Here is a 71,786-nt window from a genome sequence, read left to right as displayed (position 1 = left end):
ATGCACTAGACCACTCCAACTCACTGCAAATCGCAATCTCAACTATGCATATGTGAGTGGAGGGCTCACTTTGGCTCCTCTAAATATGGGTGTGCCCCCTTGGCTCCAGCAGTCCTCAAATGGTCGGCCACACCCCTATATAACCCCCACAGGCCAAACTAGCCGTTACAAGCTTGCTGCATAGTTTTCGCCACCAGCGTAATTTCCGGTGGACCACCGGAGAATGTCATTGAATCACACTTTTCAGCACCACTAGAAATTCCAGTGGACCATCGGAGAAGGTAATCGAATAAACAGGTCTGACACCCATCTGACATACACGGTCAGATTTATAGTCGTTGGGGTCACTGTTTCTCTAGTGCGCCTTCTCTGGTGCACACCAGATAATTCCGATGCAGCCAACTCTCTCTAGTAAGCGTCCCCCTAGGCCACTTCTTCTGGTGACACGCCTTGGGCCATCACCTGAAATTTCCGGTGACCCCAAAACCTTTCTGTTAGGCCAACCCAAGAGTTCAGCCTAGGCACCTGTCGGGGACCTAATACTGGGGTACCCCATGAGGTGGAGCTAATAACCATCAAACGCTGATGCTTCCGAAGAGACAAAAACGCAGCTACGATTCTTGCCCGAACGACTGAAGATTGGCTCTGCCTCGCCCGATGTCCCGGGCTGGCTCCACCTTGCCCAACATCTGAGGGCTGGCTCCGCCTCGCCGGATGACTGGGGGCAAGCTCTGCCTCGCCCGACGTCCGAGGGCAGGGCTTCGCCTCGCCCGACATTCTGGGCTGGCTCTGCCTCGCTCGACGTCTGAGGGCAGGCTCCGCCTCGCCCGACATCTGAGGGCAGGTCTCCACCTCGCCCGACGTTCTGGGCTAGCTCTGCCTCGCCCGACGTCTGAGGGCGGGCTCCACCTCGCCCAAACTCCGAGGGTTGGGCTCCGCCTCGCCCGGCGTTCGAGGGCTGGCTCCGCCTCACCTAGCGTCTGTGCCCTGCTCCTTCATAATGACGAGCACAGGGTAAGACAGGACACTCGAGTCAACCACAGTACCGAGGACCATATCCTACACGCCTACGGGCGAGTACCATCAGGATATGATGGGACGGGTGCTTTAAACCCTTCTAGGCATGACAGAGCCCGAACAGTGTTGTAGGCGTCGACTTTTGCCTTATAGTGTTGTGGGCGCCGCCATCATCCCTCGGACGCGGACCCTGACATAAGCATACGACAACCACTACAATCCAGGAGGGAACTCACATCATCTATAGTAACGGAAGTATGGTCACTTCCTCATCTGCTCCCCGTTGGGTCACGGCTTGGCACCCTGGCATGCCGCACCGTCCGTCGGAGTAGGATGGGACATGATCACTTGCTAAATGAAGCCAGAGCACGGCCCTATCAGGATCGACGAACGTGCTATCCCTAGCACCGTCTGCCATGTCAACAGGGCAGGCTCAAGGGAAAAGAAAGACCCGACACCTTCGAAGGACCTACTCTACCTCTGGTTTTTTTCCTCTTTCTCCCATCTATAATCCGTGCTCCCCCTTTATCTATAAAAGGGAGGGCAGGACACCCCACTATAGGGATGGATCGATTCAACACACATCACACACACACACCCAAGCAGCAATCGAGCTCTTGGCATCCTTTGGACCTTTTCATCAGAGACTTGGGACCTATCCCTCTCTCGACCGTTTGTACCCCCTACTATGAACCTTTTTTAGTGCTAATAACACGAGTAGTAACAAACGGGACGTAGGGACATTCTGCCTGAACCAGTATAAACCTTGTGTCCTTTAGTACACCATCTAGGCCTAACACGCAACAAATATAAATTTACTAGTTGGAGTTTGTTCGAAACACCGACAGTTGGCACACCAAGTAGGGGACCTTTACGCGTTCCGACGATAAACATCAGGCCCCGGATGGCTAGCCATGGCAACAGCTGGGTCCCAGGCACACACATGCATTTCAGGAGCCTAGACTTCATCATCCTGGTGGAAGGAGAGTTGGCATTGGCTCACGTTGCCATCCAATCTCTCCCCTACATTGGCCTCAACCACAAGAGGCTTGAGTGACAGCTTGGTGTCTCCCTTGGACCCTAGCAGTCCATGGAGGTCCAGCGCCGCCTCACCCTCTCTGATGCCAATGACACGGCGTGGTTTTTCGGAGGAGGGTCCCTCTCTCTGGAACACCACATACGGAGCGCCCCGACAGCGCTTCCGTTCGGTCTCCGCAACGCTGTGGCGACCGTTAGCCACCTTGTGGCGCGACGCATGGTTCTACCGCCCACGAACAACGAGTTCGTGGGGGTAATCGAACACGTCATGGAATCTCTCCACAACCTCCTCATAGAGGAGCCGAGGTCGTCCTCTAGCTCTGACTCCAGCAGGGGGAGCCATCACCCCTCCTAGGAATGCTTCATGATGGGTACCCCCGAGGGACACGTTGAAAGCATCCTCACAGAGGAGGCTACCCCGGTGGGCAACCTTGGCGACAAAACTGAGGGGGACACATTGGCCCCACCTCGCATAGGGGTGGAGCAGCTGAAAGCCCAAAAGTGAGAGATCGAGGAAGCCGAAATCTAGCTTGTGTAGGAGTGCGCGGAGCTCGATTAAGAGATGGAACGCCACAGAGATGGTGGGCGCGCACATGCCATGGCCCATGATGTAAGCTGGAGGATCATCGCCGATGATGAAGCCCTTCCCCGATTCGCTCGGGTAAGCTAGAACATCACCACCGTGACAGCCTTGCTCCATGGCCTTCCAGAGGCTGCGACGCCCGAGGATCGTCAGACCCACTGTGAGATTCGCACGCTGCTTGAGCATGTGGTGGCACAGCAGGCAGAGAGCTTGTTGTCTCAGCAATGTGAGCTCGACACTAGCCAGCGCACGCCCTTGGCGCACCCCGCTAGGGATGTGTCAGTCCACCAGGCACCATAGGGCGGTAGGCAGCGTGCCGCGGTCTCGGTGCATCAGCGTCTTAGACACAACCACAACGCACGCAACACCCTCAACGCCCGTAGACACACCTATGGTGACCCAAGAGAAGGAGCCCACCATGGCTATCATCCTTGTCACGGTGGACACTACGACAGCGCATGAGGACCAAAGCCCGAGCCCTGGCCTGCTGGGACCTCAGGCCTTCGGGCGGCACATCCTCAACGCTGCTTTCCCTCCAAGGTACCGATCACCTACCAATATCCCGAAATACTCTGGGGAGACAAACCCCGGACTTTGGCTTGAAGACTATCGGCTTGCCTACCAAGCCGGTGGTGTGGATAATGATGACTTCATTATCCACAACCTTCCACTGTTCTTAGCTGATTCGGCATGAGCATGGTTGGAACACCTATCATCCAATGTGATCTAGAGTTGGGCGGATCTAAAGAAGATCTTTGTGGGGAATTTCTAGAGCACATACAAGGGCCCTAGGAACCCATGGGACCTCAAGAACTACCGTTAGAAGGCCGGTGAGACCCTTCATGGCTACATCCAGTGCTTCTCCCAGCAGTGCAACGAGCTCCCTAATGTCACCAACGCTAACATTATAGGAGCCTTCCTGTCCGGGACTACCTGTGAGCCTTTGGTTCATAAGCTAGGATGCAAGGGCCCATGAACCACTAAGAAACTCCTGGACATCGCCACCAGCCACGCCTTAGGAGAAGAGGCGGTCGGAGCAATCTTCGATCGTCTCGAAGGCAAGGCAAGGCGGGATGAGGGCGCCGGCGAAGGCACCTCTAATCGTTCTGCCAAAAGGAAGAACAAGAAGCAACGGCGCGAGGACTCGCTCGTGGCCGCTGCTGACCGCAAGGGTGGTCAAAAGCCCACGGAGGGCACTTCGAACCACTTTGAGAAACTACTCGAGGGGCCAAGCCTAAACCACGCCTTCCTAGTTAAACATCTGCTCAAGGACTGTAGCCTCATGCGGTGGTTCTTGTCTGAAGGCTCCAACAAAGGGGAGCAGGGAAAGGACCCTGCACCCACTGTGGATGATGCTGAGGAGAAGGACAATGACTTTTTGACACCGGATGGCTGCCTTATGATCTTTGGAGGATCAGTAGCCTATGACTCCAAACGTCGTCAGAAGGTCACACGCCGCGAGGTCTACACGGCTGAACCGGCGGCACCTCCCTTCCTCCGGTGGTTAGAGTCTGCCATAACCTTCGATTGGACCGACCATACGGATAGCGTCCCACACCTAGGGAGATATCTGCTTGTGGTTGACCTAATCATTGGCCCAAAGCGACTCACTAAAGTACTAATGGATGGAGGCAGTGGCCTCAACATCATGTACACCATGACGCTCGATGAGATGGGCATCGACTGAACATGCCTCTACCTAGCCCGAGCACCTTTCCACGGCATCATGCCAGGGAAGCAGGCCATGCCACTCAGGCAAATCAATCTACCCATTACCTTCGGAGATCAGTTCAATTATAGGACTGAAACCCTCACCTTTGAGGTGGTTGGGTTTCCCCGAAACCTTCCACACCATCCTAGGATGTCCATGCTATGCGAAGTTCATAGCCATCCCCAACTATACATACCTCGAGCTAAAGATGTCGGGCCCCCATGGGGTCATCACCATCGACTCCTCCTAGCAGGTCGAGTGCTACGGTCATGCCACATCAATCGTCGCCTCCGGGGAGTTCGCCACCCATAAGGAAGAGGTCACCAAAGAAGCGCCCGACACCAAGAAGTCGATCGGGTCATTCGAGTCAACAGAGGGCTCTAAAGAAGTCCTCGTAGACCCTGGGAGCACCGAGGGCAAAATGGTACGCATTGGTACCACGCTTTCCTTCGAATAGGAAAGTGCACTCGTCGACTTTCTCCACAACAACAAAGATATCTTTGCATGGAAACCCTTGGATATGCCAGGCATTCTGAGGGAGGTCACCAAGCATACCTTGAAGATCCACCTAGGCTCCAAGCTGGTGAAGCAACGCCTACGTCACTTCTACGAGGAGAAACGTAGGGCCATTGGTGAAGAGATAGCAAAACTATCAGCTGACGGATTCATCAAGGAGTGGTTAGCCAATCCTGTTCTTGTACAAAAGAAGAGTGGGAAATGGAGGATGTGCGTAGACTATATGGGTCTCAACAAGGCATTCCTAAAGGATCCGTTTCCTTTGTCGCGTAAAGACCAAATAGTCGACTCTACCTCGGGGTGTGAAACCCTCTGCTTCCTTGATGCATACTCCGGGTACCATCAAATCATGATGAAAGAGTCCAACTAGCTTGTGACATCTTTCATCATCCCTTCGGATCATTTAGCTACGTTTCAATGTCGTTCGGTCTGAAGAACGTTGGGGCTACGTACAAGTGATGTATGCTCAAATGCTTTGGGGATCTCATCGGGTGGACCATTGAGGCCTACGTTGATGACACCGTAGTTAAGTCCAAATAGGCTGACCACCTCGTTGTTGATCTTGAGCAGACCTTTGCAAAACTCTGAGCGAATAGCATCAAACTCAATCCCGAGAAGTGTGTTTTCGGGGTCCCGAGGGGCATGCTGCTCAGCTTCATCTTCTCCAAGCATGGCATCGAAGCCAACTCAGAGAAAATCTCAGCCATCACAAGGATGGGCCCAATTCAGAATATAAAGGGGGTTCAATGACTCATAGGGTGCCTCACCGCACTTAGCCAATTCATCTCATGCCTCGGCGAATGAGGTCTCCCCCTTTATCGCCTCTTGAAGAAAGCCAACCGCTTTGAGTGGACATCTAAGGCCCAGGAGGCACTTGACATGGTCAAACAATTTCTGACAAGGACCCCGATCTTGGTTCCTCCAAGCGATGGAGAATCCCTCCTACTATACATAGCGGCAACCATGCAAGTGGTCAGCGCTGCCCTGGTAGTAGAGCGAGAGGAAGAGAGGCAAGCCCTTAAGGTGCAGCGCCCTATGTACTTTATGAGTGAGGTACTATCCGACTCTAAAACCCGCTACTCTCAAATCTAGAAGCTCATGTATGCTGTCCTCATCACCAAGAGGAAGCTATGCCACTACTTCGAGTCACACCCGGTGATGGTCATGACATCATTCCCCCTTGGCGAGGTCATCCAAAGCCAGGATTCCATAGGAAGAACCACAAAGTGGGTGCTCGAGTTGATGGATTAGGGCATTACATATGCCTCCCAAACGGCGATCAAGTCCTAGGTGTTGGCTGACTTCATCGTGGAATGGACCGAGGTCCAAACACCACTGGCGGTTGTCGATCAAGAGTACTAGATGATGTACTTCGATGGATCGCTGATGAAGAAGGGCGTCAGCGTAGGACTGGTCTTCGTATCACCCCTCAGGGTATGCATGAGGTACATGGTCTATCTCCATTTCCCCTCATCCAATAATGTGGCTAAGTATGAAGCGCTCATCAACGGCCTACGCATTGCCATCGAGTTGGGCATCCAACGCCTTGACATCCGATGCGACTCCTAGCTGGTTGTCAACCAAGTCATGAAGGAGTCAAGCTATCACGACGCCAACATGGCTGTGTACTGCCAAGAAGTCTGATGGCTGGAAGACAAATTTGATGGCCTCGAACTCAATCACATCCCAAGATGCCTCAATGAGGCGGCCGACGTGCTTGCGAAGGCAACATCTAGCTAGGAGCTAGTACCAACAGGTGTCTTTGCTAGTGACCAACACAAGTTCTCGGTGTGCTACGAAGGGTCAAAATGGGCCAACAGCGGTCCATCCAATCTAGCCTCGGGGGCTAACCAACCGACGGCTCTATCTAGCCCTGAGGTCATGGAGCTTGAAGAGGATCCAACGATAGAGCCCGACCCTCTAGTCGACTAGAGAACACTCTACCTCGACTACCTCCTCCATGACATGCTGCCGATGAACAAGACAGAAGCTCGACAGCTCGCACGCTGCGCCAAATCCTTCGTTCTTATAGAAGGTGAACTCTACAAACAAAGCCACACTGGGATCCTGCAGCTCTGTATCCCCATCGAATAGGGGAAGCTTCTGCTGAGCGATATCCACGGTGGGGTCTATGGTCACCACATGGCCCCTAGAACCTTGGTTGGGAACGCATTTTGATAGGGCTTCTACTGGCCCACTATAGTAGCCGACGCTGAGTAGATCGTATGCACCTACGAAGGGTGTCAGTACTACGCTCGGCAAACTCACCTCCTAGCCTAGGCACTCCAGATGATCCCTATCATGTGGCCCTTCATAGTCTGGGGGCTCGATCTGGTTGGACCTCTGAAGAAAGCACCTGGGGGCTACACCCACTTACTTGTCACCATAGACAAGTTTACAAAGTGGACAGAAGCTCGACCGATCTCTGTGATCAAATCCGAGGAAGCCATCATGTTCTTCCTCGACATCATCCATTGCTTTGGAGTACCAAACTCCATCATTATAGACAATGGCACACAGTTCACTGGCAAAAAGTTCCTTTGATTCTATGAAGAAAACCACATCCGGGTCGATTGGGCCACCATCGTGAACCCCCAAACGAACGGGCAGGTCGAGCGCACAAACAACATGCTCCTATAGGGCCTTAAGCCCATGATCTTCAACCGATTGAACAAAATTAGCGCATGTTGGGTCGCTGAGCTCCCTGCAGTGCACTAGAGCCTAAGGACAACTCCTAGCCAAGCCACCAGCTACACGCCTTTCTTCATGGTCTACGGTTCTGAGGCCATTCTCCCAACTGACCTCGACTATGGAGCGCCAAGGATCAGAGCATACGACGAACAGGGAGCTAAGGCATCCCACAAAGACGCCATGGACCAGTTAGACGAAGCCCGCAACATCGCCCTCCTCCACTCGACCAAGTACCAGTAGGCATTGCGAAGGTACCACAACCGACAGGTGCGAGACCGAGCCTTCAATGTCGGGGACCTAGTTCTCCACCTCGTATAGAGCAACAAGGACCGCCACAAGCTCTCCCTGACCTAGGAGGGGTCATACGTCGTTGTCGAAGTACTCTGGCTAGACGCCTACAAGTTGAAAACCATCGATGGCAAGGTCTTCACCAACGCCTAGAACATCGAGCAGCTACGTTCGTTTTTACCCTTAAATAAAGGCATACTTTCTCTTATCAGTTTTGTCATCAAAATCCCTGATCTTTTGTGACATCTGACCCCTGCAAGTGCGAGGGGTCGGACCTCACTCGGGGGCTGGTATGAGTACGCTTATCTTGCAAACATTCTTTGTGTTATCTTGCAAACATTATCTATGTTTTCCCTCTTTTCTCATGGTAAGTCCTAAGGGCTAGGATTTCAGGAACAAAATCTGAGTATAACTTGTAGGACTACGGGAAACCCACGCCCCAGCAGCTATGGTCTCCTTGCTCACTAGCATGATTAGAATTGGCTTGCCCGCACTCTAAGTCTTTTGCGGCTGTAACTATGGGAAGGTCTGAAGGCATTAGACCTCTTTTGCCAAAAAGAGGGAGAAGAGCTAAAAAGCTATTTGCCATAATGAAATTTGAGAACATGTTCATTTTTGCACAAATTCATCTCTTACAAAGTGATTTCATCACGAAAAGGGACTGATGTATTCATGAATACAAAAGACTTCCCATGGGGGCTCCCCTGACAACTTAAACAATTACACTTTCTGACCAGTTCTACTCTAAATACTACTGCGGTCACCACGCCACGCTCTCCATCAGCAATGTCCAACCGCTCCACAGGATCCCTGAGGGTGCCATCGTCTACAACGTTGAGCACCACATTGGTGACCGTGGCACCTTTATTGGGGTGTCTAGGGACTATGCCATCGTGATCAGCCACAACCCTGACAACGACACCTAGACAGGGGGCGCTCCCTGTCGAAGAATGGCTACCATGGCTGATGGATGTCTCTGGCATCTCATCAAGCTTCATGAACTGGCCAATTGAAGGGTCGAGATGGCGACTAGAGGGGAGGGTGAATAGTCTTTTCTAAAACTTAATCGCGTCGGCTAACCGATACAAATGCGGAATTTAAACTAACGGTCTAGCCAAGATTACACCCCACTATATATGTTCACTAGCACCTTGCAAAGATAACAATTATGCAACAAAGGTGCCAGGCTAGCTAGAGCTCTCCTAAACAATTCTAGGAGCAAGGTTACACAAACCTATGCCACTAGTACTTTAAGCAACAAGGGAGCTCCTACACATGCTAGTAAGCAAAAGCACAAAGCTAACTAAGCTCACTAGCAATGCTCAATAACAAGGCAACCAATGCCTAATTAGAGAGCGCAAATACTTAGCTACACAAACTAAGCAATGTGACTAACAAGGTTACTAAAACCAAATTAGCCACGCAAGGGAGCTACTTCTATGCTACACAAGCAAGAAGGTAATTAGCAAGCTACGCAAGCTATCTAATTACAAGAGCAACTATACAAGCTTAATATGTATAAAAGTAATTGCAAGCTTGTGTAATGGGGATGCAAACCAACGGGAAGAACAAGGTTGACACGATGATTTTTCTCCCGAGGTTCACGTGTTTGCCAATACGCTAGTCCCCGTTGTGTCGACCGCTCACTTGGTGGTTCGGCGGCTAATTAGCATCACCCGCTGAGCCCGCACATCGGGCGCCGCAAGAACCTACCCCTTGAGTGAGGGTAGCTCAATGACACGCTTTACTAGAGTTGCTCTTTGCGGCTCCCACGGGGCGAGCACAATGCCCCTCACAAGCACTTCTCCGGAGCACCGCACAAGCTTCTTGCGCGCTTCGACGGAGACCACCACCAAGCCGTCTAGGAGGTGGAAACCTCCAAGAGTAACAAGCACCACCGGCTTGCAACTCGATCACCTAGTGCCACTCGATGCAACCTCACGATGCAATCGCACTAGAATCACTCACTCACACAATCGGATGATCGCTATCAAGTATGTGTGAGATGGAGGGCTCCCAAGCACTCTCAAGCATGGACACAAAGTCCCCCAAGGTGCTCCTCACCAGCCATGGCCGAGGGCCACTTCTATTTATAGCCCCAAGGGCTAAACTAGCCGTTACCCCTTCACTGGGCAACGGTCGGGCCGACCGGACGCTCCGGTCGTGTTGACCGGACGCTGGACCTCAGCGTCCGGTCGCCCACAGACGACCACGTGTCCCGGTTCCAATGGTCACTTGACCTGACCGGACGCTCCAGCTTCAACTAACCGGACGCTGAACCCCCAGCGTCTGGTCGTTTCCAGTAAGCTCCCGAGCATGACCGGATGCGTCCGGTCGAACGCGATCGGACACAGCCAGCGTCCGGTCACTCTCCAGCTACTGCTACACTCCACGTCAGTGCGACCGGACGCAGCCTGCCAGCGTCCGGTGCATTCAGATCCAGCGTTCGGTCAGTTTACCAACGCCAGCATCTTCTCGATTCTCTTCACCCTTGCTTAAGTATGAAAACCACAAGAATTTGCATCCGACGCAATAGAAAATAGGCATTCCATTTTCCCGAAAGCGTCGATCTCAACCCTGCAAACACCACCTCCTTTGTAAATGTGCCAACACCACCAAGTGTACACCACCATGTGTAAGTGTGTTAGCATTTTCACAATCATTTCCCAAAGGATGTTAGCCACTCAACTTGCCACGCCACTCGATCCTAGCAACAATGCAAAGTTAGATCACTCGAGTGGCACTAGATGACCGATATGCAAACAAGTTTGCCCCTCTTGATAGTACGGCCATCTATCCTAAACCCGGTCATAAACTTCTCTACACACCTATGACCGGTGAAATGAAATGCCCTAGGTTATACCTTTGCCTTGCGCATTCCATTCCATCTCCTCCAATGTCGATGCAACACATGCACCGACACGATCAACAATGATATGATTCACTTCATATCATCACATGATCATATTGGTTCATCGATCTTGACTCTACTTGCTCTTCACCGTTGCCATCGTCCATCGGTGCTAAGTCTTGCTCAAGCTTCACCGCCACGCGGTCCATCACTCCAAAGCCTTCGACTTGCCCTTCACGCTTGCAACCGGTCCATCAAGCCAAGTCTTGTCTTGATCTTCTCCACCTTGATCACATGACTCAATGTCATGTCTCATGTGCAATTAAGCTCCTTCATCATCACATGTGTGAGCTTTGCAACATCTCCAAGCCATTTTTACCTCCATGGCATATGTTGCTCACACACATGTACCTGTGGACTAATCACCTGTGTATCTCACATAAACACAATTAGTCCACCTAAGTTGTCACTCAATTACCAAAACCAAACAAGGACCTTTCACCAATCTGAGCGGCTGCAAGGGCAAAACCCCCCATCAACGTGGGCCTAGGTGGCTTCCCCACCAACAAAGGCCTCGTGGACGACGACAACGTTGATGACGCTCAGCACCCTCCAATGTGCCTCCTCCTTCGGCGGAAGCGGCCCCTTCTTGGCAAAGGTAGCCGGCACCATCTCATCTATGTTGGATGACCTCTAGCTCGACATCACACTCTAGATTCATGATTGGATCTATGAGTTCTCCTCTCCCTCACATTACCCTATCTCACTTAGGAATTACCGCGACATGCGAACGCGCTCGGTGAATAGGAAGAAGGAGGGGAGGCGGTAGCTCAAGAATAGGTGGAGGAATGAGATGAGAACTCCTCTCCCTCCCCCTATTTAAGGAGGAGACACAACAGTTGAAGAAAGGCAAAAGGTTGGGACGAAAAACCCTCTCCCTTCCCCTATTCAATGCAGATGGGAATTCGATGCTGATGAAAATTCAAGGGGACGCATCTGGACCGATGGGACGTGCCCTGCTCAATGAGATGGCATCTGGTCAAATGAGACATGGCATGGGCATGGCCCACCACTACCACAAGCTGGGCACAAGAAACAAGGCGCACTCGCATGTAGGCGACTCTCCGCTTCCCCAAGCAGGACCCGGAAGGACCCAACGACGGAACCTCCATCAAGGGAAGCCCAATGGGCCTCTTGGGTTGATCGAACAGCCTAGGTGAACGCCAAACGAATGGCTGCCGAAAGATAAGCGCCTTTGTTTACTTACTTTGCGTGTCAGTTTTACTACCGAGCCTCCGACCCCTGCAACGGTAGGGGTGCGGACATCGCTCGGGGGCTGCCAAGAGTGTCTACTTGTTTAGACATTTCTTTTGACCAACCCCTCCTTACGTTTAAAAACTAGAGGCATGGTGTGCGGGTGTAAAACTTTGAGTAAAACTAGATGAACCGCTAGACCCTACGCCCCAGTGGCTACGGCGTTTTTGTTCACCAGCATAATCGAATTCACAGTTCTCCGTACCCCGAGCTTTAGCATCCACCTTCTCAAGAAGGGTCTGGAGGGGTCTGCCTATAGAATCTCCTTCAAGGAGAAGCTATTAGGTCACCCAAGTCAATCGAACAGCTCGGATCGCCGCTGAGAGACAAAAACAAAAAATTGCAATGCTCGTGCAGGTCACACCAGCCCCGTCATGAATGTTGGACCCAAACCCCGCACGGGCATATCTGGTAAGAGCTTTCGGTCACTCATGACCACCAAGGTAACATCACCGACCCTCGCTCTCATTTCCATTATATCGTACATACATCCAAGCGTTGCATATGCAATTACTGCATCTTAACGCTTTGCGTCGCATCACAGAGCGGTAGTCGCCTCATTCGATATGAGTGGCAACTGACCGAGGTTCGAAGGCCGGCCCACGAAGGGCTCGAGGCCACCTCACGTCAAATAGAGCTAGGGGAGAAAAACCGAGATGAGCCCCAGCGGCCTTGCCCGACCCCACTCAGAAGTGGACAGGGACATCTCAACCTTTCTTGTTCAATTCTAACCTCGAGCCAAACCCACAAAATCTCCATTGAGGAGAGGCCAACGGGCCACCCTAGCCTATTGAATGGCTCGGGAATCTGTCGGGAGGTGGGTTAAGAAGTAGTGGAATGCCACATAAGGGCTTTGCCGATCCTGTCAGTGAATGATGGACCCAGATTCCACACGAACGTGCCCGTTAGCGAGCTCATTAAGCGCGACACTCGAGCCATCGAGGCAAGTATCATTAGCTCAGCCCCTCTGGTTGTGGAAACCGAGGATGGGGTAATGCGTGAAACATGGACGACCCCTATCAGACCCAAGGGTCTTAGGGGCTCGAGCCGCTCGATCCTAGATCGAGAGACCAAGGTTCGAAGGATGGCCCATGAAGGGTCTAAGACCGCCTTGCGTCGAACAAGAGCTAGAGGAGAAAACGTAGATGAGCCACAATGGCCTTCGCCCAACCCACATAGAGGCGGATAGGGTCATCTCAACCTTCTAGTTCAATCCAGCCTCTAGCCAAGCCTATAGAATCCTCATTGAGGGGGAATCTATTGGAAGGCAGGTTACAAAACAACAAAATGACACCTGAGGGCTTTGCCGACCTTGTCACGAGAGATGGGACTAGATTCTGTTCGAACATCCCCATTAGCGAGCTCATCAAGCGCGTCACTCGAGCCATCAAGGTAGGCGACGTCGCCTCAACCCCTCTAGTTGCCAAAACCACGAACAGAGCGACAGACACAAAATGAGCCGACCCTTGACCGAATCCCCACCATGCGTGGGGGCTCGGGGAAGGCCAGGCTTGTAATGAGACCAAACGCACGGTCACAGAATGATAGCTAAAATCCTAAGTAAGGGGTACGTGCGAATACAAGAGTAAGTTCGCTACCCTCGCTTTGGTCTCTAGTAACATCCGGCCCAGCGACCGCAAGGGGTCAGATCTCACTCGGGGGCTGATAAAGGTATAAATACTTCCTTTTTTCAAAACAGTCATTGTGTCAGACCTCTTCCTCATGTTAAGGTTAGCGGCAAGATTTGTGGGAACAAATAAACAAGCATACCTGGTAAGACTGCAAAAACCCCATGCCCCAATGGCTATGGTAACTTTGCTCACCAGCATAATCAAAATTTCCCTCTTATACACCTTGGGCCCTACGGTCTTAATGAATGGAAGGGTCAAATTGCATAAGCACCTTTCTTCGAATGCAAAAAGGGAAGAAAGCAAGTTCAATCAAACAAAACGAAATTGCGAATTTGTTTAACAAAACAAAATTGTGAATTTGTTTAACGAAACAAAGTTGCAAATCTGTTTTCAAAAGAACCGACATTTGTCCACAGATTATAGATAAATGTCCATCAGACTCATTCGACTAACTACCCCCTATCGGGGAGAACCATCAGCCTGTTCGCTTGCTCATAAACGATCGTAAATTTCTAGCCAGGAACAGTGTTTTTCTCTCACACCAAACCAGCCAGCAGTAAATAATCCACGATCGTTTACGGCCTCCCGAACAGGCTGCATATCTTCAATTCTGCTCACTAGGGTTTCTGCAAAGGGAGTCACCGTCGCTTCTATGGCATCCAGCTCAGAGGGTTCATAACCAGGCACGAAGCCAAGGTTCATCGCCTCGAAATCGATGTCGTCATCGTAATGCGAGCGGGCGACGATGAAGGTTTGGGTGATCCCTGTGCGAAGAGCTTCCTTCTCTAGTTGGCGCACCCACATCGTGATATCTACGGCATGGGCCGCGAGTGAGCTGGTCCCCTCTGTCTACACCACCTATAGGTCATCGCAGACTACGCTAAGGGCAACCTTTAGGATATCGAGCTCGTCGCTCTCTGCCTGAAGAAGACTCCTCGCGTTGGCGAGATCCATGGCCAGTCCGGCAGCGGCGCCCTCAACCTCCAGCTTCTAGGCTCTCACGGCCTCCAGCTCGACCTAGAGGGAGCTGATCCTCTGTTGCGTCTCATCACACTCTCGGATGGCCTAGTCACACTCCCCGTAGGCCACACCGTGCTTCGAGTAGAGCCTCTCCGCAGTATGGCGTAGCTCATCTTGCTCCATGCGCAGCCGGGCGACCATCTCGACATCTAGTTTCACCCTTTGCTTTAGGGCCGCGGACCTCTCCTCAGCCACCAGCCTAAGATCTTGCTCCCTCTCGGCCTTGGCCAGGAGGTCGATGATCCGCTGGCGGGTCTTGGCGTCCCACTGGAGCAGCTCGTCCCGCTCCTTTCGCACTTCGGTGGCCTCCTCCTGATCCCCCTACACCCTCTCCAATAGCTCATCAAAAGACTTCTCAGTGAGCTCCTCATCCCCGCAGGCCTTGGCCTCCCATCGTCGAAGATCATCCGCCTCCATGGTAAGGGGAGTCAACTCGGCCACCCTCTATCAGAGCTGGGCAATCGCGTCCCTATGCAGTCGCGCCTCATCGATGAGGCAGTCCTAACTCTCCTTGTGATCACAAAGGAACTAGGATTTCTCCTGGCTGCGAGTTATAAGAGACTAAAAAAAGACGGTGGTCAAAAAATAAAAATAGACGAAGAAAAAAGAGATCGAGAGGTAGGACCAAGTGAATACCCAGCCAATGGGAATGATTACATCTCAAAGGACACCACTAGCCTGGTTCAGAGCTTCCAGCGCGGCCATGATCCCCTCGCTGAGCTTCTCCCGCTCCATGCCCTCGGCGGCATCATCGAGGGTGAAGAGTTCCAACGACAGGTCCCATGGAATCACCCACTGGAACGGGGGCTCATCCCACATGGGCGGGTGGTGGTCCTCTGATGGTGGGACCAGGGACAACTCCCTACCGGTCTCCTCAACAACCACCGCGGTGCCCGAGGGTCCCTAGGATGACCCCCTCGGTCCTACCTAGGGCGGGCGTCGTCTCTAGGGCTACCAGTAGCACGGGACGTGCCGCTACCTCAGACACCTCCACCACTGCTCCTGGCTATGACCCATAAGTCATAGCCACCATCACCTCCTCCTCCATCGGCAAGGCCTCGTTCAGCTATGCCGCGCCTACCATGGTCGACACAACGAGTGCGGTCGACAGCTCCGCCCGACCCAATGTCGGTGGCGGCATCACTTCCATCGTCGGTTGAGCAGCAACCTCCATGGGCGCCTCCTTAGCCTTGCCGATGGCTTGACCCACCGAGGGCACGGGCACCATCGCGAACAGCGCTAGACCAGCCAATGAGGCTATGACAATGGCTCCGTTCTCTCCCAAAACGGGAGCGATGTCTGGCGGCGGCCCCCGCCTTGCCTAAAGGGTGATGGTCTTCTTGGGCGCCAGTGCTATGGAAGTGCCCCGTCTGACCCATCTCCCGATGCTGTAGAAGAAACAAAAGGCGTGAATCACTATGAAAATAGAGAAAAACAGAGGAATCGACAACTCACGTTGGCGTTGTTGGGCGGTGGAGACATTTGGGGGATGAACCCCTAGTTCCCTGCTCCACCTCGTCAGGGCAGGACCATTTTGAGCCCGTCCCCTGCTCTCGAGCTGAGGGGCTCACCTCCCTCGTATCTGGGGGCACGACGGTGGAGCCACCCCCTCTCTCGGCACCACGGGCATGGCGGCAGATCCACCCGCTCCCACTGGTACCTCGGGCACGGCGGTGGATCCGCCTGCCCCCGCTGGCTCTTGGGGTGCAGCGATGGGTTCGCTCACTCCCACTGGCACCTTGGGCACGGCGGCAGATCCACCCACCCCTAATGGTGCTAAGGACGACCAACGGTCCGGCCCACCTCCTCCTCCAGCCTCACGGCCTCACCTTCCCTCATGTGGAATGGGAAGGGTCCATGCATTGACAAGTGGGTGCCTGTCAGCACGTCCTCGCTTCCTAGGTCACCCACTCGATGTCGGCGACTACCTTGTCATATTCCTCATCGTCGTCGCCACTGTTTGTCTCCTCTCCTCACTCCCATGATTGTTGTTTCTGCTGCTTCTTCCTCTTGAACTCCTTTGTCTTCTTCTCCTACTTGGCCGTGGTGCGATTCGCCACTGCCACGAGTGGGTCCTTCGGTAGCGGAGCTGAGCTATCCATGAAGACGAGTCTCTTCGGCTAGTCCCGCTATCCCAAGGTCAGCATCAAGGGGTTAGAAGTTCAATTAAAAAAGAGGCATGGGGAAAGGGAACTTATGAAGTCAATGTACCCAGGTTCTGGCCGCATTGGGGGATGCCCCAGCACTGGGTACATAAAATTAAGAACGATACTAGCGCCGTCCTTCAAGGGCTCCATTGCCTCCTTGATGCGCTGCACCACTTCAGAGGGGGAAGCGCTCCCTCGGCGAGCGTCATCCCCTCGATCGATGCTCTAGGCGCCATCAGATACAGGGGAAGCGCATGACTCATTAGCAGCACCACCCTCCATGTGTGATAGGTGCCGATGATCCCCGGCCCCTTCATGTCCCTCTCCTTCAGAATTCGGATGGCGGCGAGATGGTCCTCGATTTTCTTCTTGTCCTTATCCGGGACACCCCACTTCCACGGCTCTATGACCTCTTTGATAATGTTCTCAGAGAACACTGGCAAGGGGGCGACTGCGTCATCCTTGATGTAAAACCAAAGTGAATGCCACCCCTTGTTGGAGGTCGACAGACGCATCGACGGGTATTTGTTTACCCGGTTGTTGCGGAGATGAATGTCGACACATCCCACTGGAACGCTCAGCTCTTGCCTCTTCTCCCACTTCTTCAAGAGGGTGACGGCAAAGAAATACCACCATAGGTCGACGTGGGGACTAATCCCCAAGAATCCCTCACACAGGTCAATGAACGCCGCAATGTGTTGGACTCCATTGGGGGTAAGATGTTGTAGCTCCACCTTGTAGTAGTGCAGCAAGCCCCAAAGAAACTTGTGGGCACGTATGGCAAATCCCCACTCATGGAAGTGAGCAAAGGATATGACATACCCTTCGGGCGGCGACGACGCATCCTCATTGCCGGGCAACCACCACTCCTCGACGGCGGTCCATAGGCAAAGGAGGCCACGACGAACGAGGCCCTCCAGGCGCTGAAGGGTGATGTCAAATCTACACCATGGCTCCATTGAATGATTGGGAGGGATGGTTGGATGCGAGCTTGACGGCGGCTGCGATGCGGGTGCGGGAGGCTCAGGCGATTGGCGACGGAGATTGTAGATGCAAAAGCGAGGAGGCAAAGTATGGAACCCTGGGGGCGAACCCATTGGTTTTATAGGGGCGACGGATGCGAGAAGGGCAACCATCTGCCTAAATCTCTGTGCTTGCCATGATACACCACCATGTCACATCGCGGGATATGCGTCCGCGATCCCTATCCTTTCCCACCAAAGTCACGCCGGACGTTTCGCCTTCCCGGGCAGACCAGGACTCTTTTCCCACAAAGGCGATACGGGTCAAAAAGCATTCCCCGGCCCGCCTGGGCCCAGGAGTTCAAGGGCTGACCCAATAGTTTCGACTCCCAACAAGGGATGGGCCCACGAGCGGACAGAACTCAGGCGCATGAGCCTCAAGGGAGTCTCGATCCACAATCGAGTCTCAACCAGGCTGACCCTAGATGAATCCCCGCAAATGGGATACCAGGGTTCCCTTTAACTATCCAAGTTGTCAAACACCAAATCTCACAACCATACCTGTGAAGGGTCCGAATTACCCCCCAGGTGATTCTATTCAAATCACCCAGGGGCTCGGGGGCTACGTCTGAATTACCCCCCAGGCAATTATATTCGAATCACCCAGGGGCTCTACGCCCTGCTCCTTCATAATGACAAGCACAGGGTAAGATAGGACACTCGAGTCAACCGTAGTACCGAGGACCATATTCTGCACGCCTGCGGGCGAGTACCGTCAGGATATGACGGGACGGGTGCTTTAAGCCCTTCCAGGCATGACAGAGCCTGAACAGTGTTGTAGGCGCCGACTTTTGCCTTATAGTGTTGTGGGCGCCGCCATCAGCCCTCGGACGTGGACCCTGATATAAGCATACGACAACCACTATAATTCAGGAGGGAACTCACATCATCTACAATAATGGACGTATGGCCACTTCCCCGTCTGCTCCCCTTTGGGTCACGGCTCGGCACCCTGGCACGCAGCACCGTCCATCGGAGTAGGATGGGACGTGATCACTTGCTGAACGAAGCCATAGCACGGCCCTATCAGGATCGATGAACGTGCTATCCCTAGCACCGTCTGCCATGTCAGCAGGGCAGGCTTAAGGGAAAAGGAAGACCCAGCACCTTCGAAGGACCTACTCTACCTTTGGTTTTTTTTCCTCTTTCTCCCATCTGTAATCTGTGCTCCCCCTTTGTCTATAAATGGGAGGGTAGGACACCCCACTACGGGGACGGATCAATTCAACACACATCACACACATAGCCAAGCAGCAACCGAGCTGTTGGCATCCTTTCGACCTTTCCATCAGAGACTTAGGACCTGTCACTCTCTCGACCGTTTGTACCCCTACTATGAACCTTTTTCAATGCTAATAACACGAGCAGCAGCAAACTGGACGTAGGAACATTATGCCCGAACCAGTATAACCTTGTGTCTTTTAGTACACCATCCGGGCCTAACGCGCAACAAATATAAATTTATTAGTTGGTGTTTGTTCGAAACACCGACAGCACCAAAAATCTCTGGTGTCCAGCACCTTCTTTTTTGGTGCGCCTCCAGAACATGCCGCCAAGACTTCACCATATCGCTTGTTCTGATGCACCCTCCCTCCGTAGCAAACCCTAAGGCACAGTGCAACGGCTGCATTCTCTTATGGTCTCTTAGGACCTCGACCGCGCAATTCTGGTGGATGCTAAACATAGCACGCCAAGCTCTTCTCTCAAACATTTTTCCAAATGTGCTAACTCCAAACAACGTCACACATGGCAACAACTCCTTGAGCACTGAGTTAGCATTTTCAAAGTCAATTTTAAGGATTTTTCATTTGCACCTTTCTATGCCACTTGATCTAAATGCAATGTAAGTTAGACCTCACCTAGTGAAACTAGACAACGAACAAGAAGGAAACAGAGGTAGATAGCGTGCACAGTAGGACATAGTTCTTGGGCAGTGGAGAAAGACGACTCATCATTTCTAATAGATGTTGTCACTCTTGACATTTAGAGCAAGTCTAATAAATGATCATGCCATATCACTTATAGCCAACATTAGCAAACAAACGTATAATAAGCTGGCTGTTTGGTTAGCTACTTCCTTGGCTATACGACTATTTAATAAGCTCTGTCAGGTAGATGGAGGAGCCAAACATCATGTTCTCTTATTGGTTTTAGTTAGGGCTTATCAGTCATAATACAGTATTTTTTTCTCACAATAAACCAGCACTAGCCGGGCTTATCAGCCCAGAAACCAACCAGCAAAACAGGCTAAAACGCTGATTCCACCGGCTACTTCGGCTGGATGCGGGCTCTTTTTCCTCGTGCACCGTGTTTTCACCCGATGAAGAATGAAGCGCCCGCCTAGCGCTCTCTCTCTCTCTCTCTCTCTCTCTCTCTCTCTCTCTCTCTCTCCTATACTGTATCCGCCAGGTCAGATTTTTGTGAGTGGACACACATTCAGTCGGCTGACTAGGCATTAGAGCAAGGCTAATAATACAGCTGGCGGCTGGCTGTAAGTTTTTTTTTTAGATTTCTCTTAGCCACTCATATAGTAGTTAGCTCTTCACTGTTAATATATGGCTCACTTGTCTCTCTTACAGAGTTTCTTGGTTCTCGTGTCTAAGCCGGCTGTAAACTTACAGCCCACTTCTTCTTTCTCTCCTCTTCTCTTTTTTCCACCTCACTATTTAGCCAGCTTAAGTCTGGTTGATTGATCTAGGCCGCGAGCCTCTTTGCAAGCCCATGCATTCGGTCTAGTGTTGTAGCCCAACTAAGCCCAGTAGTTGACACGAACGCTCACAAAATTTGTTCGATGTCGCACAATGTGCAATGCCTCGACGCAAGGATGCAAGGCTCTGTTCATGTTGGAAATGGATGCGCTGCTACTGCGCGCCAAGAAAAATTACTCACCAAGGTTACAAGAATGGATAAGTGGAATTTCCTAAGTATCAAACCTGTGGTGGTGCGCCTGTTGGCTTTCTTTATCTCATTCCTGGTTTCCTAAGTCTCCTAATGTCTTCTGAGAAACCTTGTAATCTGTTCTTTTTTTTGCCTTTTCTTTGGTTACCCCCTGTAATGTTACTCTTTTATCTTTAATCTATCTTCACTAGGGGCTTCAAACCCCTCCTGTTCTTTCAAAAAAGAAACAATGTGCCTGCATCACAAACAAGCCCTCCAAAGTATAAAATTCCGCAAACAAGAACAGCCTAAATTTCTTCCGGCAAACAAACTGGCCCGTGCCTGTCTACTTTCCAGAAACTTTCGCAATACCAGATAATCAAGTTCAAGCAAGGAAAAAAAAAGAGGAAATAAAGATTAAGTCCAGACTAAGCATCATTTCCTGTCTCCAAAAAGGTCTGGATTATGCGCATATAATACCCAAGATAAGTCGCAATTCAGCTCAGCAAGCATCCATGGATGCTATAGCAAAGTATAACCGCTCAGGTGATACCTATAAGGCTATAACCCTTTCCTCACAGTAACGGAGGTAAAAGAAAAAAGAGAACTCAACCACAAGTTCCACTTCACCCCAACCTGGTGCCTCAGTTGGAGCTCGCACCGAAAACCCTGATTCTCTCTACCACTTTGGTGCTGCAGCAGGGGCAGCGAGAGACGCCTTTATCCTCATGCAGCTTATTGCAGCCAACACAGAGGACCTGGTGGGCACACTGCAGTAGGATCACACAAGCCTCCTCCTTGCAGACAACACAATCCCGCCGGCGGCTTGGCTTCTGGGCTGGTAGTGGCCGGTTGGATGCAGGTTGTGGCCTCTGGATGGGCTGCTGCTTGGGTGCCCGCGCTGCGCTTCGGTTAGCTGTGCCTGGAAAGTTGGTTGATGGGACGGTTGGTTGAGTTGCACCTGCTGCCTTCTGCAGGCGGTTGAGTTCATCCTGGAGCCTGTGTAGGTCATCCTTGTAGCACTGAGATTCGACTTCTTTCTTACGACGAAGCTCTTCAAGTCGGCGGTCAGAGTCTGCTTTTGCAGCTTCCTTCTTCCTGCGCTCCTCTTCCAAAAGCACCATGTTTTCTTCTTTGGCCCTTGTGTCTTCTCTTATCTTTTTCTGCAAACCAAACATATATACAGTCAAGCTGTGTTGTTACAGTTATTAGCTCATTGGGATTTAGGCAAAGTCACGGTGCAAAACACTAGGTAGAAATACTTAAAATCCACATCATAACAATGCATAACACAGAGAGAAAAGTAAAACCACCAACACAAGGCATGAAATCAAGTGCTCCTAGTGCCCGAGAAAAGACAGTTGCTAGAAAAGAAAAGGATGATAAGGTCATAGAAAGATGTGATAGGAGGTTTGTTTTTTGTTCTTTTTAAAGGCCAGATTTTCAGTGACCTGAATATAAATGACGAACACACAACAATTTGTGTCAACCATAAATGAATCACCCAGTTAAGGTACATATCCAGAAAACTAAAAAACCTGATTGTAATGTAATTACCAATGGGGCAATGGGCATTACTCACATAAGTCATAACTCAATTAATGGTACAATAACAAATAAGACGTGATGACCAGAGTACAGGACGAAGCTTACAGTGATTATCAGGTACTATTAGCAAAAAGGAAAAAATGGAAGAGATCCAAATGAAAGCAGGGCAACCTCTGCATACTGGACAGCAGTGGTAGGTTAAGTAATGCCATCATTGCCTTGTTTTTAAATGTCAATGGTTTCTCTAAGAGAATGTGGAGGATATCATTTCAAAATAAATTTTGATTGTAAGAATGCTGTACCTGTACCTAGACACATTGACCAGTTTATAGAAAAAAATCTTTTGACATCTAAAGGACCAAAAAGTCATGACATATTTCGTGGTGGATTTAATAAAACTAACTGATGTTCTAGATGTAGGTGCTTTTCTTATAAAAAATAGTCAGAGTTAGAGAAGTTTGGCTTATAACAAAACTAAAACTACCTTTAATTTGGAACAGAGGGAACAAAATATAATTCAATAATTCCTGTCTTCACAACAGACAGTGCAATCGCTTCAGTTAAGAGCTCAATCAGTTCAAATTACAAGGCAACCTTTGCTATGCAGGAAGAAGTAATAATAAGTTCAAATCAAAGGTTAAGACTGAACAAAGAGATTTTTGTTTTCAGGTAACACTGATTGAGGCAATTTTCTATTTTAATCACCACAATGCACAGCACGATATAGTACAGAATGGGAATAATACTAATTTCAAATGCTTTATCCATGGAAAACATACACTAAACGCTAATACAAAAGTTTGCAATCATTTATTATATTTTTAGCTACGCAATAGCTTTCACTAATATGTTAATCAATGTTAACAGATTTAGTACAAAACTGAGCATGGAGGTCAACAAGATTGCCATGGAAGCTGGGATATGATAAAAACAAGGACAAAGTACGAGACAGGATTACATGGTGCACCATAAAGCAAGAAAATAATGTAACACAGCACAGGATCATTATATGTGATCATTTAGGAATAAAATTATGAATGTGCCCTTCGCCACACCGATTTAAGGATGATTGATACTGTAAAAGAATGCACATTCCATTTACCACATAGAAAATAATTAATCACCAACACCAACAAAGATAGTGTAATATTTTTGTCCTTCACAGCAATGTTAAAACTAAAACATGCACAGAATGGATCACATAGCTAATGATCATCTGCTGCCAACATCACAATACCATAAACTTAGCAAACCCAAGTGACAACTAACTAATGATTGTGTACACCACATTTCTGCGTGTTCTTCCTCTCCCAGTACACAATACATGTGACTAACACATAATAAAGGGAAAACCCATAGCACACTGGCATTGACATATGCATAGATAATCACTTAGGACAGCCCAAATTCTAAAACTGGTCCAAATAATTATAACTTGGACTAGCATTTGCATACCAACAATATATTAAATATGCATTTTGTGGTCCGATAGTTCAAAAGTGCAGGCACTTATTAAAGGTTGTGGAGCTGGAGCCCTCTAAAACAAACCAAGATGCAGCATGGAGTAGTTCTATGCTATCTATGCCTGAAACCATACATTCTATCGCCAAGACACAATTGTTTGGATCCCTGATTGTATGTTTAATTATTTATTGGCTTCCAAGTTTCATTAACATATGAATATAAGCAATCAGATGAAGAGACCTTTAGTCCCTGGTTTCCTGATAAATCTATTTTCACCACCAATTCTTCATTAAACACCCTTAATCTCCTATAAGAGGACCCTATAATCTATTCAGGATCACCTAATAATTCAATGGGTTAGCTGTCTCTTATAATGACCGATCTGTAATTCCAAATAAGATATGGCCTAGGGTTTAAGGGTGGATGGGATATGAGTGAGGTAGGAGGTTTTGGGGTCCTGGCCCACCCCCAACAACATAGAGCTGTCACACAGATAGTCGGCTGTGCCTAGGGGGGCTCGAAAGAGAGTGAGTTCCTGATAATTCCTTCTCACACTGACGACCCCTCCTTTTAAAGGGGATGATTTAGGATATGGCATCCAGTGGCAATTTAGGATATGGCATGCGGTTGAGGAGTCCCGTGTCACTGACAAATAAATTCACAAATGTGATACTAAATTGCCACTGAACTAGGAGTCATTGCCTGAATTATTCCTTTTAAAGATAGGGAACGAGGAAATTAATAATATTGAGAATAATCAAAACAAAATAACACACCTAAGTACTTAACAAACCTCTCCAAACCTAATACAGTAAGCAAGAAACTAGCCAGGCGGTAGCTCAGGGTCACACTAACACTAGGTTGACCTGGCTGGATGTGCTAGTCCTATGAATGAATATACAAAACACACCACAACAGTAGTCTCGTACAGCTATGCTAAATCGTAGATATTCAATCTCTGCTAGTAGAAAGCTTCTGACATGACTCTTACCACCTAATACATAACAAAACAGAATATGGAATTATAATATAAAATAATCGGACTGATGAATGTTCAAGTTCTTCCTAACCTCCATATTTTTTATTGCCTTGTTGACCTCAGCAAGCTCCCTTTCAGCTTGTGTAATCTTTGTCTTGCATTCAGCTATGTCCTCTTTCAGCTTCGCTTTCTGGCGCTCCCAGACTTCAAGCCTTTTGCTATCCTTCTTCTCTTTCCTTAAGAGACCCTGGCATTGTTTTTCAGTCTCTGATGCACTCAGTTTCGCAGCTTCCATCTCAGCACGTATCTCTGCATTCTCCATTTCCAGCCTCTGCACAGTTGCGTTACTCCGGTCAAGCTGCCCACTCTTTTTCTTCAGCTCATTCTCTAGATGAGCAAGGCGCTTCATTGTGTCATCCTCCATCACCTGTTTTTCCTTCTTACGCCGCTGGTTCTCATCATGTTCCATCCGCAGCACACGCAGCTCAGTAAGATCAGCACCAAGCTTGCGAGCAGCCTGTATCGCCTTTCCCTGCGCCCATTCCCTTCGCTCCTTGAGTTGCGCCTCCATCTCTCTTGTCTGCTTAATGAGGTCACGCGCCATCTGGTTCCTTGGGTCAGGATTCGCATCTGGTGGATCCTTCTTGTCAATGTCCAGTGCCTCAAGCTCCGCAACAACAGACTCGATGAGCTCCTCAGTGGAGAGCTTCTTGGCAAACGATTCCTTGGGCTGCCCTTCTGGTGCGGCGCCGCTGGACCGTGACCACCCGGCGGCCTTCAGGCAGGAGATGGTGGCTGCAGCAGGACCCTGGCGTATCGCGAGTCTCATGAAGGCTTCTGGGTCAAAAAGAGTGGGGTCCTGAGCCGCTGCGGCTGTGGTGTTATGGTAGTGGATGCATCCACGCTGTGCAGTCTCCGCCACGGCTGAGGGGAGCTCCTCACTCTCAGCAGGAACAGCAGTAGATGAGGGTTCACCATTGAGAGAGCTGCCTATGGCGATCGCCTCTTCGAGACGGAGGTCACTGGAGAGAAGGCACCACAAGGCCTCGGCGCGGGTGAGGGTAGGGCGGCTGCTCTGGAGGAGGCAGACAAGCCCCGCCAGGGAGTACTCCTCGAGGCGTCGGGGGTCGGCGAAGCCACCGGACGCGCCGGTGTGACTAGGGTCGGAGAGGTAGGCGCGGGCGTTGGCGACGATGTTGGAAACGGGGTCGTTGAGCTTGCCGTAGCAGTGGCCTGAGTGGAGAACGGCCTCGAGGGATGCCTCCTCTCCGTGGCCGAGGTCGGCGAGGCGGGCCAGGGCCGCCGCGTACGCCTCATCCAGCCTCTTGAGCAGGCGCTCCTCAAGCTCGTCCGCCGTGGCGCGGAGCCACGGAGCCGCATCCTCTCCGGCGGCCGGATCGGGATCAGAGGCCGGCGGGGGCGCCGGTGCGGGCCCCGCGCGGGCGGAGCGGCCCTTCCGGGACGAGCGACTCCCGCGCTCGCGGGGTTGTCCTGCCATCAGGGGGCGAGTCGGAGGGGGGGGGGGGGGGGGGGGGGGGGGGGGGTGCCGGTGGTAATAGGGTTTGGACGATGGATCGTAGGTGCGGGTGGGCTGTGATGGGGTGCGGCGGCGCGGAGACAACGTCGATGTGTGCGAGTGCGAGGAAAATGGCGAGAGGTAAGGTAACGGAAGCGAGGAACAGGAAGGGGAACGAAGGCCTTGCTGCTGGGCTCGATTGGGCTCTTTGTCTTGGGCCTTAGGGCTTCAAGCTGGATAACTTAGGGTTTAAGGCCTGCTTGGACTTCTCTGCTCAGTATAGCTACAAACTTTGCTCTAGGATTTATCAAAAAAAATTCTGCTCTAGGAGAAATGTGGAATTGTGAGAGCAACTAAAGTGGTGCTCCAAAAACACCAATTTTTGTGTAGCTGCTCTACTATAGAGTTTGTAAAGCAGAGTTTGTGAAACAATCTCCAACAACCCTTTATTTGGTGTTGCTCTAGCTCTGGCTCTGATTCCTACTCTAGTGACAACTTTCACACTAGAATGGACAGAGTCGTACTGAGCATCCATAGGAGAAGCCGTTTTGGGCATCGAATAAGGGCCACTTTAGCAAAGCTTTGCTCCTAGTTTCTTCGAAGTTGATTCTGCAAATCCCTACCAAACGATTAAAATGCAACTGGATTCTGGTGGGGAGTTGACGAGAATCACTTCTCCATTTATACTACAAGCTGAGAGTAAGTTTCTCTATGGAAGCGAATTCTCTAAAAAAAAGTGATTCTATAGCAAAAAATGATTCTCTTTGATTCTTTAGCATAAACTCTCAAAATCACAATGGAGAATCACTTCACAAAATTAAAAGAAGCTACTTTTTCAGCTCTCAGTCTCTTAGTTCATTTCAAAGAATTACTTCACGGAATTAGTAGAGAATTATTTCTCTCTAGAAAATTGTTTAGTAGAGCTCTTGCTGGATTCAATAAATAGGACCTAAAAACCCACTGCCTGCTGCTCCCCATTCAATTAACACTAGAATCACTTCAAAATCAATTCCCACCTACTCCCCACCCCATTCCCCCATCAGAATCACTCCATTAGAAAAGCAAGAAGTAAAGCTCAATAATCAGGAAAAGGAGCCCCGCCAAACTTGTCCTATAGCATCCAAAGATGTTTTTGGGTGTATGGAGCTTCGACCTTCAACTCTGGCATTGCTAGTGGAGCAGAGGCAGTAAGTGGCACACAAAACATTGCCTTCAGAACCACATCAGAAAGCATGGATGATTATAGTTAATCATTTGGCGATTTGCACTGAATTTAGGACTTCTTAAGCCTTTGGAGTATTTGCAACAAGTCTAGACTTAAAGAAAAAAAATAGTTGGACTATCGAATTCCCCATCTAGCCATCTAGAGATCTTAACATAGGCGTCTGGGCTCTGCCAACTGGCTTTGGTTGTGGCCTTGGCTGCCTTCGGTTCTAGGTGGCTAGCACTGTTGCCGCCTCGGACCAGTACACTGTATACACGCACCACACACATATATGGGCGCGCAACCGTCACCCAGGCCAGGCCCAGATATAGCCGAAAGAGGTAAGAACACAACGAATTGAAGAAATTCACATATGTGCTTATAGTTTTGTGTTTGATGTTCTTGCTTGTGCTTTTCTTCAGCAAATAATGCAAGCATCCACATTTTTCTTCTTTCAGGTTATTGTTCTTGTTCGGGTATGCAGGTCGTAGTGCCACAGATTTGTCTCTCATGTTTGTGGCAGACTTGCAGAGGAAAGATGAAGGAGTTGACGCCGGCATCTTTGCAGCAGAGCACGGGTTGCATCGCTTGCATCGACATTTTCTTGTGTAGTGGCCGATTAGGACATCAGTGCAAACATCTCTGGCGAGTTCTTGCAGCCACCCGTCATTTCTTGTGGTCGAAGTGCTAATAATGTGTTAGACGTAGAGAGCGAGACACAACGAGTGATGCAAATGTTTCAATGTTTCTTTTTATATTCCATTATAAACAGTGTTATACATATATATACAAAGGCTCTACGTGGACAGCTACATGGCCAAAAGAGCGAAATGACACCCCTCCCGCTAAGAGGCGAGCAGAGGAGACTAAAGGGTACGGGTCGCCGGAGGGGAGGGGTGGGGAACAGGGACTAGAATGGCCAGCAAGCTCAGCTGAGCTCACGCGTCACGCCCTCTCTGATTCCATCGAGGGAGACCGGAGCTGGGAGAGCCAGCTTGGCAAGATGGATCAGCAGCAGGAGCGGGACCGGCGGCGGACGCTGCTGCTCTGGTGAACCTGGCGTCCATCATGGAGCGCGCCGACGAGGCCCTGCTCCCCGCGGTGTACCGGGAGGTGGGCGCCGCGCTGCACGCCAGCCCCGCAGGGCTCGGCGCCCTCTCGTTGTGCCGCTCTATCGTCCAGGCCGCCTGCTACCCGCTCGCCGCCTACGCCGCCGCGCGTCACAACCGCGCCCACGTCATCGCCGTTGGGGCCTTCCTCTGATCGTCCCGGAGAAGTCTCCGATCGTCGGCCTGCTGGCTGAGCGAGTGTACGGGTACAGGCCAAACGACAAGGGGGAGAGCATCGAACAGGACCGGGGTATTACCACGAGCCTGCGCTCCCACAGGTCCTAGATCCACCGGAGCTACAACATATAAGGTCTTTGACCCTTACTCAACCCAAAAGACTAACCTTATAGATAGGAGCTTCTTCCGTCTTATATGTTGTGCTCTCCCACCATCACTGCACAATGGGACTAAACCCAACATGGGGAACGCCGCGTCCCTAGCCAAGGCGCTGTACACGTCCATAGCGATACCGTTCGTAAGTCTGCACCGCCAGATACTCGTTCCTGTACTGCAGCTACCCCAGGGACAGGGAGCGCGCGCGCATGCAGTCTCTCATCGAGTCGGAGCTCCAGCAGATGGAGCACGAGCACGAGAGCTCCTGTCTGGAGCTGGAAGACGGCGGCGATGGTGTGCCCAAGGTTTTCGGCTCGGCGAACGACGACGGCGAAAGGGCTACCATAGGCGTCACCTATGACCACAAGGAGGTTCCTGAAGCTGAGAAGGATACTGTCAGCCTGTTGGCAAACCGGGAGTCGTGATAGGAAGTCGAATGGTGTGTATTCTAACTTAGAGATTGTCAGATATATGGATGTTTGAAAGTGAATCCGGCAATGCCCATGTTAGACAAACCTTTTAAATTTATGAGAAAATTGTAACACCGAGAGGTATTTGTTGGAACGAGTTTCTTGTGGCCGGTGCTAGAAAGTCTTAAGAGTACAACAGTTAGAATTCGTTTGTTGGGACAGGAAAAAATAATACAGTACATACAGGAGTTCAGATTGATGATGGATTCATTATGCAAACGGTAGCGAAGTCAGCGTCTTGCTTGTACTGGGAAAATGATCTGTACTTGGTCACTGCTTGGAGGCTCTGGGGCTGCTAGTATCAACAATACTAACTTAAATCTCAAGTAGTCTTGGGCTCCCGATCTCAAGGGGATGAAGTCAACATTTAGCATGATCATCTGATGTGTTGCCTCGTACCGAGAGTACTGAATAATAAGAAATACTGTAAGATACAAACGACTTAATAAACAGCCCTTTAGCTACGCCGTCAGCATTCACGTGAGGACCATCACACTGTCTGTTCCAAATGTTATTTAACCCCTAATTTTTATAAGACAGAAAAGCGCCAAGCAGGATTATAAGAGTGCCTTTAGCAACATAGACACGTTACTAGTTTCCTTTCGGGAAGATAGCTGAAAAAAGAGTGAGTACCATCCTGTGGTTAAGCTAAGTCACTGGCCAGTGGGGTGCACAGGAAACCACCAAAGTAGCCAACAGAAAATGCTCGGCTCAGGCAAAGGCCCAACGATACCAGCTCAGTGAGACAGTGACCGGCACGGTAGACCGTAGACAACTATAAAGTACGGAGTATAGACATCCAAGGTTAATAATTTAGTCAGCTGAAGGCCGTAATACAATGCCATTTTATATAGAACTAGCAATATAGTCAACTCGTATTATATGTTGACTATTTGAATGGCTTTACTAGAGAGATAAGTATTTAATACTTGCATCGTACTCCCTCCGTACTGGAAATTAAAGTCGTTTTAGTGGGTTGGAGCGTTTGCATCGTTTGGGTTGTTTTAACAGGCATGTGGACCCGTTGCTTTGGTTCCCGTCGTCCCGCTTCACGAGGGAGCTGGATTCAGTGACTTAGCTTGTCCAAGTCACAACGTAACTTACCTCTTGTACCTGTCGTCCAACATAAATCTAAGAGTGACAATGGTTGCAGGTGACCTAGGGTCAGAACTTAGCCTTTTTTTTCCTCAACTGTGAAGACAGACCTCTGCAACAACAATAGTAGGAATTAATCAATCACGAATTAATCAATCAGTGATATACTTCCCAGCTGTCGCCAGTACTAACAAATATAGCACAAGAAAAAAAGAGCACGTGCATAACACTAAATCATTCAAATATATTAGGATTCAATTGACAAGTAAGTCACTGAGTACTGATTATCCAAATATTAGCCTTGGGCTGACAAACAAGTCACTGGAGCAATTCAATTATGCTATTGCTTGGTGCTTCCTAACAGTAGCAACAAGAGCATAGCTAATCAAGTGCTTAAAAGCAACCATGAACTACTTACATTTGTATTGATTGGCATTGTGACATACTACACAAAATGGTATAGTTATCCCGCAAAATACTATAGTCAACTATATCCAAAATACTATATATCTAACTAGCTTTAGAAGCTAGAACAGATCTGGAAGGTCCACATTTGCCAAAGTTGGAGCTGTTATGAGCTGGGTAAAATTCCCAATAACAGCATACTCTTGAAGCTCAACTTCTTTGCTGTTGCCATCATGTTCCAGTTCTACTTGAGGCTCTATACCACCTTTTTTCTTTTGCTGCTGCCAATGAAGCACATATAATTAGTTTAGGATAACAACAACATATAGAGATTGATCTAAAAAAAGCAACATATAGAGATGTCAACTACTTAGTTTACAGATTGCAGTACATATAGAAATGTTAAAATTGTAGCTGCAACACACCTTTGCTGTCTTCTTTGTTGCCACGGAAGATTTAGTCGACTTGCGCCTCACCTTGTGTAACTTATCGATCCAAGTTCTCTTTCCCATAGCAGTACATATACAAATGTTTGACAGCATTCTGCATTATGTGAAAGGTGCACAAACCATGGTATGACTCTGTGAACATATTTTTTATAGCCTTTTCCATAGCTGCATCTTGATCTGTATAAATAGTTCTAGGCTATTTTCCATTATGTGAAGCTACAAAAGTCTCAAAGAGCCATGTAAAAGAGTCTTCTGTTTCATCAAAGAGTATTGCAGCACCAAAAATAGTGGTTTCTCTGAACTGGTTGAGCCCAAGAAAAACACCAAATGGCCTATACTCTTTGTTTGTGCCAAATGTAGTGTCAAATGTCACTACGTCACCAAAATGTGCATAGTCAAGGATCATTTTTGCATCAGCCCAGAATATGTTGGTTATATGCTCCTCACAATCAAGCTGCAAAGCATATTGGAATGATGGGTTCTCAGAGATTTTGTTATGAAAATACTTCAGCATACTACCAGCCTGCCCAAAAGCCAACTCCCTCTGTCGTTTGCTTTGCAAATAATTTTTGCGATCACGACAAGTGTAGCTGAGGTTAAGCTGTCCACCAACTTGACGACTAGCCAACTCATGTGCTGCTTTTGGTCTAATTCCAGAATCATTAGCAGTTTCAATTTCAAATGCTTGTAAGTCTGAAATTTTTCTTTGCGATGCCATCAAAAGTGGCGAGTTTCTGGCAAGTGAAGGAGGTGATTGTGTTCAAGCACAACATCAGTGACTTCATAATTATCTTCCCCTCGATCTAATGTGAGAGTCATTCGAGCTTTGCAATCAGTTCTTGTTTCAGCTCTAAAACACTTTGTCACATGGTCTGTTAGTCCTTTCCTTCGATGGCCCTCATTGGAACAAACATATCTGCATGAAGTCACCTTACGATCATAGCTGCTCACATTTGTATACCTTTTCCTCACATCAAAGCCCATACGACCACCATATGCCACCCAGTATTGCCAAGCCTCCTCTTGATTTCTAAACCTAAAACCAACTTTTGGTGTCTCCTGATGAATTCTGCCATTCCTTTCCACAGCACTCGCAATTGCACAAAAGTTGTGTTCTGGAATCAAACATTAACTAATTTTGTAACCCAAACAATACCATAACAGTGTGTATGAAAATATTAACTGCATATAAAACTATAGCAGATGATAATCCTATCACTAAATCAAATAATTTAACCTAAAATTGGTTCCCCGAATCTAAAATTCATAAGCATTGTTCGACTGAAATTTAATTTATGAAAGTCATCGAAATAAGAGAAGCTTACTGAAAAGGCCGACCTCTGAACCCTCCTCCACGATGGCGCCCAAGCAGCAGCACGAGTTCGACCTTCTCCTCGGCGGGGGCGGCGCGACACTGGAGAGCTCCTCCACGAGTGTTGACCTGCTCGGGCTTGGGGCAGCACGACGCAGGAGGGCAACAAGGCGTGTCACGATGGCTGGGCCAGGGCGGCGCCTGAGGTCTGGCGTGGCGTGGCACAGCACGCGAAAGCTGTGGCGGCAGGAGACCGGAGTGGCACGACGTGGAAGAGCTGTGGTGGCGGGAGAGCGGAAGGGCGCAGCGTGGAAGGGCCCCAGCGGTGGGAGAGTGGAGCCGCGCGGCCGTAGGAAAATGCGTCCGTCCGCGCGCTTTGCCGAGGAGGCTCCCGCGTGCTCCTGAAAAAGTAGTCTTTAGGCCTGGATCACCTGTGAGCATTGTCAGCCCTTGGATTCACATTGAATGGCAGATACAAGGAGGTATGTTACGTTGTGACTTGGAGAAGCTAAGTCACTGAATCCGGCTCCCTTCACGAGGAGCAATAAAATTGCACCTCTTCTGTTGTCATCCCCTCCACTCCCTCTTCATTCCTTGCTCGCTTGCTCGCACTGGGTCCGGGAGCGGACAGACGCGCTCGATGGCCACCATCAGCTTCGATGCGCTGGTGTCGTTGGCGCTCTTTGGCGCATTCGTCAGCTGCGCCCAGTTCACGGTGGTGGACGTGCTCAGCCGCGCGCGTGTTCATGGGACTCCTCATTAGACTATGCGCCATGCCATGCTCCCAGCGTACGTTAGCCATGGAGGTGGCGCTAGACTCCATCACGTCGGAGGAGATGGCGGCGCATGACCTCATGGCGGTGGACGTGCTCAGTCTGCTCGTGTTCGTGGGACTCCTCGTCGGATTACACCACGGCTTGCTCCTAGCGTACGCCATAGAGGTGGCGCCGAACTTTGTCATGTCGAAGGAGATGTCAGCCGCACTAGGTTCACGGCGGTGGACGTGCTCAGCCCGCGCATGTTCATGGGACTCCTTGTCGGACTACTGTAACACCTCGAGTGTTTAAATACTAAAACCTGCCATGTCATCATATGCATTGCAAAGCATTTGGCATTTAGTGAAAATTTTGATATGTATACACTAAAACAAGTTTACCTTTATGTGGTATGTGTTGAATTGTATTGTTTGAATCAAGTTCAAAATTTGGTTTGGATTTGAATTTTCAAGAAAAAAAACCATGATTTTCAGTATTTAAATCCTACTCTGAAAACTCACTTCAAAATCTAAGCATATTTTGGGGTTGAGCCTAAAAGCAAAAGTGTAGAGCTTGTCAAGTTATACAAAGTTTATTTTTGGAGTTTTCAAAGTTGTTATGAAAAATTTGAAGTAATTTGAAAAGGCGAAATTCGTTAAATGTCCCCTATTTGAATTCAAAATTTCATTTCAAAATGTAGACCAAATTAAGGGTTGGTTATAAAATAAAAGTTGTAGAACTTTGGATTTTGAGCAACTTTTATTTTTGGAGATTTTTGAGTTGTTATACAAATTTGGGAGTAATTTGGATTTTAAAATGAATGGCAATTATGTAATTAAGTGGAACAGTGTCATGACCACCGCCCCATCGTCGGCGACCTTTTGCTCGGTTCCAGACGCGCCTGTGGCCGCTCTTGGCTTCGCGCTAGCGTGGAGAAGGCCACTGCGTGTCGCCTCCTTGATCTCTTGGCCGCTCTATAAAGCTCAGATGCCGTCGCCGACCTTCCTTTCGTTGCTCTGCTTTTCCTGTCGCCCTTGCTCATCTCCGGCGAGCTCGCACCGTCGCTGTAGTGTCTCCACCGTCGTAGCAAAGCGCTCAATAGCTTCGCCTACTCCTTGCACGCCTAGCCATCCAACTGTGGTCACCTGATTTCGCCTGGAACCCGCGGTGCGAACCCTTCTTCCTCGCGGCCGGCAACCTCACCCTCGCAAGCGCATCTCCGTGGCCAGCGCTCTCCAGTGAGCCGTTGCCCTTGCTTTGTGTACCTATAGCTCCGTCTCGATGCCGTGGTGCTTAATACCTTGTTGCTTGGTCATTTTGTCCAGCACAGTCGCCTGAGCACCGCCGTCGACGAAGTCTGCTCCGCCGTGGTCGCTGTGAACGACGATCCACGTCATCGTTGCTTCTCCGGTCTCGCTCTTTGCTCCAACATGTTCGTGGTGAGCTGCTGAACCTTCCCGTGCCTTTTGTTTACACTCTACCGGCCTTGTTTCGCCGGTGTGGCGTCGCCGAGCCGTCGTGTCCGCCATGGCCGAGATCAAGCTCGTAACTCGCTATAATTGCTCAAGCTAATGCCTTCAAGCGATGCGGGGTGGTGTGGGGAGTGTTTTGGTACTTTGGCCGTCGCCGTTGGTCTCACCGTCGGCGAGTTTTCGTCGGTCAGCGCCGTCGCCGTCGTGGTCAAAGCGGGAGGTTGGGGATGATAGGTGGGGTCACCCTGTCAGTGACTGTGTAGTTGAAAATGAATTTTCTATTTTTCAGATTTGAATGAATAGTGATGTAATTTGTTATTTTTGTGTAGATTGATTTAGAGCTTCAAAAATTATGAAAATTTTTGTGTGACCTCTCTGTGATGAATACTATTTAGGAAAAATATGAAATGTTATTTTTCAGCACTTTTTGAATGTGATAAAAATTGCTCAATTAATTAATAAATGGGTTTCCATGATTTTTCTAGGCTTAATTAATTATCCAAAAAATATGAAATTTGTTTTGCCACTTACTTATCATGTGATGAACATTTACAAAAATTTTGAGCTCAATTAGAATAAGTTTATTTATTTCATAATTTTGAATTAAATAATTAATTCATAAAAGCAAATAGTAACCTTTAATGATTTAGGTTTTGTTTGAAATTTTGGATTGAGTGATGACCTTGGGTCATTAGTTGGTAATGATCCTTGGCAATTGATGTATGTATTATGAAACTGGTTTAGTTAGTTTGACTTGCAACTGTACCGCGAAGGAAAGTTGTATTCGAATTGTTAATTTTGCATCCATCATCAATCATCATGTTTCGTATCCCGCATCATGTTAAACATGGCATTGTTACTACGTGTAGTGAACGAAGGTGAACACGTGGTAGTTAATTAAGTTGCGGAGGAGGTTAATCCGTCTGTTGAGGTCGGGTCGGATACTTATGGAACATCGTAGGAACCTAACTTTTTCGTCAACGAAGGCAAGCCCCGGATGCATTTAACCCTACCTTGTGTTTTACAAATTTTATCGCTTTTGCTTTTCTGTACTGCATTAAGTGATTAGGAGTCAAGTGGAAACCTAATTGCTGCATTGCCAACCTTGTTTTTCCATATCTACCTTGTTACCAGTTTTAATTCGTAATGACTAGTTATGCTTAGTCATGCTTAGTCGGGTGATTACCTGTCACCTGAGAATTTTAAATGGATCTTTGGTTACTTATGTTATCATGAGATATGAGCATGGAAGTAATAAATCTAGACCGAGCGGACTCGATGTGTGAGAGCCACAAGACATGGAGATCTTGTGAGCGACTTCTTTTCGCCTGTATCGATTAAGGTCCGTCCATTGTTGAATTGCATGAGATGAGACTTTGTAGTACTAACCACATACTTCGGTAAGCCTTAACTTAGCAATTTTATTATGAGAATGGCTACTCGCGCACTGGGAGTGGAGAGATGGTGGGAATAGCGTGTACCCATGTGGCAATGGGCCGGATTGGTGGAGTACTGTATTCTCGGGTGACGCGGACCCGTTCTTGTTTTAGAAGATCCGAGGATAGGTTGATATATGTAAGTCGGGGACCTGCATATGTCGTGTGGTCTAGAATCCCCAGCTGGGTTTATAATCGGTTCGAATCGTCGTTGCTCCTCGGTTATGGAGACTCAACTCACTGTTTATCATCGTAGTTAATAACTGAAACTTGAGCTGGATTTGAGAAAGAGTTTGATATGAAGTTCATGATCTCATTACGGATCATGGCAGATTCATATATTGTTCTTATGAAGTTTAAACATTGAAATACTGAAATTTTGTAAAGAGCTTTTACGCAAAAGAACTTTGAATATTGCTAAAGCCAAACCTTGAATCCCTGAGCCTGCATTCCTGAGTCTTCTCAGTTTTTATTTCAGTTAAGTCTTGTTGAGTACTTTTGTACTCAGGGTTCGTTGATCCTTGTTGCAGGTGAACCTCATGAGCAGGTCTGTTTTGGACCTTGCTGCATGACTGTTGTTCAGGTCGATAACGATAAATGAATGTGTGATCCTTGGGCAGGATGCTTATTTTGTGTGTTATGTTTATGTTAATTATGCCACTCCACTACTATTAGGGTTTGTAATAAGTATCGAACTTAGTTTGTAAGGTTTGAAACAACTGGTTTGTAAACTATGTTATCGTAAGACTTTCGCTATTTTACTCTGATGTATATATTTGAATAAATGTTGTAATACTGCAATGACTCTGTAATGTGATCCTGCTCAGAAATCGTGGATGATTTGGGGTTCCCCGAGGACACCCGACAGACTTCTTAAGTTACCAGGAACATATGCATAGTTGTCAAAGGTCGTTGGACAGTGACAAGTGCATGTGGGTCCTATAATTTAGGAGGTTCTGCCACAACTACGCCACAGCGTGCTCCCAGCGTACGTCGAAGGAGATGGCGCCGTAGGACCTCATGGCGATGGACGTGCTCAGCCCGTATGTGTTCATGGGACTCCTCTCATCAGACTACGCCACGCCATGCTCCCTGCATACGTCAGCCATGGAGGTGGCGCCGGACTTTGTCATGTCAGAGGAGGTGGCGCCGAAAAATGCCTACCCTACGAGGGATGGAAACCTTGCTCCTCTTGGCTCGCCCTCACTACGCTAACCAACACAACTGTAAACGTTTGTTGAATGTGATATACCCAAAACACTATTTAATAAGGAAAAACATGAAAAATACACCCTAATTAATCACTCCTTGGTATGTTAAATCCTGTCCAAAACGACCTAAATTACTAGTATGAACTATGGAGGGAGTAAATGATTTGTTGTATTGTATATCTATACCGGATTGGGTAAGAGAAAGCAAGCGAACCTTTTTTCTCATAACATGTGCTGCTGCTGCGGGGCGAGGAGCTTAATGCCTGCTCCCCAGTCTCTTTCTTAAGAGTAAGTATAATAACAGGCTGTATGCTGAGGTGGAGGAGAGAGAAGAAGTGGGCTATAAGGACGTCCCCAACAGCCATATAAATATCTAGCAGATATAGTAATGTATTCCACGTGGATGAAAGATAGCCCTGGGCGTTCGGTTCTACCGAACCGAACCGATCGGTTCTTCGATTTTTGAAGAAGTTCGGTTCTCAAAAAACCAGTTCTGACCGGTTCTTCAAAAAACATGGAACCGACCAAGTTCGGTATCGGTTCCGGGTAGAACCGAAAAACCGAACAATACCCAAAATCCATGTAACAGCATGTTCAATAGCAAATTTTGACAGCATATCAGCATGATTGCACACAAAAACCACAGTGACAAATATAACAGTCAAATAGAGTAACAAATACATAAATAGAGTGCTAACTTCTAAAGCAAGGCATCAGCATTCAGCAAGAGTGCAAGACAGCTGGGCTGGGTCTTATTGCCTAATGGGCCGGTTCCTCAGTTAGTTCGGTTAACCGAGGGGGGAACCGATTTTACCAAATAAAATTCGGTTCCTCGGAAAATGAGAATCGAATAGGGAACCGAGACTTCAGTTCTCGATAAATTCGGTTCCATTCTCGGTTTTTTTGGTTCGGTTTGATTCCCGGTAAAATTTAAAGGGCTAATGAAAGAGAAGGCCAAAACTGAACTAGCCAGCGACTATGCAAGCAGTAGACTCGCACTTCCCCCAAGAAAATACCAGACTGTGACCTGTGTGGGCCACTTTTCTTGTGATGGGAAGCTGCTCCTTTCCTCTCTTTTTTTATTCCTTCGTGTCTCAAATCGTCAGTTGACTTAGAAAAAAAACCTAAAAAACTTTGTGAAAATATCAAGTAGAGCGCGAATGAATAGCGAAGAGCTAACTATTATATAGTTGACTATATTATTAAAGCATCTTTAGTAGACTTTCTAAACCTATCTATCCTATATTTGGATAGTGGAGACTAAACGAGACACTCTAGCAGACTACTTATTTGACTACCTATTTTTATTGGTTCAATAAATTCCTCCTCCCACTGCCACCATCTATTGGCTTAACAAATCTGCCTACCAATTTTTCTTCGTCAGTTTCTCTCCCCACACATCCCGCCCTGACACCGGTCACGCGCCTCCTCCCCACCGGCCGCGCTCCTCCTCCCCGTCGGTCCTCCCGGCGTGGCCGCGGCATCATCACATGCGGTGACCCTCAAACGTCGGCGGATCCCTTCCCCGGCAGTCCTCCCGGCGTGGTCATAGACCCTGGCGCGGCCGCGAAGGGCCTCACGATGTGGGCGCGGCGGCGCTTCCCTGTCCAGTGCAGCTTGCCCAGTGCCGACCGCCTCCTTGCTACCCTCCTCCGGCCATGCCCATCTCTGACACTCCCCGATGGCGCCCATCTCGATCGGGTGCTCCTCGATGGCGGGCCTCCATGGCTTTGACGTGGACGGATCTCCCCAGTGCGGCAAGCTTCTCCAGCCTCGGTTCCCAACTGTGGTCCCACTGGTGGATGGCCCCGACGCGTGGCCTGCCCGGCGCGGCAGCCTCATCCCCGACGCATGTCCTGCTGTGGCGAAAAGAACATTGAAGAGGATGACACATGGATCACGCGTGTCATTCTCTGCAAGGTTTAGTTTAGGCAACGTATTTTAGGTTGTACCGCTGGAGTTGGGAGTAAAATATAGGTTATATAAATAGTATAAAAATAGGTGGCTACTCAGATAGAGAAGTTCTAGACAGTAGTAATACTGGATATGCTCTTAGTCTAACGTGGCTGCTTTCCTATAACGTAAATATCTTGTCGCCGGCTGAAAAACGCTTAGTATACTTGCTCTAAGCCCTTTCAAAAAGTACAGGCCCACGTGACAAAAAACGTGACATTGTAGGTAGTGTGACCTGTTGATTAATTCTAAACTTTTACTCCAACCAAAGACAAGCGGTAATAAAGAATTCCCGCCAAGACAAGACCCAAGATCGCCGGCGACTGCTGGTACGCTAGCAGTGGCGGCCGCCCCGATGCCGGGCTGAGCTTCCCATCCCGCAGCGAGAGGAGAGGGACAGTGCGGAGGACTCGGACGGATGGGGCCGGCGGCGTGGGAGCGGCGGCGGACGCTGCTGGTGGTGAACCTGGCGTCCATCATGGAGTGCGCTGACGAGGCGCTCCTGCAGGCGGTGTACCGGGAGGTCGGCGCCGCGCTTCACGCGACGCCCGCGGGGCTAGGCGCTCCGACACTGTGCCGCTCCGTCGTGCAGGCTGCCTGCTACCCGCTGGCCGCCTACGACGCGGCGCGCCACAACCGTGCCCACGTCATCGCCGTCGGGGCCTTCCTCTGGGCCACCGCCACGTTTTTCGTCGGCGTATCGGACACCTTCCTGCAGGTGATCAGCTTTTTTCCGCTGCTGCTTTACAAGCTCTGTTTGATTTGTTCCTTGCCACTTGTTTCCATGCTGTTTCTTTGAAATCTAGTCTGTAGATCTTCTCTGGTAGACTGGTACAGAACTACAGATGCACAGTGGATCAGCAGAGTCTGACAAGTGCTCCTTGACAACCAACCAACACTTGTATGAATGTTCAGATTGCAATCTCACACGGCCTGAACGGGATTGGCCTAGCTCTGGTGGTGCCATCGATCCAGTCACTGGTGGTCGACTCCACCGATGAGGCCACCCGCGGCTCGGCGTTCGGGTGGCTGCAGCTCGCCAGCAGCCTCGGGTCCATCTCTGGCGGTTTCGTCGGCCTGCTCCTGGCGCAGACCACGGTTCTCGGCGTCGCCGGCTGGCGTGTCGCGTTCCACCTCGTGGCGTCTTCATCTCCTGGAACTGTCCGGCGACAAACTTGTAAGCCAACCATCGCATCCAAATGTTCTTCTTGTAATTCTGCAACGGCATTCCAACTCGATCTTGCTAAATCTTACAGCCCGATCATGGCGGAGATCCTCCCAGAGAAATCAAGAACCAGCATATATGCCCTCGACGGGACACTGGAATCCGTGCTAGCATCCTTTGCGCCTCCGATCGTGGGCCTCCTAGCTCAACGTGTGTTCGGCTACAATCCAGACGACAAGGGGAAGAGAGTTCACCGGGATCGGCAGAACGCGGCCTCCCTGGCCAAGGCGTTGTACACGTCCATGGCGATACCATTCATAGTCTGCACCTCCATATACTCCTCCTTGTACTGCAGCTACCCCAGGGACAGGGACCGTGCACGCATGCAGTCTTTAGTGGGATCGGAGTTGCGAGAGCTGGAGGAGCAAGGAAGTTCTTGCCTGGAAGACGGCAGTGGGCATCGGAGTCAAGCAATGGCCTGACGACCGAGGTAGCATAGCTAAGGTGAAGAAAAGAGTACTTGCATTAAGTTGAGGAACTAATCAAGCTATGTGAAGTCATATTATGTTAAGGATCAAATCATTAGTGAAAGTGACTTAAAGCAATGGGCTGAAGTCACATGTGTTGGAAAGATTCAGGTCACAAGATCAACATGTGTTTCCTCAAAGAGATGAGACAAAGATAATTTGCAAACCTTATGAAGTAATATTGAGAAATAGGATAATACATACGATGGTGGAAACTCCAAATTACAAAGGTTGCAGCAATCGTCTCAAAGGCATTTATAATTCATTTATATATTGAAATTGAGTTTAGGAAAAGCTATACTATAAAGAGAGATACAATGCACAAGCTTTAATGTGCAACCAAGTACTCATTTATCCACCAAATATCCTTAAAGCCTCAGCCAAGACAGCAAGCTTTGCAATCCTATCTTTTGTGCTGCCTGGCAGGTGAGGCACTGCTGCACTAAGTCAAGGCACTACCACATTGAGGCACTACCATAGTTCAGGCGAGGCACTATCGCAGTTCAGCCGTGGTACTACCCCGACTTAACTGACCATTGGGAGCACAAGGTATTTATACCTTCTCTTATTCCTCACAATGGTAACCTGGTTTTCAGATCGACCATTCCCTTTACAAGTGTGACTCTCCCTCACTCACCATTGGAGCCCCTCAAGCTTCTCCTTTTGATTCCCTTCCAAATCCAAGAGAGTTTGAGCCTCTAAATTGCATTAGAGAGCAGCCCCAACTGTTCTTCATCTCCTAGAGCACTTGGGGTTCGCGTTCAAGCCGGTGGATTGTTTGTTACTCTTGGAGCTTGCTCCTAGCCGGCTAGAGCGTTATCCGTGGAGCTTGCCAACTCATGTGGCAGCCCTGGAAGGTTTGTAATCACCCCAATCATCTAGTGGAATCACCCCTCATCTCAAGAGTTCATTCTCTTGACTTGAGAACAAGGATAAAGTTGAAAGAGACCAAAGCCTTAGTGGCTTCCTCAACAACATGGACATAGGCAAGCCTTGATGGCGAGCTAAACCATGGGATAAATCGGTGTCTCACTTGTGTTCTTGTGATTTGTATTGCTATACTTGTATTTGTGGTGATTCTAAGGTTTGGTCCTGATCTACTTGCTCGTGCACTTCCACCAATATCTAGGTGGTGGAATAGGCTCTACACTACCTCAGAAACATCAGTAATTTGCTCGATCTACTTTTCCTTGAGCAGTTTTTGAATTGCAGTTCGAGCTTGTTTGTAGGCACAATAGTGCTACATTTTTAGTGCGGTAGTGCTGCACCTTGGGAGCAGCAGTGCCGCACTTAGAATTTAACTTTTGCTGCAAGTTTGTTTTAAACAAGCATATTCGTCCCCCTCTAGGTGACATCAAGGTCCTTTCAAATGGGAACCTCAACACCCATATGGGCAGTTGGTACAAGCGCGGGCTTGGCTCCTAGCCGGCTTCCGTGAGGTCAAAGTGTCTTGAGTGTTAATAGGTGAGGCTGAGCTACAACATGCACTACTATAGAATTGGACATCACTGTCGGCCTCATCACTGCCGGATTTGTGAGACTGACAGTGATGTACCTTCACTGCCGGTTCTGAGCTTGAAAATGAGAAAATAATTGGGGCTGGGCTAAAACCGGCAGTGAAGGACCACATCACTGCCGGTTTATGGCTTGCACCGGTAGTGAGTTGGTGACCACTTATCACTGCCAGTTTTAGCCAAGAACCAACAGTGATTTGGTGCTACCATTGTCAGTTCTAGCCAAAAACCGATGGTGACAAAATGATAGTACAAAGAGCTAGCGCCGTCCTCTCCTTCCTCCTCTTTTCCATCCCAAGCACAGAGGCGCGTGTTTGGGCCGCTCCCTCCATTGCTGCGGCCGCTCTTCACCATGAAGCTAGCTCTTGGATTTGGAAGAATGGCATGATCTTTTTGCTTTAAGGTTAGTAACAAGCATCCACTTCTTTGATTTTCTTGCTTAATTAGTGTTGTTTTGATGGCTATATTGCTTGATTCTCATTCTAGTTCTTTCTCCATTCTAGAGAGCACTTTTCCAATTGGACTTTGTGCAAGGCTTCCAAGCAAATTATGGTGAATCCATCATCCAAAAGGTTAGTGTCTATGAACATATTTAAATTCCTAGCTAATTATTACATGGTGGTCAAGATCGTCATTGTTAATATGTGATGCTATAATTAGTTCTTAGGAGTAGAGTAGATTCTTTTACAATTTTGATGAGCAAATTAATCTGTGTCACCTAACAATGCATTGTTTGAAGCTACATTATTGTTTATGATCATGTCTCTAATTTTAGTCTTTTTTAAAAAAACTAGTGTCTCCATTTTTGTGTGGCATGAAGTAGAATAATTGTTCTTCATCATTGTGCAATAATTGTTTTTTATGGGGCTATGATTTTTAATTTATATGGCCGGGGCTACCAATTTCAATTTTGAATAATTAGTGTACAGTAATTTTTTCCAAAAATGGGGTGACTAAATTAAATAAGTGTAGAATAAATGGTACTTTTGAGCTACAATTGTTGTTCATAAAGCTCGACTTCTTATTAATTTCTCTGTAATTACTGTCTCAATATTTTTTGTGTAGAGATGGACCAAGAGTGGATGCATCTATCCCGAATGGACAAGCAGTACATGCATGGCATCAGCCAGTTTATTATCAATGCCAAAGCCCATGCTGAGAATAGGAACACTATCTTCTGTCCATGCAAAGATTGCATGAATCAAAGGAAATGACAGAAATTTGAGTCTATACGATTGCACTTGATTACCAGGGGGTTCGTGCCAAACTATACGATATGGACTATGCATGACGAGGTTCGTATGAATGTTCTACAAGAAAATGATGATGATGTGGCCATACCTGACGTAGTCATCCACGATGATGGCGAGGAACCCGGTGTCAACATGGAACCTATGGCCACAGTTAATAATATGTTTAGAAACATGCTAGCTGACGACATCGAGGATAATGATGGCATTTCTTAGCTGCTACATAATGTAGAGACCGGATGTCTTAGTAAAAGACAGCTGAGAAAGCTAGAGAAAATAAGACAAGATGGCAAAACACCATTGTATAAGAATTGTCCAATGAGCAAACTAGAAGCCGGCATCATGCTGTTAGAGTTCAAATCGACAAACGGATTGAGCGACAAATGATTTGATCAGTTGTTAGGTATAATAAGAAAAATGCTTCTAGAAAAAAACAAGTTGCCAGAAAAGACATACCTGGCCAAGTAAATGATCTGCCCCATCGTCCTCGAGGTTGAAAAATCCACGCATATTCCAATGATTGCATATTGTATCATGGAGACAAATACAAAGACTTAGATGCGTGCCCTAAGTGTAAAGCTCCATGGTATAAGAAAGGGCCGTCAGATGAGGGTACCAAGACCAGAGGAGGTCCCGTAACGGTTGTTTGGTATTTCCCTATAGCTCCCCGGGTGCATAGGCTATTTGCATGTGCAAAGTCAGCCAAGCTATTGCGCTAGCATTGCAAAGAGCGTAAGAAAGATACAATGATGAGGCACCCCACCGATGGGAAGGACTAGAGGACTATCAATACTATGTTCTATAAGAACATCGGTGGAGAGATAAGGCACCTTTGGTTTGAGCACAGATGGAATGAATCCTTTCGACCAAGTAAGAAGCAATCATAGCACCTGGCTAATGACGCTCTGTATATACAACCGTCCACCTTGGCTCTATATAAAGTGGTCGTACATCCATATGCCACTACTAATCTAAGGGCCAAGACAACTTGGGAATGACATCGATGTGTTTCTAGAACCAGTGATCGATGAACTAGTGGAGATGTTTGAAAAGGGTATGGATGATGTTTGGGACGAGTAAAAAAGGAACATGTCATGATCAAGGCAGTACTTATCGCTACAATCACTGACCTACTAGGTCAAGGTTGCTTGTCTGGAGAGAAGACAAAAGACTATACTGGATGTGTCGAGTGCTTGGACGACACCGATGTGGTACATCTATTAAATAACTCAAAGATAGTTTATATGGGACACTGTAGGTTCCTACCTAAGGATCACCCTTACCGCAGAAATAGAAAAGATTTTGATGGGACTATTAAGAAATGCTTACCTCCAAAATATCAAGATAGGTCTGTGATACTTCGAGAAGTCAATAAACTAGAGGTTATCCTTGGGAAAGGGGACAATGTAGTAGCAGCGCCTGATGGGAGTATCTGGAAGAAAAAAATAAATTTTCTAGAAACTACCTTACTAGCCAGTACTGAGTGTACACCACTATCTTGATCCCATGCACATTACTAAAAATGTGTGCGGTAACACGCTTAACACCTTGATGGACACCGGGGGGACATCGAAGGATTCACTAGCCACATGCCTAGACATGTAACACTTGGGAATCAGGAAGGAGATGCATCTCATGGCGCTAGAAAATGGCCAGTTCGAACTTCCAGTTGCATCATGGACCTTGAAGAAGGAAGAAAAGCATGCGCCTATTTCTTTCTTCAATGATCTCAAAGTCCCAATAGGCTACTGTGCGAACCCGAAGAGGCTAGTGAATATGAGAGAACTCAAGTTCAACTATGGCACTATGAAGGCCCATGACTATAATGTCATTATGACTCAGTCGCTCCCTGTTGTCCTGCATGGTATCCTCCCCCAAAAGGTCAGTGCCCCAATCATAAAGATGTGCTCATTCTTCAATGCAATATCAAAAAAGGTCATTGATGTGTCCACGCTGGACCAGCTGCAGCGGGACATAGCCGAAACTCTCGTTAGGCTTTAGATGCATTTCTTGCCGACTTACTTTGATATCTCAGTGCATCTGCTTGTTCATCTTGTTAACCAAATTAGAGCCCTTGGCCCAATGTACCTGCATCAGATGTTCCCTTTTGAAAGGTTGATGAAAGTTTTTAGGCGGTATGTTAGGAACAACTTTACTTCAAAAAAATAAAAAAAACCTACCATGACTGCTAGCCCCTATAAAATGGCCCTCGGTCGGCAGCCTCTCAATGGCCAAGTCTTACCACCCTCTTACTGCTTATTTATCACTTCGTTCTCTCTTAGCTAGTATATACATCTAAGGCCTCTCTGTGGGAGAAAGCCCTCCACATACAAATATAAATAAGCGTAGTCATCCACAAGGATGGTGCACACAAAAGGTACTAGAAGAATATTTCTAAAGATAGAGCAACGTCGAAGCTTGGGGACGCCGCGAGGCTGACATAGTCATCCTATTCGGTGTGCTCTAGACTATCTGACTAGAGCGGCATGGATTCATCGGTGCTTGGCAACCATCCTGTGTGCTCTGGACCATCTATCCGGAGAGGCATTGGTTCAATAGTGCCCGGCAAGCACTCTATTCGTCTCCTGAAGGCGTAGCTCATCAGCCATCTTAGACATTCTCAGACGGCTATATGACCCTAGTTGGGTGCTAGAAGAATGCTCCTGAGATGGTTATCTTATAATGTGTTTGTACACTTCGATTATAACATTAACCTAGATGGAAATAGGTTTTTGTTATCGTATATTTAATTTTAGTGTCATGTCTTTGTTATCGTATACGTAATTTTATTTCAAGGTTTCTCTTATTTTATGTTGTATTTCTGTAACCGAAATATAAATATATATATCAACGTTTGTCTCTTCAAATGGCAATGCATGTATGGATATTTTACATATATATGGTGCCCTAATAATTAATTATCTAGCTTTTTGGGTGGACGACAGTGTTTTTGTACCCATATATGAAATTATGCAATTGATACGAAATTTTTGAACATTATTTAAGCATTAAATAAAGATCATAGGATTACCATTTTTTCGTAAGTAATGACCTTTATTGCAGTGCATGCATAGAAGTACGTGGTGTCAGCCACATTACTGTTGGTTTTCATACAAAACCGACAGTGATAGGGTTACATCATTGTCAGTTTCATTACAAAACCGACAGTAATGGACACCATCAGTGTTGGTTTTGTTTTAAAACTGGTAGTGATGTGTCTGCCCCCTATAAAAAGGAACCACCAAGATCATACACACATGCACCCTCACTTCACTCTCATTTCTCAGTTTCCCATACTCTCACTTCTCACTCTTTTCACTCTACGTGATTTGGTCATGGCTTCTAGATATTTTATTGCAGGGGGTATTATATATATGTTCTCCTCTCTCATATTGTAGCTATTTATATATGCATCGATCCATATTTATTTAGTTTATGACATTTTACTTGGCATATTTTATATAATGCAATATATATTTCTATTCATATTTCTTGAATTTTATTAGGTATAATGCAATATATATTCTCCTCTTCCATATTCTAGCTATGTATATATATGCATCAATCTATATTTATTTAGTTTGCTACATTTTACTTGGCACATTTTATATAATGAAATATATATTTATAGTCATATTTTTTTAATTTTATTAGGTGGGATGAATGGACCTCCCCCACCACAAGAACCACCCTGACGATGATCCATTCGATCCTGGCGTGGCCATTCCAAACGACCCTATTCTAGCTATCATATGAAGTATTTTCCAACATCTTATTTTTGGATGCTTATTAATTAATAATTGTAGTTTAAATTCCATAAGAAGTGTTGTTTCATAATATGTATGGACTCATTCAAATAATATCATTGTTGCATATGTCGTAGACGATAGCCCTGATAGAGTGGCTGCAAGCAACACTTAGCTTGCTCATTGTGTCGGACATCGTTGAGAACACGACATCTGCTGATGATGGTCAAACTTGGACGTGTGAACTAAGCTTCTACATCCCTTCGAGGCTACCATCAGGGCATCAGGAATTTATCTGGCAGATGGGGTCACGGATGCCGAGTAGGAGAAGCGCCCATTTCTTTGTCATGCATAATTGTTTGGTGGCACTTCAGCACATTTGCTATTAGGTGTCCAATTTCTCGCACTTCAAGACAGAAGCTTTGTATGCTAGTGATGTCTCCGTTCCGCAAGTAAGTGAATACTAGGTGAGCTACAACCAAATGGATGTGGTAAACTTGACATCACTGATACCTGAGTTGTGGTTATTTATTGTTGTTATTATAATAATGATCTCTCATTTTTTGTTTTGCTCGCTTGTAGCTAGTGCTCCATGATAGTACCTATGCTGCATTGGGCTTGTCAACCATTCTAGACCAAGCTATGAAGACTCAGGTATGACTGGGCATACTATACTGGGAACCTCGGCTAGCACACTACTGTAGGATGCCAGTTCTGCATAAGATTTACTAACGGGTCCAATGGTCATTCAATAGGTTATATCTATGGATGACCATGTCAACGGTCTTTTGAGGCACGAGAGAGTGCAATCATACGGGCATTGGCCTTCATCGATAGCTGTCGTTATAGAATCTATGACATCAATTACCATGCTTGGATTTAAATGTATGGTGTTACGCATCCACCCCCTCATTAGTGTTTGTTTAGGTTTAATTTACAAGATTTAAGTTTAATTCGGCTTGTGTTTGTCATATAATTCATGTGTTGTTGAACAAGAACTCTAAATTTTGGTGTTGTATTGGTCTCAAACTTTTTCTCATAGTTGCACGTGCCACAGGTGAATGAAACATCAAGTTTGGGATTTTTCTGAGATGGTTTGGTACTTTCTTCAGCTTAATTGAATTTTCGAACAACGTCACTGATTAATTAGAGGTTGAACTGAGCCTACCCTGAAATGATCTAGAATGATGCCAAACTTTTCCACGGGGTCTTATGTGCCCTAAGACTGTCTCCAACGACGTTACCCAGACTCAAAATGAGGCGTACATACTGTTTTGGGTGGCGATAACCACGGTCCAACAGAGCACCCAAACAGAGTACTCATTTTGCATTCCACCCGATACACAACGCAAATAAGCGTCTCTAGGGAGACGACGCAAATGTCTGACGCCCATAGTGGTTGGATGTTGGCGAGGCGCGGCCGGCTCGGCGAGGCGAGCCCACGGCGGGGAGACACCGATGCTTCCAGACGGGTCCACGGCGGGGCGTGGCCAGCGGGGCAAGGCAGGGAGCGGCCGCGGCGAGGAGCAGCCGCGCGGCCCAGATCCGGCTCCCAGCGGTCCGAGGAGGGAACCCAGGAACCAAACGCGCCCCTGGTGAACACCCAAGCTCCACCGCCGCCAGATCAGCTCCATGCCGCCGCCGCCCTGGACTTATCCATTTCTCTGGCTGCCCTACGCGCCCGCGCTCCAAGGATCTGGAGAGGCCTAGAAGGATCTAGAAGGGGAGGGCGGCGCGGAGGAGCTGATCTGGCGGGGAACGAGCGTCGGGCTGCCCCTCGCGCGCGCGATGGGAGGAGGTGGCGAGAGAGGTGGAATCGCCGGTGGGTACTCGCCGTCGTCGGCAGCTCGGCCATTCAACGGGTGGCGCCCAGACCCAGCTCGCCCCCGCGGCGATGAGTAGCGATGCCATGGAGGCGGCCTGGCACGGAGCTGGACGCCATGAGGTGGAGGCGACGCCATGAGGGAGCGGACGCGAGCACGAGGTCCACCGGAGGAGCAGCGCCGCGCACGGAGAAGGCGGCCTGGTCGTAGGAGCACGGCGACGGCGGTGTTGAACAACTTGAACGGCGTGGCCACCTTGCTCCTCCTCCTCGCTGGCTTGGGGCGGTGCGGATCTGGAGCTGCCGCCTGGGGGAGAGAAGAGAGGGAGAGATCGAGCGGAGAGAGAGAGGAGAGGGAGCAGGTGAGGACTTGCGTAGGCCGTTGGAGAGGATATTTTCTACGTCCGTGACTCATTCACTGTGTATAACCTAAATTATGGTTTGGGTCTCTGGTTTGGGTCTCCATCGTTGGAGATAGTCTAAGGACCAATTTTTCGTTGAGATGGATGCAAAATTCTAATGTGCCCAACATGTAATTGGGCCTCTTTTGTCCTGTTTAGCACAAAGAAAAATATAATAATAAAGAAAATGGTCATAAAAACCTAAGATCTTGTGTGGTGTCATAATTAGGGAGTACATGCTTATAAAAAATTCAAGCCATTTAGACATAGGTGGTACATACCTGCTTCACAAACCTATAGAAGTCGTGTCATGCTACAATAACTAAACACTTAGGTTCTCAATGTTTTTATGGTTCATATGCATTCCAGGGTCATATTGGTCTCAAACTTTTTCCTAGGCTTGCACGTGCCAAGAATGAATGACACACCAAGTTTGGGATTTTTCTGAGATGGTTTGGTACTTTTTGCTGTTTAATTGAATTTTCGCGTGATGTCACCAATTAATTATTGGTTGAACTGAGCCTACCCCCAAAATGATCCGGAATGGTGCCAAACTTTTCTATGGGATCTTAGGTGCCCTAGGGACCAATTTGTTGTTGAGGTGGATGCAAAATTCTAGTGTGTCCAACATGTAATTGGGCCTCTTTTGTCCCGTTTAGCACAAAGAAAAATATAATAATAAAGAAAATAGTTAGAAAAACCTAAGATCTTGTGTGGGGCCATAATTTGGGTGTACATGCTTGCAAAAAAATTTCAAGCCATTTGGTCATAGGTGGTACATACCTGCTTCACAAACCTATAGAAGCCATCTCATGGTACAATGACTAAACACTTAGGTTCCCAAGGTTTTTGTGGTTCATATGCATTTCGGTATCGTATTGGTCTCAAACTTTTTCCCAGGCTTGCACATGTCACGGATGAATGAAACACCAAGTTTGGGATTTTTCTGAGATGATTTGGTACTTTTTGTTGTTTAATTGAATTTCCGCGTGATGTCACCGATTAATTAAAGGTTGAACTTAACCTACCCCCAAACAATCCAAAATGGTGCCAAACTTTTCCATAGGGTCTTATGAGCCCTAGGGACCAATTTGTTGTCGAGGTTGAAAGCCTTAGTTTGGTTTTGGATAATTGATGAAACCTCGTTGGACTAATCTTTGCATCTAAGTGTATGATTAGATAAGATAGTCCAATCCTAGTTGAGGAGCTAGGTGGCACTCATGGATGAAAATGGCCACATGAAATGAAGTCCATGTTGGTGGTGTGGACATGTGATGATGATCGAGCTCCGGGATTTGGAAAAGAAGAAAGAGAAAAAAATAGGCTTAAGGCAAAGGTGATATCCATAGGGCCATTTTGTTTTTGATGATCGAGACACTATAGAGAGTATGATCACATTTAGGATAGGTAGTCATACTATTAAGAAGGGAGCTCTTATTAGACAACTCGATCATCTAGTGCCACTAGGTGTTGGAAAACATGCATATGCATTTTAGGCCTAGTGCATAATCGATGAGAAGTGTTTGACCTTTGAAAAATGATTATGAAAATGCTAAAACACTTGCACATGATGGTGAAACACTTGAAGTGTTAGCACATTTACAAAGGTGGTGAGAAAGGTGAAGAAACAGAGGCAAAACTCAGCTTGGGGTGCTACCACTAGGGCACCGCCACCCCTATCGAGGTGACCGGCTGGGAGGCTAAGAGCAGCGGGTTGCCCTGGGGGCACCACCACCCTGTTCGGTGGCACCACCACCCTATCCGGTGGCACCACCACCCCTAGGGCGGTGCCCACCTAGACCTGGCTAAGAGTAGTAGAGAAGGGCATGGCACCGGTGCGTCCGGTGTGCACCGCTGCTGTGAGGGCGGTGCACCGCCTGGTCACCACCACTAGTGAGGTGGTGCCACCACTATTTTCCACCTAAGAGCAAGGGAAACTGAGCTAGTCACCACCGCAGGTACCATCACACTGATGGCAATGCACCGCCATAAAAGTCTAGAGAAGCAGGTATTCGAGCAGATGGTCGGGTGGCCACCGCCACCCTAGGGGCGGTGCCACCGCCACCCTGTTCAGTGCCCTAATTGCTAGTTACTAGCCATTAGAAAGTGACCGTTGGGAGGGGCACCATCATGTCTGGTGCCAGGCACCGCCGTATCCAGTGCCCTCATAGAAAGCTGCTCCAAAGGGTCAATAGTTCCATTTGCTTGTGGGCTTATAAATAGAGCTAGTGGCCGGCCTTGGCCACTCTCTTGGTACTTCTAACAGCTGCATACACCCTTTGAGAGCTGAGCACACCACTCCACTCACTTGCACACTTGATTTCATCATCTTAAGTGAGATTAGAGAGCCTCTAGTGCATTGCTTAGTGTTCTAGCATCTTGTGGCACTAGTTAGGCATTTTGGGATGGTGTTCTTATTACTCTTGGTGTTCGCCAACACCTAGATGGCCTAGTGATTGGGGGATCATTGAGTGAAGGAAGGTGATTGTCTCTAGATCCGATCATTGTGATTGTGAGGGGTTCTTGTGCCTTCCCTGATGGAGCACCAAAGGCAACTCTAGTGAATTGCGCGTGGCTTGTGGATCCTCATCTTATGTTGGTTGTGCGGCACCCAGTTGCGGGTTAGGCATGTGATGTATATTAGCGCGTGAACCTCCAAGTGAGTGAATCTCCACAATGGAGACTAGCTTATCGGTAAGCAAGTGAACCTCAAAGGAAAAATCATTGTGTCTTGATTGTCTCCTCAGTATTCATTGATATTCATTGATCGATCACTTGCCATGGTGGTATATCACTTCTACTTCTCCCTCATTACTTTGTATTCACCTTGTGTAGTGCTTGTAGTTATCTATCTAGCTATGTTCACCTAGGTGTAATTTAGCGACATAGCTCTTGTATGACATACTAGAGATCATAAAAATTAGAATTGGGTAGGTGGCTTGCAACCCCAAGTGTAGTGCTAGAGCAAAATTCGCTTCGCCATCTTATTGACTAATCACTTGCTTTAGTGTTGTTGTAGAATTTTTTAATAGGCTATTCACCCCCTACTAGCCATTAGGACCTTTCAAGTGGTATAAGAGCTGTGGTCACCATGATTTGAGGCTTAAAAACCTTTGGTGTCAAAATGGCTCAAACCAACAATACCAAGAAGCCACCCCAATTTGATGGCTTCAATTATCCTTATTGGAAGGCTAAGATGACAACATATATCAAGTCAATCAATAGAAATGTATGGAAGGTGGTGGAGACTAGGATTCAGATTGCCAATGAGGAGGCTCCCACCATCGCCGAAGAAGTGCTACTCCAAAACAATGGCATTGCTCTTAGTGCCATTCATGATGGTTTGGATGAGAGAATATTTGAGCAAATCAAGAACATTGAGAGAGCTCATAAAGCATGTAAGAAGTTGGAGGAATCCTTTGAGGGAACTCAAGTCATAAAGGGTGCAAAGTCATATATCCTCAAGGAGAAGTTTGCTAGTTTCAAGATGAAGTACGATGAGAGGGTGTCGGAGATGTTCCATATGCTTTAAGTGCTTGTCAATGATCTCAAAGCACTTGGAGAAGAAGTGAAGGACAAGGACTTCTTCCACAAGTTCTTGAGAAGCTTACCTTCAAGATTTGGCACATTGGTCACTATTCTAGTGAGGAGTGGTTTGGATACCATGACACCAAACCAAGTGTTGGGAGATGTGATGACTGATGACACCTATAGAGATGATGATGAGAAGGAAGAAAAGAGGGAGAAGAAAGATAAGAAAAAGGATGAGAAGAAGAAGAGTGTGGCATTCAAGGCCACATCATCCATGAGCAAGGCAAAGCAAGAATCATCAAGTGAAGATGAAGACTTGAGATTTGATGAGATGGATGATGAGAAGATGGCTCTCTTCATGAAGAGATTTGGCAAGTTCATGGTGAAGAAGGGCTACCATGCTAGAAGAAACAAGTCTTCATCCAAGAATAAGGAAGAGTCAAGAAGATGCTTCAAGTGTGGAAGCAAGGATCATCTTGTTGCTCAATGCCCATACAATAGCAACAATGATGATGATGACAAGAAGAGCAAGAATGACAAGAAGAAAAAGAAAGAGAAGGACATGATGACATTCAAGAAAAAGAAGAAGGGTGGTTCATATGTGGTCACTTGGGATAGTGATGCTTCCTCAAGTGATGATGATGATAGTGATGATGACAAGACCACCAAGAAGAAGGCTCTTGCAAGCATTGCTATCAATGAGAAGCCTTCTCTCTTCAACACTCCATCATGCTTCATGGCTAAGGCCACTAAGGTACAAACTTGTGATGATGGATGTGATGAGGAACATGATAATGAAAGTGAAAGTGACAATGATGATGAACCCACTAAAGATGAACTAATTGACATGTTAGAAGATGCTAAAGAACATTTTGACATTAAGAGAAGGAATGCAAAGACTTGTGAAAGGAACTAAAAGCCCTTAAGCAAACCTTTGATGAGCTCAATACATTTCATGAGAGGCTAGAGGAAGTGTCAATAGAATATCATCGACAGTTCTCTGAGGGGTATCCCATGAAGGTAGATTGATCGATAGAGATGTGTGTAATCGAGAACAAGAAGGCAACAAAAACACACGAGTTAGATAGGTTTAGGCCATCAGCGTGACGTAATACCCTACTCCTATGGTTTGTTGGATTGTATTGGCTATTGTATGATATTGCGTGTATTTGGAGGGGGTCCCTGCCCGTCTTATATAGTCTGGGGGTAGGGTTACAAGTCAGTTAGATCTAGGAGATAATCAGAAAGTAATAATAGATTATAGGAATCATGGGATCATACATAACCTAACAAATCTTGTAGTATCTTTAGGATATCTTTCTAGTGTCTTGCAGGATGCGCCGAGCAGCGCCGTGCCCCGCAAGGCTTCGTCTTGTGGGCTGGGCCACCCCTGGGGGCATAGCCCATGTGGTCTACCATGGGTATCTGAGGTTATACCCCCACAGCTAGTCCTTGAGCGCCTTATATCAATTGTGCAACATAGTCTTGAGCTTGTCCGAGCAGGTGTGAACAAAACCGAGCAGTCAAACTCATGGTCCAACCACCGTGATGAGTTGTCGAGCAGTTGTGAACCATCACCAAGTAGTGTGAACCATCACCAAGCAGTGTGAACTATCATCGAGCAGTGTAAACCATCGCCGAGCAGTGTGAACCATCGCCGAGCTGCGTGAACCGTCGCCGAGCAGTGTGAACCATTGTCGAGCTGTGTGAACTGTCGTCGAGCAGCGTGAACTATCGACGAGTAGCGTATCCCAAGTTAGGCTTGCCATAAGGATGTAAGGAGCTCAAGTTCAAAATAAAAAATTTCCTCGTAGTGGACCAAGTGTGCCCACTTAGAGTTCAACCATGAGAAAGGGAGATAGTCTTCTTCAGCTTCGGGAGGCGTGGAGTCTTCTAGATTAAAGCAAACACACTCACCATGAGGTGAAGTGTGCTCACTTAGTCCTCGAGCCTAATAGTAGGTGACGTAGTCATGTGGTGCCAAGGTCCAAAGTAAAGAAAAGCACAAGACTAGCCGAGCAGGCAACTAGTCCTTAGGTGTAGCCCCAAAATAAGAAAAGCACATTTATCGTAAGGTGAAGTGTGCCCACTTAGTCCCCAAGCCTAATAGTAGGTGACTTGGTCATGTGGTGCCAGGGTCAAAAATAGACAACAAAAGAAAGTCCCTAGTGCGGTGAGGAACCAAGTCATATTGATGACACAGTCCCCAAGCCACACGTGGTAATCTTGGAGAAAACAAATCATGGAGAAAAAACTAGAGTAATGGTTGTACAGTAGTAATTACTGAGCCATAACAGATGGCAGAGAAGTCTATGAATATTCAATGAGTAGTAACAAATTATGGTGATAAATGGGTGATACGGGCTGCAGTTGCGTGAAAGCCCAGGTAATGGCCCACCATGCTGTTGTAGAGAATTCGGAGGGGCACAAATCATGGAGCGGTTTCCCAAAAACCCTCGAATGCAAAAGGTGGGGGAGTGCTTTATAACTGCGCCGGCAAACCCTATGCTCCCACCTTTACCACTTTGCCATTTCATCTTCCTCCTTAGCCCTCACACTTCTAGATTCACATGTGCTTCCACCGCCAATCCCAAACCAGATCTGAGAGATAGCGCCAAAGAAGGGAGCTAGAAACCCAAAAAAGTCGACCGCCAGAGCCAGCCGTGACAACGAGTGGGTGTTGTCGAACATGGGGGAGGTGGAGATCAATAGGATGGTGGAGGTGGGGGTTCTTTCTGACCACATCACTGTTGGATGGCGGCCAGCCAGCGGTGAGCCCTTCCCGATGCCACATACTGACAAAGTAGTTGTTTTTGAAGATTATTTCTGATACGGGTTAGGTTTTCCCATTCATTCTTTCTTGAGGGATCTACTAAAGTTCTAGAGAATTAGTTTATGCAACCTCCACCCAAACACCACCTTCTACATCTCTATCTTTATCCATTTCTATGAGGCATATCTCGAAGTTCTTCCCCACTTCAACCTCTTCCGTCATCTATTCTACCTGAAGAAGAAGGGTGGCGGCGGTTAGAAGGTGGTCGGTGGCATTTATCTTCAACTCCGTGATGGAATGGCGGGCAAGTACATCACTGTACCACTGAATACCTCGCTGAAGGGGTGGAATGCCAGGTGGTTCTACATGAAACAGAGCCATCTCACCATCCGCTACGACATCGATCATGTTCTGGAGAACCGAAGGAGCTAGTCGGAGAGGCCGAGCAATGCTGACATGGAGCAAGTGAGGGACCTACTTGGCCTAATAAAGGGCGTGAAGATGAATGGTGGGTTGGTGGCGGCGAGCTTCATAGTGTGCCACGTCTAGCCCTACAAGGAGAGGGCCCACGCGGGCTTTGACTTCAAGGGGGACATCGATGGTACCTAGGAGAGGTTGGAGAGGCTGTCAAAGGATGACATGCTAGAGCATGCCATAAGGCTTTTTTCTCCAAATGCCTCGTTCAACGTGTTAGGGTAGACGAGGGCCTTTAATTGCATGAACCCGCCTCCTCAGGTAAAAGTCTCAATTGTTTGTTCATGATCCTTTTTATCCTATAGCGTTGCCAAGTAGTGTACTGATTCACTTGTGGAAAGATCCATTCATAGGAACGAGCTACGTACTTCTCGGGCGTGCTGAAGAGCAATTGGCCGAGGGCAGTGGACACCCGGCCAACAACACAGCCTGAGGAGGGTGTCATTAGTGAATCATCGGAGTCCAAAGGCGTGGACATTGGTCAGACAGAGAGTCCTCCCCCAGTATTGGAGAAAGTTCGAGGGAAGAGGGCAGCGGCAGATGAGCTAGCCCAGAAGAAGAGGAAGAAGCGGGTGCTTCTCCCCACAAGTTGGGCGGCATCTCACTTGGCGGTGACCAGACCACTCAGACGCAAAGTGCGGTGATGTCCAAGTGGTCGGATGATGATGGGCTCTAGTGGCTCCTCCACCAAGCACTCAAGTGCCTCCATGCAACACACGCATAGAGGTACAATCAAAGGGAGGGGAGGAAGTCCTTGAGCCGTAGGCGAAGGGAGTCCCCGAGCAGCAGAGACAGAAGTCCCGAGCAGCAGCAGGTGGAAGAGAGGCCGATGACAGAGGCCATAAGACCTCTACCTTAGGGCATGTGGGTTGACCCTAGGGCCACGCCTAGGGACTCGAGTAGGCATCACCGGTTCTAAAAAGTGTACCGAGAGGACGACACGTAAGTATCCTTGCCTTGGATTTATTTTGATGTCGTATCTTTAACTCTTTTGGTGATTGACAAGCTAATCTGATGCAGAGCGAGGCGTATGGAGGATTTGAATCTGTCTGGCTAGACGAATGAGTAGCTAGGGGCTAGTCCTAGCATAGAAAAAAAATCCAGCAGACCCTGTCCCAGAGGCCCTGTGTGCTCGACGGCCTACGAAGGAGTCAACCACCACTGCTAATGAACTTGGAAGTGGAGAATGGTTGGTGTCGATGGTGAACGAGCTGGTAGCAGTGCCTAGGGCAATCGGGGGAGCTACTGGGCCTTTGGAGGTGGAAGCTAGAGTTTCTGATGCCATGCTAGAGACTAGAGCGAACAAGCTGGTGGTGCCGGAGGAGCAAACGACGCTCCATGAGGCGTCGGAGGGTGTGGTCGGACACGCTGTGCGGACACTAAGCCCCCTGGTGGTGCCCCCAGCTATGGAGGAAGAGGATGAGGTGGAAGAAATTGAGCATGAGGAATCATGACCTCAAGCCGTCTGAATCCTCCACAAGCAGGGCGATAAAGTGGTGGTCGTTGAAGAGGAAGACACCACCAGGGAGCTCAGGAGGCTGGAGGCTACCCTTTCTACAGTGATGAAGCAGATCAATGTTAGCATTGCATCATCAATGCTCGTGTTTGATGTTGGATATTGGAGTTCTTAATAATCTTGGTGCTTTTACAGGGCATAGCTCGAACTACTGAACAATGGTAATAGCCGATCAAGAGGATAGAGCCCCTAGCTGAGGAGAATGCAAAACTAAAGGAGGCAATGAAGCTCATGGAGAAAAATGTCCAGAGGGCCTAGCGCGAGCAGGATCTTGCCGGGGCAAACATGCGGGATCTGGAATACCAAAAGGGGGCTCTATCCGAGCAGCAGGCAACTATGTCCGAGCAGTTGCGGGGTAGGTTCGAGCAGCTAGCCACCATCACTGAGTAGCTGATGAGTATTTTAGAGTAGCTAGAGATCAAGTCCGAGCAGTTGTGGAATGTCTCCAAGCAGAAAAAAGGTATGGCGGATCGGCGAATTTACTTTGCATTGCTGAAGTCTTATTGTTGCTAACGACCGTTATGCTTATAGGCCAAGACATGGAGCTTGGCCAGTTACGCCAAGTCTTCGGTCAACTCCAGGAGGTGGAGGAGAAAAAAATGGCTAGGTGGGTGGAGAAGTTGGCCGATGAGCTGAAAGGTAAGTACTTCTTGGTCGGAGTTACTGCTAGAGTAATTTCTTTGCTTGATAGATCCTTGTGATGTGTGCAGAGTACCATCGAAGGACCAAGGCACAATTTGATGTGCTGGAGCAGTAGGCTAGGACCAAGAGGAGCAAGCTCGATGCCATAGTTGTTAGAGTCAAACCGATGCTCGACTACATCAACATGGAGGTGGCTCCTTAGCCCGATGGCAAGCCATCGTGCCCAGAAACCATCATCGACAGGTGCAAGGTGGCATGGGAGAACTTTAAAAGCTTCAACCGTGACGCCACCATCACTACTGTTATGCACGCTCTAGCGGTGGTTCGGTCCCACTACCCTATTATTGACCTTCAAGCGATAGGGGCTGGATTCACCAGAGGGGTGGGCACGATAGAGCATCAGCAGCTAGAAGATGAGGTGGAGGACACAGCGAAGAAGCTGGCCGGTGACATCGACCTATTCAGCAAGATGGATGGTGATGACCAAGCCAAATGACCTGCTCAGAGATTGATCTATAACAACTAGAGAGGGTAATTAAAATGCGCAAGGGCGCAGATAGACATTTATGTATATGTATAAATGTTGTGAAGTGACATGTGCATGTTTATGTAATTTGCAAGTATTTTGGTGAAAAAAATCACTGTAGTATTAACCCTAATGCAATTATACATAGTATAAGTAGCTTCTGAGCAGTTGACTCTATACTGGACTCTTGGCCTTGGCTAACCCATAGTCCATAACATCGAGCATGGAGCCTGTGCACGTGTAGGAGGAACAGGCATGACCAAGGAACCATAGCCGACCACCCATAACCCAGAGCACGGAGCCCGTGCACGTGTAGGAGGAACAGGCGTGACCAAGGAACCGTAGCCGACCACCCATAACCTAGAGCACAGAGCCCATAGCACATGTAGGGAGAGATCAAAGACTAGGTCTTCTCCATAGAGCATAGAGTGGAATGTGTGATGCTTGGTGGTTGGCAAAATATCTTGGAGATATGGAGAAACATGGCGGAGCATTTATGGAGATCACATATTGGAGTTTGTTAAGTAGTAGCTTAGAGCTGGCAACCGCAAATGGAGATTAAACCATAATGGAGATATAATGAAGACAAATTATGGCACCCAAAACTTCATTCATTATGGAGTGGAGAATATATATCTAGAGTATTTCAAGGATAGAAACGTATAAGGTGCTCGATGTGCCATGAATTGGGGATATCGATTCTGTCCAAGTCACATAGCCGGTAAGACCCTAGTCGGGTAGCCTCTTTGACCACGTAAGGCCCTTCCTACAGGGAGGAGAGCTTGTGCATGTAACACCCCAAGTGTTTGGCTTCCACATTTGCACTGGCATTTCATAAACATGAGCATCATTCATCCATGCATGAGCTTTGATTGTTTGGAACATGCTTTTGAAACATTGCAACATATGTCTATATTCCATGTGTGTTTGTTTTATGAAATGAATAGTATGCAACACTCAAAGTGCAACATGTGCAACTCACTCTTGAAACATGTCACATACTTTAGTGAAACATGGTTAGTTAGTACTATGCCACAAACTCATGAAACACATGAAACATGACTTTGAAACAAAAGTAGCAATTAACTTGTTTTTCCTTGTTTCAATGCATGTGATGTTTGATTTTGGTGTGATTAATGTGTGGTGTGGATAATTATCCTCTTAAACAACTTAGATACACTTAGAATGTCATTAGGAACAATGTTCATGTTGACCATATTGTCTAATTATGCTTTCAAGTAATGGTTTGACTAGTGTTGACCCCTAGAACTCTGTTGTTTGACTATTTAAAAGTATAGCTTAGAGTGTTTGCATGTCTGAGAAACCTAAAGCAAAGTTGTAGCAAATTTTATAAGGAACAAAAGTTATTTTATGACCATCTCATGAAAATATGCAAAACATGCTCAAAAAGGGCCCACAAGTTAGTTTTGAGGTCCATTTGGAGACTCTGGAAAATTTCTAAGTCACAAATCAAATTTCAGTTTCATGTACTCCAGTTTGGCGTGATTTTACTCTGCATCAGTTGAGAATTAGGCCTTGGTCTTTTAATAGAAGTTGAAGATGGTTTAAAGGGCTACAACTTTCATCTAAACTATTTTCGCTGATGATTAACGGTTTGGGAGATCGAGCGCTGTCAAGTATCGCTATCAGGCTCGGATTGAAACTCTGAATCGACGCTATAGTACCCAACCACGTTCTGAGCTTGAAGGCCGTGTGGAGCCATGCGTCATCGGCGTCCTGATCGTGCTGGCCACATCGGGCCGGAGCACGCCAATTGAAGCCCTAGCGCGCGCCCCTGACTCCCAGCGCCTCGTTTCATTTCTTTGCCTTCTCCTTCGCCTCAGTAGACCAGCGCCATCGCCATTGCTCCGCCAAGCTCGCGCGAGCTTGCCGCTGCACCACAGCTAGTGCTAGCCCTCACATAGCTCTGCTAGCACCTCACGAACCTCGTCGACATTCTCTCTGAGCCAGATGAACCTTAGGTGAGGGCCTTTGGCCAATTTCGACGCCGTTGCCATGACCGTTACCTCCCCGAAGTTGGAGCTCACCATGGCTAACCACCACCGGAGCCCTCTCACTCCCTTTTCTACCCTCCATTAGCTTCCCCGCGTGCCCTAGAAGCTCATACCGAGCTTAGCTGTGCCCTACATGGCCGGACCTCATCGGAACACGGTCGCGCACCGCCGTGTGCCATGGCTGAGCCACCGTGCGCCATGGCCGACGCACCTTGAGGCCAGTAGCGTCTAGGGTTAGGGGGTCAATCAATGCGAGAGACCTTGGGAAACACTATGGTACCGGTGCCATCGCCGGAGATGCCACCGTCGGTGAGCTCTACTAGTTCCACGCCATCCCAAGCCGCTTCCTCTGTTTTTCTTTCGCTGACACACGTGCCCGGCTGACCTGCGGGTCCTAGCTGTCAGCGACACTGATTTGAAAAGCTAGTTCAAATATTTCAGTTTTGAATGATGTTTTGTAAAATTTATATCTCTAGTTTTGTAGATCCAAATTGGGTGGTTCCAATTTTTTTAGGATCTTGGTGAAGTGTAGTATTTAGTAAAAATATAATATTAGCACTTATAGTAGAGTTTCTAGAAGAATTAAATTGAAACTTGAAATGTGTTTTTAAAGGGACACAAACTTGTTTAATTCATATCTAGAGTTCCTGTGCTCCAAAAATTATGAAATTTGGATGGTGAGCTTTTAATGATGAGTAGAAGCTCTGGTAAAAATTTGAGATTCAGTGCATGAGTAGTTTTTGAGTTATAGATTTTATTTTTATCATTAGATGATCCTTGTGTGAATTTTAGTAATTTATCTATGAATTCAATGATCATGAAATTTATTGGAGGTTGTCCTAGTACCTTAAGGATGTTAAGAAAAATATAAAATCTGTTACTTGACACTTTTCACTAGGGTTTCCTATTTATGTTATTCTAAGCCTTTATGCCTTGTCATCTTTGTGTAGGATGTTATACTTGTTCAAATGATATGAAATTTTTACAGTAGCCTACTTGGAGCATGTAGTACCTACTATAATTTTTGTAGATTAAATGGTGTAGTTTTCGTATATGTTTATTATTCCTCTTAAATAATTAAATAAATTAAGAAAGGCATTAAAAGAAATGAATTGGTGGTCAATACTTTACTTTCTGGTGTTATTTTGATATGTGTGATGAGTTAGTAAAGTTGGTTTTGTCCATTTATATGTTTGCCACATAAGTTAATAATTATTTTCTTGCATTATGTCTTTCTAGATAGTTCTAGGAACTTTATAAAGTTCACTATGATAATTTGGTTTTCTGGGAAAGTGGTGAATACAAAAGTTGTAGATAACTTATGTCTCTAACTCCTATTCAAATTTGGTGGTATTTGGCCTAGTAGTTTAGGAGTTACAGTCATTCAAAGTTGAATCATAGTTTTGCTTGCTCTCTGTCTTATTTGGACCTGATTATGTGGTTCTATAAATTCGACCTGGTAAAGGTTGGAATCGTGCCTTGAGGTCTGAAAATGAATTGTAGGTAAGTTCATAAGATTTCCAAATTGTCTTGTTGCCTATCATTTTGATTTGTAGATCTCCAGTTATGATTAGTTTACTGTACCGCTGTATAGTCCCTGTTTTGCTGAAATATGAATGTTTGTGTGTATGCTTTGTTGTAATGTTCTTGTTGATTGTTTTGGTGCTAGCCTAACTTGAGAACATGCTTAGGTGCAGGTGCTAGGTCCTTAGCTGAAGATGAGCAATTGTACATTAGGTTGTATAAACTTGGTAAGTTAAAGTGATTTGAATAGAGCCTATGTTAGAATATGCGGACTGCAGTAAGCATGTGCATTCCCCGAGCATCCCTAACTTCGTTCATGTGCATCCATGATATTTATCTTGCACATACATGCAATAGGTGTGCTAGAGGGAGTGACACTTCTGGAGTTCGAGGGAGCGAGCCAGGATGAGGAGCCCGAGGTTCAGGCCACCGACGAAGGAGCCGCCGAGGGGGAGTTGCCCGAGTGCCCTAACCACCATACATCCTCTTTCCTAAAAGGCAAGCCCCGGAGCATATTAAGTCTCCCATGTTTTTACAAATATCTTGAGTATCCTTTATTGTTGTTGATACATTAAGTATAGAAATTGGTTGGAACCAATTGTTGCGTTATATATCTACCCTTGTCCAGATATCGCACTTGAATCCTATTTAAGTTCAGGAACGGGTTAAATGCTTAGCCATGCTTAGTGCGGTAGAAGTCGGGTGATTTCCTGTCACTTGCGAGCTTTAGGATGAGGTGGATCACAGTTGTCTATATTTGCTATCGTGGAAAAGAACCATGTTAATAATAAATTAAGACCAGGTGGAGTCTTATGTAGGTTTGAACATAGTGACTCTGTCTGTGTCATTAAAGGACTGATACGTTGTACGTCATTATGTCATGTTGAGCGCAGCCTAACATTTAGCTGGCTGGATAACTCATTCCGACCGCGAAGCCTAGTAGCTCAATTCCAGCTAGGAACACGAGCAGTTGGTCGCAATCTGGATGGTAGTAAGTGTCGGGGACCTAACACCAGGGTACCCCAGAAGGTGGAACCAATAACCACCGAACGTTAACAACTTCTGGACGCATAAGAACACTATTTCATCCCTTATTCGAATAACAGGAGTTTGGTTCCACCTTGCCCGACGCCTTTTGAGATAGCTCTGCCTTGCCCGAGGGCTCAGGGTTAGTCTCCATCTCGCCCGACGCCTTTGAGGTGGCTCTACCTTGCCCGAGGGCTCAGGGCTAATCTCCGTCTCGCCCGACACCTTTAGGGTGGGCTCAGTCTCGCCCAAGGGCTGAGGGATAGATTCTACCTTGCCCAACCCTAGAGGGGCAGGGTTGGTCTCACCCAAGAGATAGGGATTGGTCTTTGTTTCGCCCGATGGCAAGGAATGAGCCTCACCCTGCTCCATATCGAAAGACTGGATTCATCTTACCTGACAACTTTTCCCCGTTCCCTCAAGATGATAGGTACAAGGCAAGACAAGACATTCGGGTCAACCATGGCTCCAAGGACCATACCCTACGCCCTGGCAGGAAAAGTACTGCCAGGGGATGACGAGACAGGTGCTTTAGACCCTTCCAGGCACCGCAGAGCCCGAAAGGTTGCACAGGTGCGTGTTCCTCACCCTATAGAGTTGTAGGCGCCGCCTTCAGCCCTAGGACACGAAACCGGATGAAGATATACGACAACCACTATGCTCCAGAGAAGGATTTGCTATCCCCACGAACAGCGGATATTCCATCACCACGCTATGGACTCGAGGGAGCGGCGCCCGCTTCCGACCCCTCAGGTCCGCCAAGTCAGAAGGCCTTGACCACGACGTTATGCTAGACCCTGACCTCTCATCCCTCCAACAAAGACTCACATAAACCAGAAGGCATGCGGAGCAAGGCCAGGAGAGGCTAATAAGTCAAAACCACTATACTATAGCCCATACCCTGCACAAGGCAGCATTCTGTAATAAACCTGACATTCTACAGAGACATCGACAGTATTGTAGGCACCTATCTTCCTTCGCACTCATTAGGATGAAAAACAAGGCCGAGTAGACATGAGCCACAAGATTAGGTAAAGCCCTTATCCTTGTAAGGCCAGCCCCTTCATCTATAAAAGGGGATGCGCTTCTCCCATCAAAGGGAGAGGAAAAACTTGGGACCGAACAAGAAGACACACCTACATACAGTCAAGCTGCTACGAAGCTCTTGGCCTCCTTTCAACCCTTCCATCAGAGACTTGGGACTAGTCCCTCTCTTGATCATTTGTACCCCTTACTACAGTCCGTTCATGATGCTAATAACATGAGCAACAACAAACTGGACGTAGGGACATTCGGCCTGAACCATTATAAATCTTGTGTCCTTTAGCGCACCATCTGAGCCTAACGCGCATTACTATAAATTTACTTGCCGGTGCTCATACGAAACACCGATGGTTGGCGCACCAGGTAGGGGACTTTGTGCATTCTAGAAAAGGCCTTGGATGGCCACCCACGCAATCAGCTAGGCCTCGGGTGCACACATGCGTTTTAGCGACCTAGATTTCATCATCACACTAGGAGGAGAGCTAGCGCTCACTCACACAGCCGCCCTGTCTCTCCCTTCCATCGACCTTAGTCGTCTTAGGCTTGAGAGCCCGCCGGGCAACTCCCTTGGACCCCAGTCATCAAGGGAGGCCTCTCACAATGCCACCCTAGGTTTGGAAAGGCCCGTACAGAGCGCCTCGACAGCGTTTCCGTTCGGTCTCCGTAATGCTGCGGCGACCGCTGGCCACCTTCTGGTGCTATGTATGGTTCAGTCACCCACGGACATCGAGTTCATGGGGGCAATTGAGCTTGATACGGAGACCCTCTACAAGCTCCTCAATGAGGAGCTAGGATTGTTCTCCAGCTCGGATTCCAGTAGGGGGAGCCACCACCCTTCCTAGGAATGCTTCATGGCGTAGACCCCCGAGGGTCACGTCAAGAGTGTCTCCAGGGAAGAGGTCACCCCTACAAATAACCCTAACAGCGGATCTGGGGAAGAGATGATAGCCCCATCTCGCCTAAGGATGGAGCAGCTAAGGGCCCGTCAGCAAGAGATCGATGAGGCCAGGCAAGGGCTCGTCCGAGAGTACACGGACATCAATCGCGAGATTGAATGCTGCAAAGACGGGGGGCGCACATGCGCCACGGCCCGCACCATCCACCAAAGGATCCTCACCAACGATGGGACCCTTCCTCACTTTGCCCGAGCCAGCCAGAACATCACCGCAGCAACCGCCTTGCTGCATGGCCTTCCGGAGGCCGTGACGTCTGAGGATCGCCGCGCCCACTGAGAAATTCGCACATTGCTCGAGCGTGCGGCGGTGCAGTAGGCGGAAAGTTCATTGTCTCAACGACGCGAACCCGACACCAGCCAGTGCACACCCTTAGTGCGTCCCACCAGGGACACGTCCGTTCACCAAACACCGCCAGCCGGTAGGCAGCCCTCCATCGTCCTAGTACATCAACGCCTCGGCCATGGCCACGATGTACGCAACATCATCGACACTCAAAAACACGCCCATGCGACGATGGAGAAGCAGCACGCTGTGGCTACCATCCCTGACGTGGTGGACGCTACAACAACAATGAAGATCGAAGCCCGAGCCCCGGCCTGCCAGGACCTCAGGCCTTCGGTCGGCACATCCTCAATGCCGCATTCCACCTAAGGTATTGACCACCTACCAACATCCCTAAATATTCTGGTGAAATAAATCCTAGGCTTTGGCTCGAAGACTATCGGCTTGCATGTCAGGCCGGTGGTGCGAGTGATGACAATTTCATTATTCGCAATCTCCCACTGTTCTTGGCCGATTCGGCGTGAGCATGGCTGGAGCACCTACCGTCCAATGCTATTCAGAGTTGGGTGGATCTGACGAAGATCTTCGTGGGCAACTTCCAGGGCACATACAAATGCCCTAGAAACCCATGGGACCTCAAGAACTACCGCTAGAAGGCCGACAAAACCCTTCGTGGGTACATTCGGCGCTTCTCTCGGTAGTGCAATGAGCTCCCTAACATCGCCAACGCCGATGTGATAGGAGCCTTTCTATCTAGAACAACCCATGAATCCCTGGTCCACAAGCTAGGATGCAGGGGCCCGCAGACTACCAAGGAACTCCTAGACGTCGCCACCAGTCATGCCTCTAGAGAGGAGGTGGTCGGAGCCATCTTTGATCGCTCCGACGGAAAGATAAGGCGGGACGAGGACGCTGGCGAAGGCGCCTCCAACCGTCCCATCAAAATGAAAAATAAGAAGCAACGGCGCGACAACTCGCTCGTGGCCGCTGCCGACCGCAAAGGTGGCCGGAAGCCCGTGGAGGGCACTCCGAAGCACTTTGAGAAAATGCTCGAGGGGCCATGCCCAAACCATGCCTTCCCAGCCAAGCATCTATACAAGGATTGCGGCCTCATGCGCAAATACTTGGCTAGGGGCCTTAACAAAGGGGAGCAGGGGAAGGAGCCTGTTCCCACCATAGATGACGCAGAGGAGAAGGACGACGCCTTCCCAATGTTGACCAGCGCCCTCATGATCTTCGAAGGATCGACGGTCTATGACTCCAAGCGTTGCCAGAAACTCGCATGCCGCGAAGTCTATACAGCCGGACCGGCCACGCCAGCCTTCCTCCGATGGTCAGAATCTGCCATAACCTTTGACCGGACCAACCATCTGGATGTCGTCCCACACCCGAGAAGGTACCCGCTTGTCATTGATCCAATTGTCGGACCAAAGCGGCTCACAAAAGTACTGATGGACGGAGGCAGCGGCCTCAACATCATGTATGCCAAAACTCTCAATGAGATGGGCGTTGATCGAACAAACCTCCGCCCCATCCGAGCGCCTTTCCATGGCGTCGTGCCTAGTAGGCAAGCCGTGCCACTGGGGTAGATCGACCTGCCCGTCACTTTCGGGGATCAGTCCAATTACCGGACTAAGACCCTCACCTTCGACGTAGTGGGGTTCCCGGGGACTTTCCATGCCATTTTGGGATGACCATGCTACGCGAAGTTCATGGCCGTCCCCAATTATACATACCTTAAGCTGAAGATGTCAGGCCCCAGCGAGGTCATCACCATCGACACCTCCTTCCAGCGCGCTTATGAGTGCGAGGTCGAATGCTGCAGACACACATCCGCAGTCATCACCTCCGAAGAACTCACCACCCTCAGGGAAGAGGTCGTTGGAGAGGCACCCGATGCGAAGAAATCAACCCGGTCGTTCAAATCAGCAGAAGGCTCCAGGGAGGTCCTCTTGGACCCCAGTAGCTCCAAGGGCAAAAAGGTCCATATCGGGACCGCGCTCTCTTCTGAATAGGAAAGCACACTCGTCGACTTCCTCCACGACAACAAAGACAACTTTGCGTGGAAACCCTTGGATATGCCGGGCATCCCGAGGGAGGTCGCCGAGCATACTCTCCAAATCCTCCCAGGCTCCAAGACGGTAAAGCAATGCATACGCTGCTTCGACGAGGAGAAACACAGGGCCATCGGCAAGGAGATAGCCAAATTGCTAGCCGCAGGATTCATTAAGGAAGTATACCACCCAGAGTGGTTGGTGAATTCTGTTCTTGTGCAAAAAAAGAGCGGGAAATGGAGAATGTGTGTCGATTATACCAGCCTCAACAAAGCGTGTCCAAATGATCCGTTTCCTTTGCCACGAATAGACCAAATAGTCGATTCCACCTCAGGGTGCGAAACCCTCTGCTTCCTTAACACATACTCCGGTTACCACCAAATCACGATGAATGAGTTCGACTAGCTTGTGACATCTTTTATCACCCCCTTCGGATCATTTTGTTACATTTCAATGCCTTTCGGTCTGAAGAATGATGGAGCAACGTACCAGCACTGTATGCTCAGTTGCTTCGGAGACCTCATCGGGTGAACTGTTGAGGCCTATGTCAATGACATCGTAGTCAAATCCAAATGAGCTGACCACCGTGTTGCCGACCTTGAGCAAACCTTTGCGAAACTCCAGGCAAACAGCATCAAACTCAATCCCGAAAAATGTGTTTTCGGGGTCCCAAGGGGCATGCTGCTCGGCTTCATCGTCTCCGAGCGTGGCATCGAAGCTAACCCAGAGAAAATATTAGCCATCGCAAGGATGGGCCTAATTCAAAACATAAAGGGGGTTCAGCAGATCATAGGGTGCCTCACCGCCCTCAGCCGATTCATTTCATGCCTCGGCGAACAAGGACTCCCCCTTTATCGACTCCTGAAGAAATCTGACCGCTTCGAGTGGACAGCCAAGGCTCAGGAGGCGCTTGACATGGTTAAGCAATTTTTAACTAAACCTCCGATCCTAGTTCCTCCATGCAACGGAGAATCCCTCCTACTGTATATATCGGCCACCACCCAAGTAGTTAGCTCTGACTTAGTGGTAGAACAAGAGGAAGAGCGGCACGCTTTCAAGATACAGCGCCCTATATATTTCATCAGTGAGGTGTTGTCCGACTCCAAAACCCGCTACTCCCAAATCTTTTAACTCCTCTACACCATCCTCATCACCAAAAGGAAGCTATGCCACTACTTTGAGTCACACCCCGTGACAGTAGTGATGTCGTTCCCCCTCGGTGAGGTCGTTCGTAGCCATGACGCTATGGGAAGAACCGCAAAGTGGACACTCGAGCTAATGGATCAGGGCATTTCTTATACCCCCCGAATGACGATCAAATCCCAGGTACTGGCTGACTTCATCACAGAGTGGACCGAGGTTCAGATGCCACCGGCGGCCATCGATTAAGAGTACTGGACAATGTACTTCGATGGATCTCTAATGAAGAAAGGCACAGAGGCAGGACTAGTTTTTGTATCTCCCCTCGGGGTCCACATGAGGTACATGGTTCGGCTTCATTTTCCCTCATCAAACAATACTGCAGAATACGAAGTGCTCGTCAACGGCCTATGAATCGCCATCAAACTGGGCATCCAATGCCTCAACGTCAGGGGCGACTCTTAGCTGGTTGTCAACCAGGTCATGAAAGAGTCATGCTGCCATGATGCCAAGATGGAGGCATACTGTCAAGAAGTCCGATGGCTAGAGGACAAGTTAGATGGCCTCAAACTCAATCACATCCCAAGGCGCCTCAATGAAGCAGCTGACACGCTTGCGAAAGCAGCGTCTAGTCGAGAGCCAGTCCCGGCAGGCGTCTTTGCCAGCGACCAACAAAAACCCTTGGTATGCTACACGGGGTCAGAACAAGCCAACGACAGCCCATCTAGTCCGACCCCAGGGGCCGATCCTCCAACTACTCCACCTGACCCCGAGGTCATGGAGCTTGAAGAGGACCCAGCAGCGGAGTCCGACCCTCCCGATGACTAGAGAACGCTTTACCTCGACTACCTCCTCCATGACATGCTACCGACAGACAAGATGGAAGCCCGACGGCTCGCACGACGCATCAAGTCCTTCATCCTTGTAGAGGGCGAACTCTACAAATGGAGTCACATCGGGATTCTACAACTCTGTATCCCTGGTGAATAGGGAAAACTCCTGCTGGGCGACATCCACGGTGGAGTCTGCGGTCATCATGCCGCACCAAGAACTTTGGTTGGAAATGCTTTCCGACAAGGTTTCTACTGGCCCACCGCAGTAGCCGATGCTGAGCAAATTGTACGCACCTATGAAGGGTGCAGTACTACGCTCGGCAAACACACCTCCTGGCCCAGACTCTCTAGATGATCCCCATCACATGGCCCTTCGCGATCTGGGGGCTCAACCTGGTTGGGCCACTCAAAAAGACGCCTGGGGGCTTCACCCACCTGCTTGTCACCATAGACAAGTTTACAAAATGGATTGAAGCTCGACCAATATCCATGATCAAATCTGAGCAAGCGGTGCTGTTCTTCCTCGACATCACCAATCACTTTGGAGTACCGAACTCCATCATCACAGACAACAGCGCGTAGTTCACCGGTAGGAAATTCGTTTGATTCTGTGATGAACAACACATCTGAATCGACTAGGCAGCCATCGCACACCCCCGGACGAACGGGCAGGTCGAGCGCGTAAACGGCATGCTCCTTCAAGGCCTCAAACCTAGAATTTTCAATTGGTTGAACAAGTTCGGCGCACGCTGGCTTGCTGAGCTCTCGGCCGTGCTCTAGAGCCTAAGGACAACACCTAGCCGGGCCACCGGCTACACACCCTTCTTCATGGTCTACGGTTCCAAGGGCGTTCTCCCAACAGACCTTGACTATGGAGCGCCAAGAATCAGAGCATACGACGAACAGGGAGCTAAGGCATCCCACCAAGATGCCATGGACCAGCTAGAAGAAGCCCACGACATCGCCCTCCTCCGCTTGACCAAGTACCAGCAGGCGTTGCGATGGTACCATAGCTGACGGGTGCGGGGTCGAGCCTTCAACATCGAAGACCTCATCCTCTGCCTTGTGCAGAGCAACAAGAACCGCCACAAACTCTCCCAGTCCTAGGAAGGGCCCTATGTCGTCGTGAAAGTACTTCGCCCAGGTGCCTACCGGTTGAAAACCATCAACGGCGAGGTCTTCACCAATGCCTAGAATATTGAGCAGCTACGTCGTTTCTATCCTTAAAATAAGCATACACTTTTCCTTATCAGATTTTGTTATAACAAAACCCCGATCCTTAGTGACTTCCGACCCCTGCAAGTCACGAGGGGTCAGACCTCACTCGGGGGCTGGCATGTGATCATAACATGTGACATATGTAATACAAGTATTGTGCTTGCAAAAACCTCCTATGTTATATTTATAAACATTCTCTAAAGGACTGCGGGACACCCATGCCCCAGCGGCTACAACCTCTTTGCTCACCAGCTCAATCAGAATTAGTTCGCCCACGTTCCTAGTTTATTATGACTTAGACCATGAGAGGGGTCGGAAAGCACTAAAATCTTTTCTACAAAAGGAGAAAGATAAAAATTGCTTGCCATAAGCAAAAGATGTAAATTTGTT

General features: G+C 48.2%; 3 protein-coding genes and 1 pseudogene across 3 annotated transcripts; 1 reads left to right on the top strand and 3 right to left on the bottom strand.

Moving 5' to 3' along the window:
• Window positions 1-14,705: 14,705 nt before the first annotated feature.
• LOC136548624 (uncharacterized) lies at window positions 14,706-15,479 on the bottom strand. The gene is made up of 2 exons (XM_066540084.1): window positions 15,339-15,479; window positions 14,706-14,981 (listed from the first exon to the last, which is right to left on the bottom strand). Exons 1-2 carry the CDS (start codon window positions 15,477-15,479, stop codon window positions 14,706-14,708), a joined length of 417 nt encoding a protein of 138 aa, XP_066396181.1.
• A 5,665-nt stretch (window positions 15,480-21,144) lies between these two features.
• LOC136549793 (MND1-interacting protein 1-like) lies at window positions 21,145-26,226 on the bottom strand. The gene is made up of 2 exons (XM_066541200.1): window positions 24,789-26,226; window positions 21,145-21,869 (listed from the first exon to the last, which is right to left on the bottom strand). Exons 1-2 carry the CDS (start codon window positions 26,193-26,195, stop codon window positions 21,351-21,353), a joined length of 1,926 nt encoding a protein of 641 aa, XP_066397297.1. The 5' UTR covers window positions 26,196-26,226; the 3' UTR covers window positions 21,145-21,350.
• Window positions 26,227-30,951: 4,725 nt separating this feature from the next.
• LOC136548623 (protein FAR1-RELATED SEQUENCE 5-like) lies at window positions 30,952-34,742 on the bottom strand (annotated as a pseudogene).
• Window positions 34,743-39,835: 5,093 nt separating this feature from the next.
• LOC136548622 (uncharacterized) lies at window positions 39,836-41,064 on the top strand. Its single transcript, XM_066540082.1, has 2 exons — window positions 39,836-40,135; window positions 40,333-41,064. The coding sequence occupies exons 1-2, from the start codon at window positions 39,836-39,838 to the stop codon at window positions 41,062-41,064; spliced, it is 1,032 nt and encodes a 343-aa protein (XP_066396179.1).
• Window positions 41,065-71,786: the final 30,722 nt, after the last annotated feature.

Source organism: Miscanthus floridulus, chromosome 4 (assembly GCF_019320115.1).
Source record: "Miscanthus floridulus cultivar M001 chromosome 4, ASM1932011v1, whole genome shotgun sequence".
Taxonomy (NCBI): Eukaryota; Viridiplantae; Streptophyta; class Magnoliopsida; order Poales; family Poaceae; genus Miscanthus; species Miscanthus floridulus.
Note: the sequence above shows the minus strand (reverse complement) of the source record. Positions and strands in the feature narration are given on the sequence as shown.

What these genes read in the sequence shown, in the direction of transcription:
- LOC136548624 (XM_066540084.1), bottom strand. Translation starts at nt 15,479, where the DNA reads ATGTGGGATGAGCCCCCGTTCCAGTGGGTGATTCCATGGGACCTGTCG. An exon ending in CGCTGGAAGCTCTGAACCAG is followed by an intron (nt 14,982 to 15,338) that starts GCTAGTGGTGTC and finishes GAGAGGGTGTAG; the next exon opens with GGGGATCAGGAGGAGGCCAC.
- LOC136549793 (XM_066541200.1), bottom strand. Translation starts at nt 26,195, where the DNA reads ATGGCAGGACAACCCCGCGAGCGCGGGAGTCGCTCGTCCCGGAAGGGC. An exon ending in AGGCAATAAAAAATATGGAG is followed by an intron (nt 21,870 to 24,788) that starts GTTAGGAAGAAC and finishes TTTGGTTTGCAG; the next exon opens with AAAAAGATAAGAGAAGACAC.
- LOC136548622 (XM_066540082.1), top strand. Translation starts at nt 39,836, where the DNA reads ATGGGGCCGGCGGCGTGGGAGCGGCGGCGGACGCTGCTGGTGGTGAAC. An exon ending in TATCGGACACCTTCCTGCAG is followed by an intron (nt 40,136 to 40,332) that starts GTGATCAGCTTT and finishes ATGAATGTTCAG; the next exon opens with ATTGCAATCTCACACGGCCT.